This window comes from Nicotiana attenuata, chromosome 3, assembly GCF_001879085.1.
Source record: "Nicotiana attenuata strain UT chromosome 3, NIATTr2, whole genome shotgun sequence".
Taxonomy (NCBI): domain Eukaryota; kingdom Viridiplantae; phylum Streptophyta; class Magnoliopsida; order Solanales; family Solanaceae; genus Nicotiana; species Nicotiana attenuata.
The window spans coordinates 60,799,994-60,872,082 of record NC_031991.1 but is presented as its reverse complement, the minus strand read 5'-3'; the positions used below and the strand labels follow the sequence as shown (position 1 = coordinate 60,872,082).

General features: G+C 38.9%; 4 protein-coding genes across 5 annotated transcripts in view; 2 read left to right on the top strand and 2 right to left on the bottom strand.

The window, feature by feature from the left end:
- The window catches only part of LOC109224418 (protein CUP-SHAPED COTYLEDON 3), a 1,359-nt gene extending 943 nt beyond the window's left edge, over positions 1-416 (top strand). Inside the window, exon 2 of the mRNA XM_019388999.1 lies at positions 1-416. This exon is cut by the window's left edge and continues 4 nt beyond it. Coding sequence (XP_019244544.1) covers positions 1-416 — 416 coding nt within the window.
- On the top strand, positions 27,831-31,933 carry LOC109223889 (cleavage stimulating factor 64-like). Its single transcript, XM_019388362.1, has 7 exons — positions 27,831-28,006; positions 28,236-28,313; positions 28,940-28,978; positions 29,070-29,627; positions 29,705-29,797; positions 31,043-31,219; positions 31,323-31,933. Exons 1-7 carry the CDS (start codon positions 27,929-27,931, stop codon positions 31,443-31,445), a joined length of 1,146 nt encoding a protein of 381 aa, XP_019243907.1. The 5' UTR covers positions 27,831-27,928; the 3' UTR covers positions 31,446-31,933.
- Positions 34,436-42,632, bottom strand: LOC109223888 (CRM-domain containing factor CFM3, chloroplastic/mitochondrial). 2 transcript variants are annotated; one of them, XM_019388360.1, is made up of 10 exons: positions 41,673-42,632; positions 40,450-40,909; positions 40,237-40,367; positions 38,928-39,269; positions 38,217-38,373; positions 37,825-38,117; positions 37,677-37,736; positions 36,075-36,155; positions 35,614-35,785; positions 34,436-35,049 (listed from the first exon to the last, which is right to left on the bottom strand). In XM_019388360.1, exons 1-9 carry the CDS (start codon positions 42,534-42,536, stop codon positions 35,672-35,674), a joined length of 2,502 nt encoding a protein of 833 aa, XP_019243905.1. In that variant the 5' UTR covers positions 42,537-42,632; the 3' UTR covers positions 34,436-35,049; positions 35,614-35,671. The 2 variants fall into 2 exon arrangements, with proteins under 2 accessions (XP_019243905.1, XP_019243906.1); XM_019388361.1 differs by having other exon boundaries at positions 34,436-34,925.
- Positions 45,771-52,882, bottom strand: LOC109223887 (synaptotagmin-5). Its single transcript, XM_019388358.1, has 14 exons — positions 52,354-52,882; positions 51,614-51,688; positions 51,406-51,513; positions 51,139-51,171; positions 50,949-51,038; positions 50,728-50,853; positions 50,277-50,420; positions 49,653-50,069; positions 48,998-49,132; positions 47,763-47,987; positions 47,300-47,575; positions 46,985-47,122; positions 46,406-46,711; positions 45,771-46,304 (listed from the first exon to the last, which is right to left on the bottom strand). The coding sequence occupies exons 1-14, from the start codon at positions 52,543-52,545 to the stop codon at positions 46,077-46,079; spliced, it is 2,493 nt and encodes an 830-aa protein (XP_019243903.1). The 5' UTR covers positions 52,546-52,882; the 3' UTR covers positions 45,771-46,076.

The window sequence follows — 72,089 nt, the reverse complement described above, 5'->3', positions numbered from 1 at the left end:
AATGGGTAGTTTGTAGGGTATTCCAGAAGAGTTCAACAACGAAGAAAGCACAGCCAACATCATCATCCCAACAATCCCTAGAGTCTCCTAATTGTGACACTAATTGCACAATATCAAATGAGATAATTGGGGATTTTGAATTACCAAATATGATTAGCATTGCTAGTCCATCAAATTATGGGATTAACAACACTTATTTACACAATTACAACAATGAGAACTACATGAACATGAATTTTTCTGCAGCAACAAGATCAGAAGGAGCAAGCAACATTAATATTCCATTTCTGCCTAATTCGTCTAATCTTTCATCATCAGTAAATTCTATCTTTGAAAATGATTTTACTTCAAATCATTCAGTCCAACAGCAACAGGCACAGGAGCAGTCATACAAATTGGACTACAATATTTGGTGAGGACTGCTCAGTAATGTCAGAAAATAACTACAATCTTTGTAAAGGAGGATCAGTTGGAACCAACCAAAGGCTCCTTTATTATTTGTTCAAATTTAATGTTTTTAAGGTATTAAATATTACTGTATGTGTAACGACCCAGCCGGTCGTTTTAAGAATTTACGCCCCGATCCCCTATTAACTGCATTTCCCGTGTTTGTTTCTGCTCTTATGAGTTGCCGGGAGAATTTATTTGGAGTTTCAGAGAGTTTTGGGACATTTAGTCCTCAAATGAGAATTTACGTTTTAGAATTTGGACCGTAGTCGGAACAGGGTGAAGACGGCCTCGGAATGGAATTTCGTGGGTTCCGTTAGCTCTGTTGGGTGATTTCGGGTTTAGGAGCGTGTTCGGATTGTGTTTTGGAGGTCCGTAGCTTGTTTAGGCTTGAAATGCCGAAAGTTGAATTTTTTAGATTTTCGGTTCGATAGTAGATTTTGATATCGGGGTCGGAATGGAATTCCGGAAGTTGGTGTAGCTCTGTAGTGTTGAATGTGACGTGCTTGCAAAATTTCAGGTCATTCGGACGAGGTTTGATAGACTTTTTGATCGAAAGCGTAATTTGGAAGTTTTTGGAATTCTTAAGCTTAAATTCGATGATGATTTGGTGTTTCGATGTTGTTTGAGGTATTTTGAAGATTGATATAAGTTTGGGTAGTGGTATATGACTTGTTCGTGCTGTTGGTTGAGGTCCCGGGGGCCTCGGGGTGATTTCGGATGGTTAACGGGAGATTTTGAGTTGGGTTTGACAGCTGAAGTTGTTCTATTGCTGTCATAACCGCACCTGCGGCTAGAGGACCGCAGGTGCGGACTCGCAGAAGCGGACATGGAGCCGCAGATGCGGCCACAAGTGAAGGCAGCAGAAACCGCAGAAGCGGGAGGCATACCGCACCTGCGGGACCGCAGATGCGGAATCTGGGTCGCAGGTGCAGAGAAGGAGGCTTTAGTGAAAACCGCAGAAATGGTTCCCTTGACCGCAGAAGCGGTAGCGCAGAAGCGAAAATAGACCGCAGGTGCGAAAAGCCTGGGTCAGAAAGTATAAAAGATTTCGTTCGCGATTTTTGGTCATTTTTCTCAATATTTCATTCGGGGAAAAGCTTTTGGGAGCAATTTCAAGGGAGATTTTCAGAGGGATTCATTGAGGTAAGGTCCTTGGTTCATAAACTCGTTATTATGGTGATTTTTATCGTTGTTAGCATGAAATTTAAGGGAGAAATCAGTGGTAAATTGGGGGTTAGGGCTTGGTTAATTGGAGAGTTTTGAGTGGTGATTTGATGGACCATTTGAGGTCCTATTTTGGTACTCTTGGTATGGCTGAACTTGTGAGAGTGTGAGGATCCCAATTTGTAAATTTTACCCGAGTCCGAGACGTGGGCCCGAGGGGCGTTTTGGTCATTTTTCCTAATTTCGCGTATTAGCTTAGAATTAATTAGTGGAATCAGTTACTTGAAGTTTTATTTACATTATGCAATTGATTTGAATAGATTTGGACCATTTGGAGTCGAGTACTCGTGGCAAGAGCATGGTTTCGGGTTGATTTTGAGCCGGTTCGAGGTAAGTGGCTTGCCTAACCTTGTGTGAGGGAAACTTCCCTTAGGATTTGGTATTATTGATATTTGAAAGGCCTTGTACGTGAGGTGACGAGTGCGTACTTGTGCTAATTGTTGAAAATCAGTTTTCATTAAGTAACTAAAATTGTGATTCCTTTTCCTGTTTATATTACTTGTAATTTAAGCTTGTTGTTAGCTTAGGGAAGCATGTTTAATTGACTTAATTATTTTACTTGCTCAAACTGCTTTATTTGGATTATATGCAGCATGCTAGGTTAGAAATACCTGTTGAACCTTGGTATGAAATTGGAATTGAATTGAGTATTATTCGTGTTGCTGCTGTGTATTTACTTTGGGACTACGGGACGGTATCCCGGGAGATCCCCCTGCCTATTTACTTTGGGACTACGGATTAGTATTCCGGGAGCTTCCCCTGCACTTTTATATTGGAACTACGGAACTGCACCTGGTAGATTCCCCCAGTACTGGGTATTTACATTTGGGACTACGGATCGGGATTTCCGGTAGATCCCCGCGCACTATGAGTTGAACTACGGGACGGTATCCCTGGAGATCCACTGGATATTTATATTTGGGAATACAGGACGGTATCCTGAGAGATCCCCGGTTGTTATCTCTATGTTGAACCGTATTCTTTCCGTGATTACTTCTGCCTCTGTGATAGTTGTTGTTATTCTTATTGTCCTGTGTTATTTCACGCTATTAGCATTTATTTATATTGTCGTATTCTATACTATTTTATCTCATTTTTCAGCTATAATCAGTAGGGCCCTGACCTTCCTCGTCACTACTCGACCGAGGTTAGGCTTGGCACTTACTGAGTACCGCTATGGTGTACTTGTGAGCACGAGATTTTTGCCACGCTTAATTACTCCTATAAAATTCATTAGAACTAGGATTCTCTTTTATTATTTGAATTTTAGGGAATTAATTGCATGATTTCGTGTTTTCCATTTTTATGTGCATGATTAATTCATATACAAAATACAAAAATCACAAAGAAACTTTGATTTGTTTTAATTTTAGTTTTTAGGTTTATTAGCTTCCTTTGATTTGGTATTAGTAGCTTAATTAGGTAGGGTGAATTAATTTTTAGGTCTAATTTTAATTTGGTTTTAAAGTTGAAAGAAAACAAGAAAAGAAAAGCAAATAAAAGAAAAGAATTGAATGAAATGGAAAATAAAGAAAAGAGAAAATCTGGCCTGTTAAGCCTTACAAGTGTTGGGCCAATGTCGAACCAACCCCGGATACCCATGCCAAATTAGCCCAAATACCCGTCCAGCCCAAATTGCACCCGGTCCAAACCTTATGTCTTTGGAACCCTCGAAACGACGTCGTTTTTGGTTAATTGACCATTCAATCTTGGTCGTTCATCATACCCCATCCAAGGGCCTCAATCCATTCTCCTCTTTAACTAAAAGTGTCTGAAGAGACATTTTAACCTAAGACCGTGTCGTTCCCTTCATCCTCGTCTCTCACCGCCGCTGCCGCCACCGGAAATCGCCATGCGGCGGCGTTTGACTTCCAAACTTGGCCGAAATTGCACCAGACACTCCTCTCAACTCCCCCTTCACGAATATCCACCTTTTACACTTCAAATCCCACCCAAAAGCCCCAAATCAGTGAAACCCTAGGGCGCCGCCACGGACTCCTCCGCCGTGTCTGGCGGCGCCGCGACCCAAAACCCACCAAAATAACACCCGGAGATCACTTTCACTCCCTTATTCCAAATTCTCACTCAGATTGTCTCAGAAGTCTTTGGAACGCGTCTAATATTAGATCAAAGAAAACCCTAAAATGTCCAAAACTCCAAATGAGTCAATGCTTTGAAGATTTGAAGCCAAAGTTAGCTTTATTCATGTGTTTTCGTTTGAAGACACATGTTTAAAGCTTATTTCGGTCAAACTCAAGAGCTTGAGGGGTTTTCTCAGGATTCTTCGTCAATTTTAGGTACCGTTCAGCTTCTTTCTTTTTGTATTCTTTTCTTGTGTTTCAATTCTTTCTTTATTTGGTTCTGCCTCATTTGTTCTTCTATCATGTGTTCATTTTTATTTTTTTTGTTTTCTGTCGCATTAATTAGGTTACTGACGAAGTTAGTTTACATAATTTTAAGAATAAAATCCAGTAATTGATTTCCACTTGGTTTAGTTTTGGGCTCCTTGTTGGGAATTTCGGTCAGTCCTGAAAATGGGGGATTTGGACTTGGTTGGTTTGATTTCTGGAAATCGAAGGGTCCAATAAGAGACCAATTTGGGTTATTTCAGACCCATTAATTTGGGTCATGTGAGACCCAGATTTTGGTCTAAGGTTTGAGGGGTAATTTCAGGGTACTTTGGGGGTAGTTTGGGAACTCTAGGTCAGGGAAACTTTTCATAACTGAAATAGGAATGTTCTAGCAGGGACTTCTAGCCAATTTCAGGCTTTGGTAGTAACTTGGGAAACAGTCAGTCCTTCAAGGCTTTTAAGCTAAAAACTGAAAACTAAGAGGGGCTAGGGTGCAAAGTAAAAGTCTGAAAATTGCCNCTCCTTAGTGACTTTGGTCAGGAAAGGGAATAGGGCAATAAATAGAGCTTCGGCTCAGAATTAGACCTTCTGTAGACGGAACTTCAGACTTCTGGATAGGCCTGAGAAAGCCTAGACCAAAGGTGCCTAATAGCCTAGCCAGACTCATCGGGTAGGGAATCCCATCCTCAGCGAAGCCAGTAAGCAAGCCCAAGTCCATGCAAGAAGGCCCACTGGATCTATCCAAATTCAAAGCCCATCAAAGACTCTCCTACATGAAAGGATCTGAGTCCATCCAAATGATATTAAGCAAAATCCTATTCTGGAAAGAATGGCAAAGTAAGGGATTTAAGTCTGCTCAGAGATTTCATATCTCTCCCACGTGTGATTCATCCTAACAACTATCGATTAGGTTAAAAAAGTGCCCCTACACATGCAAAAAACTAATTAAAAGGGCAAAAGAGACGAAGGCCAAAGCATTGACTGAAGAGGGGGGCAAAGAGATATTCGCCTTTGACTTCTTCTCCGCCTACTGACTGCTACTCGGCTAGATGCTCCTATTTCTTATTCGTAGATCGTAGATTAAGATGTTATTAGGTAAGGAAAGTCAGTCCTTTCATTCCTTCCTGAGAATAGATCCCCAATAGCTCGCAGATGAGGAATTCTTCCGCTACGACCCTTAGGCGAGCTAATCAGTCTTGCTTTGCCAAAAAATCCCTCCTCACTCTTCTATTTATTGACTTTTGGGGTAAGAAGCATCCAATTCCATGTCTTAAGCATGATTAGGGTTAAGGGAAGGATTGCAGCTAGATAGTAGGCGGCGGGGGAAAGCTAGCTGAAGATGCATAGAATGCCCTGTTAGGGAGAAGCCGATTCGCCACTTTAAGAAAGTATTTTCGAACTAATGCCACATCTTCTACTTCGACAAGGCAGGTGCAAAAGGAAAAGGAGTAAGGGCTTAGGAAGGTAGCGCGGTGGAAGCAGCAATCCCTATTTCGCATAGCCCTTTATTGGGTAAAGTGAATCAGAATAGGCGGGTTGACATTCAATTAGAATAACCGCTGTTGTCTCTTTCCTGCTCTCCTCTGCTACAGAATCCGGTCTTAGTTGAATAACCCTTGCTATTGAATCCGATGCTCTAGAGGAAGGCAATGAAATTGTTGATGCATCGAATGCCATGCCATGGTTGGCTCTTGGGGAAGGAAGGAGAGTGATTGGCATGAAGTAGGGCAGAAAGAGGGGATTCAGGTTCTCTTTTAAAAGGATTGGATTTGCTGCTTGCCTTCCGCACCTTGATCTGTCTAGTTCTATTTTGACTAATCCGAATCTGTGTACTGAGTAAAAGCGAAATATCTTCTCTCAATTCTTGGCAGAGGGAAGCCCCATGACCGACCGAACCGAGGCTGGGGTAGATAGAGGAAGAGAAGATTTATTGAATGCTCTCGGGCATTTATTGAGGTAGTAAAATATTATGTTTCAGAAGGATCTTTCTTGGTATTAAAGTCTTCAATCTGTGAGGAAGTAGCCCATTCTTCATCTACGCAAAGATGAATTACTGCTTATTCGACCGGTCCTACCCCGGCTTATTAGGATAGGACCTTCTCTTATCCCGGATGACTTGAGCTTGTCTTGGCTCTCTTCTTTGACAAATAGGACTTTGCTTAGATGGTTTGGCACGCTTAGCTTTCGATCGAGAAAGACGGGAATTTGTGAAAGCGGGCTTATTGCCCATGCTTACCNATAAAAAAAAGGCAGGAACTTATTAGCACAGATGACTTGCTTGCATACCTTCTCCGAGATATGGATTTAGATTATAAGTGAGATGAGCCTCGCCGAACAAAAATGCATAAATTGCGGGGCCCTCATTGAATGCTTAATTAAAATACTTAGAATTCGGGACATGCCATTTAGCGAATTTTCATGGCCTCCCGCAAAGTAAATAACACGCTAGCCACTTTAGGCGCGTTTTTAATAATTTTACCTTCTTAAATACGGGTGTGCATTTCATGCGACCCAAATCCAAATCCCAAAACGTTGAATAAGAGGTGTCGAGGATCCGGGTGCATTTCATGTGACGTGATCCAAAAACACGCTCTTAAACGGCGTTCACTTTCATAAAAAACTAATTAAAAGCAGTTGAACAAATTTATAAAATTGCAATATAGGTTTGAACATGTACAAAAATTAGATTTTAGACATTTATAATAATTTATGAGACCATGCTAGAACCACGGGATCCGGGGGTGCCTAACACCTTCCCTCGGGTCAACAGAATTCCTTATTCAGAATTTCTGGTTCGCAGACTCCAATTGGGAAGTCGAAATTTTCCTCGATTTGGGATTTAAGTTAAATCGGTGACTTGGGACACCAAAAGCCAATCCTTTCCCAAGTGGCGACTCTAAAAATAAATAAATAATCCCATTTCGAATAATGTCACTTTAAATGGAAAAACTCGCTTATACATTATCCTTCGGGGTAGGTGTGTAAAAAAGGAGGTGTGACAGCTCTGGCGACTCTGCTGGGGATACGAACCCAGAATTTCGATTCAGGGTTCAAGTATTCGAGCTTAGTACAATTGTTATATTTGGCTTTATCTGATTTTTCTACATGTTCCATGCTATATGTACTAAATGTTTTACCGCTTTGATATTTGTTGAAACTGTTTAGATAAACTGTCGCGAATCCCTTCCTCTTTCTGAGTCTTCTACATCATGGAGAAGGGTGCACTTCGTGTAGCTTCTCTTCTGTTTAGAGTCTTTTCCCATTTAGAACGAGGTTTGGATAAGTTGCAAAGCCGGCGGAGCTTCTGTATCCCCGGTACGCTGCCTCCCCCTCGGCTCGAGTTGTCCGCTCGGGTAAGCCAGGTCTAGACCAATAAACCTAGGGTTAAACCTAGAAGAACAAAAACTCATGCCGGATCCCTAGTAGGACGCTTGTTTGCATCATGTGTATTTGACTTAGGGGACTCAACACAGGGGTTGGGTCCGTCTAGGACAGGTGACCTGAAATGAATTGACCATCCTGATGCATCTTACGTGCTATTTGCGCATTTATTTGCTCGGCTTTGCATGTTGACCGGCTTGTCTAAATGAGTGAAAATTATGAAAATAAGCAGTGGTAGGACTAAGTGAGGGTGACCATTTGTTGTGAAAAACCAAATGACCAACTAGTACCGAAATGCTGCCGGATTTTTGAAAAATGAAAAAAAAGTGAAAAAGAGAAAAAATATTTGAAAAATAGGAAGAAAATTGTTGTTCAAAATAGTTTTGATTTAGGCAATTTTGACCGAACTACGCGGGTCTGATTCTCACCGGATGTGAGATACGTAGGCAAACCTCATCGGTTCCGACCCCAATTTTCAAAATTCCAAAAATATTTTCTTTTAGTTATTTCTTTAGAAATCTTTCCTTAGAAAATTCAAAAAAAAAGAAGTTTTTAAACTCAAAAATGGTTTCCTTCTTTTTGATGCCTTTCATACGGAAAGAAAAAAAAATCAATAAAAATCAAAATCCAAAAATACGGGTTTCCTTCATTTTGAAAATCCAAAAAAATCAGAAACAAAAATCCAAAAATACTCTTATTTTTTTTTTTAGAAGTTTTTTTTTTTTTGTAATTGTCAATAAAAATTTTGAAATTTTTTTTTTTTGAAATCCAAAAATATTTTTGCTTTTTTTTAGAAGTACTTTTATAAATAAATAAAAGCTCAGAAATTCAAAACATTTTTCTTGAAGAAGTCCCCCTTTCGAAAATTAAGAGGTTACATCCGAAATCCAAAAATATTTTCTTTTGTTTTCCTTAGAAAAAGAGAAAACAAATGAAAATTCAAACAAAAGGAATTTTCAGAAGTTTTTCTTTCAAAAATAAAATCAAAATCAAAAAATCCAAAACAAAATTCCTTTCTTCTTTTAAAGCATTTTTTTTAGAAAATTCCAAAAGAAAAAAAAATCAAAAATATTTTTTCTTTTGCCTTAAAGCTTCATAGTCTATGTTTTATAAAAAGAAAAAAAAAAGGAGTTAGTTTACTCCATTCCCAATCTGCCCGAACTACGCTGGTTTGATTCTCACCGGATGTGAGATACGTAGGCAACCCTCATCGGGTCCAACCACCCTTTTGCAAAAATAGCCAAAAATACCAAAATTTTAATTTTTGTCACAAATAAGTCAGGTGATGCCATTCTTGCTTAAAATAAGCCGAATGTCCTCAAAAGGACGCCGGAAGGCTGTTTTTGCAAGAACAGCCACCTTGGGTCATTTTCAATGGTTTGCGGGCACGGCCTTAAAATCTCCCTCCCGCAAGTGCTGAAAGGTCGTATCTGCAAAACCGAGTCTTTGTTTTCTTAAATAAAAGTTTTGAAAAATAGCCACTTTTTCCTTTTAGGTCAAGATAAATCATTAAAATACTCCTTAGATATCTTTCTTTCATAAATAATAAATATAAAAAAAATACAAATTTTGAAAATTGAGTTTGAAAACATTTTTGCTCAAAAATCCAAAACATTTTCATAAAAGTCCCTCTTCCGAAAATTAAGAGGCAACTTTCAAAATCCAAAAAAAAAAAAATATTTTTCTTTCGTGTTTAGAAAATAAATGAAAATTCAAACAAAAATATTTCTTTTACTTATAAACATTCCGAAAGTTCCAATAAAAAGAAAAGAAATATTTTGAAGACTTTCTTTCAAAAAATTCAAAGAAAAAATCAAAATCAAAAATCAAAAAAAAAGAGTTAGCTTATTTACCTTATCTGCAAGAACTACGCTTGGTCTGATTCATGCGGGGTCATGATACGTAGTGCAATCTCCATAAGATTCGACCATAATCCTAAAAAAAAGAAAAAAAAAGAAGAAAGAAGAAGAAAAATACGAGGGAAGGAAATAAGAGAGAAAGAAACGCAGAAAGAGAAAATAAGGAATCGAGAGAAAAACCATGGCAAAAGAAAAGGGAAAAGCAGAAAATGAAAAACAGAGGGAAAAGAAACATGACAGAAAAACAAAAAGAAAAAGAAAAGCAAGAAAAGAAACGGGAAGAAAAGCCAGGATGACGCATGCAACCGTGGCAAACATGTAGATACTCATTTAACTGTATAGGTGCATCACACCCCAATGTGCGGTTACCTATCTGTTACTTGTTTCAAACTAACCGTTGTTGCTGTCAACTTCCAGCTTAGGCATTTAGAAACGGTGGTTGGTTTGTGGTAAGCTGGTATCACATCGATATTTCACCAGATCAAAAGGAAGTACAGAGATGTCGTCTGAAACGACTCTGCCACCAGTTCTCATTACTGAAGACAGCCCCATCTCAGGGATTCCGGCCTCCAAGTCTGCCATAGCGGAAGAGAACCGGATATTACGCCTCCGAGTGATGGAGATGTGGGACGCATGGACCAATGGCAGGGAACCTCCAAATGCTATCCCGGGCTTTCCTGAACTGTTCCCAAGAACCGGGGGTACTTCTAACATCCCCATCAGTCACCCGAATACCCCGTCTGCTCACTTCATAGGAACACCTTCTGAGGTACGCCCCCAGGTGTTCACATCAGGAGCAACTCCCAATATTTTTACTGCTCCACCATGCTCCGCCACCACACAACCTCTACTTCCAAGGCCCGCTTTTGATCCATCGGCCTTCACTTTCCAAAATCCCATCTTTCAAGCAGATCCTCCTCAATATCCCACATATACTTACCCTCAGCCACCGCCATTTGAGCTTACACCAGGGCAAGATAAAATTCCCAAAGCTCCTGAACAGGATGAGATAGCAAAATAATGAGGAGCCTTGAGCAGAGTCTGAAGAACATGCAAGGTTTAAGCGGGCAGAAGAGTGTTTCTTATACTGATCTGTGCATGTTCCCTCACGTGCACTTGCCCATAGGGTTTAAAACGCCAAAGTTCGAAAAGTATGATGGGCATGGCGATCCCATTGCTCACCTGAAAAAGTATTGCAATCAACTGCGCGATGCCGGCGGAAAAGAAGAGCTGTTGATGGCGTACTTCGGAGAAAGCTTAGTAGGCATTGCCTCAGAGTGGTACATAGACCAGGATGTCTCCTGATGGCACATTTGGGACGATCTTGCCAGAGATTTTGTAAGGCAGTTTCAATACAATATCGACATTGCGCCGGACAGGAACTCCTTGGCAAATTTGAAGAAGAAGCCCTCGGAAAGTTTCAGGGAATATGCTATTAAGTGGCGCGAACAGGCATCGAGGGTGAAACCTCCCGTGGATGAAGTAGAAATGGTCACTGTCTTCCTCCAGGCCCAGGAAGCAGATTACTTCCAGAACATGATGTCGGCCATGGGCAAACCTTTTGCAGAGGAGATTAAAATCGGTGAAATGGTAGAAAATGGTCTGAGAACGGGCAGAATCTTGAGCCAGTCGGCCATCAGAGCAACCTCCCAAGCCATCCAAGGCGGGTCGGGAGGAATGGCCAAAGGTAATAAGAAAGAAGAAACGATTATGGCAGCCTCAGGAGCAAGGAGACATTGCACTCCCAGACCCATGTTTTCGGACAGAACCCCTCAACATTACTACCCTCATCACGATATGGCTTATGCTCCTCCACCTTATGCGGTCATGAACGCTCAACCCTTTGGCCGGCTGCAGCCACATGCCAACAGAAATCAACCTCCAATCCCAAGAAATCAGCCTCCCTACCAGAACCACTATAACCCCCGACCTCCGCAGAATAACTTTCCTCCTCGGGAACCACCCAGGAGACCAAAATTTACCCCAATTGGTGAATCTTACTCTAGCCTATTCCCGAAATTGTCCAAATGGGTCTACTACAGCCGGTCCCTCAAAACAGACAAAACCCGACATCGCCTGCCTACAGAGCCGGTGTCAGGTGTGCATACCATTCATGGGCAGAGGGACATCATACAAATGACTGTTGGACTCTGAAACAAGCGGTGGAGAACTTAATAGAGCAAGGGAAAATTGTGTTGAAGGATTAGGATGTCCCAAATGTGACCAATAATCCGCTGCCCGCTCACAACAATGGGCCAGTAATCGGGTGAGGACAGAGAATTTGATTCAGACTTAAAAGCTATAATTGCTATTGCCGATGCAGAAAGAAAGCCCGAGGTGGCCCCGAAGCAAGAGAAAGAGGAAAAGAAGAGCAAAATCACCAAGACAGAACCAGAAAAGAAAGCTGATTTGAAAAAAGGAACACAAATGTACGTACCTAAGCAAGCCTATGTGGTACGGGGGACAATCAAACCACCTCGGCTGAGTGAGCCAGTGGTTATTGGACGCGTACCACAGAAGCCTATGACCAATCCTGCTGCGGTACCATGGAATTATCATCAGACGATGGTTACGTACAAGAGTAAAGAGATCTTGGGAGAGCTGCCAGAAAATCCCCTATTGAGAAATATTCAAATGTAGAGGAAGTAAACAATGCCACCAGAAGGCGTTTCCCGCCTAAGAAGCCTGTGAGTGCTGAGGAAGCAGAAGTGTTCTTTCAAAAAATGAAAATGGCCGATTATGAGGTGGTACATTTGTATGAAACTTTTGTCAAGCCTAAGTACAGTAAAGAGGAAGATGATAAGGTTTTCACGGCTGAAGAAATTGAGGAAATACGTGGGGCAATGAGGAAAATGCTCTACGAAACCCACATGGTCCAGCCGAGAGAGGGCACTAGCACCGCTGAGGTGTTATACATGGGACCAAGCGCCAAACTGCAGAACTGGAAGGCTACGCCATTCCCGATCAGGTGGGAGTCCCGGTAAACTAGCCCTGCCACTTTTTCTGCATCCCGAGTTATTTCAGGGTGTAACTCGGATGTTTTCTGTAGTTTCTTGTCTTTAAATTCCCGAATGTGAACCCTGTTATCTTCAAAATTCCAAAAAATGAAATCAAAACTTCTTCGTTCATTTTTCTTTCTGATTTTGCTATTTTTCTCCTTCATTTTCTTCTCTTTAGTTCTAATAATGCAGCTTTAAATGACATGACATGCTTGCGGACTTCATGCCTAGATCTCGAAACGGTGTCAGATTTCGAAATAATGAATCAAGAGTCGAAATGCAAAGAAGGTAACCTTGAGGAAATAAAACAAAGAATTGGAACAATTGAAGGAAAATTGGTTCGCGGGTTGGAAAGGTCCATACATTACAACAAAAGAGTGTGCTGTACTCAGGGCACATCCGGACAGTTGTACCAACAAAGAATAGCCCGCGCTTACAACAAGAAGGTGCGTCCCAGGAATTTTGAAGCGGGACAACTCGTGTTAAGATGCGTTCCCCCTTATCACCAGGAAGCAAAAGGAAAATTTGCTCCTAATTGGAAGGGTTCATACATCACCCGGAAAATATTGCCAAGAGGAGCATTTTATCTGGGAGACATCGAAGGCAATGATCCCGAAGCAGCTGTGAATGCAGATACAGTAAAAAGGTACTATGTCTAGACTCTCTGCGGTGACGACTTTGTTCANCAAAGCTCCCGGCAATGGCATGAAAAGTTACCCTTCGCATTACTTGGATATCGCACCACAGTACGTACATCAATTGGAGCAACACCGTACTTGTTAGTTTACGGTACTGAAGCAGTCATACCTGCAGAAGTGGAAATTCCTTCACTCCGGATAATCGTTGAGGCGGAGATTGAGGACAGTGAATGGGTTAAAACCCGACTAGAGCAATTGTCATTAATTGATGAAAAACGGATGGCCGCGGTTTGTCACGGACAGCTGTACCAACAAAGAATGGCCCGTGCCTATAATAAGAAAGTGCGTCCCAGGAATTTTGAAGTGGGACAGCTGGTACTCAGACGCATTCTCCCTCATCATCAGGAAGCAAAAGGGAAGTTTGCCCCTAATTGGAAAGGTCCATACATCATCCGGAAAATATTGCCAAGAGGAGCACTGTATCTGGGAGACATCGAAGGGAATGATCCTGAGACAGCAGTCAACGCAGATGCAGTAAAAAGGTACTACGTCTAATCCTCATTCGGCGATGGCTTTTGTGCGATTGAGATGACGAAGGCTTTCTTTCTCGCTATCCAAACACTATCAACCCTTCGTAAACCCATTTGAGTCGGTTACCCTTCTTTGGCTACCCTCTTTGGAACCCGGAAGTACGAAAAAAAAAAAACGAAACAATATATGAAAAAAAAAGAGAAAATATGATGAAAAGAAAAGAAAAAAGAAAACAAAGAATAGAAACAACCAAAAAACAAATGTTCTTGAACTACATTTGACTTGATCCTGAAAAGGTACGTAGGCAGCCTCTCCCTGAGGTTCAGTCACACCAAAACAAAAATCCCAATTTCCCCAAAAATGAAACTGGGGCAGATGATATAATGGTTCAGCCATGAATCCGCCGAAATGGTTCCAAAGTTGTACCTCCGTCCAGAATTCTTTTTACCCAAAACCTTGTCCAAGTCCTTCCGATCAATTGGCAAAGGCAGGGAAGTGGAAAACGTTATTGTTGGAATATGACACAATGTAAATTGAGAGAAATAAAATGAGAGAGTCTTATCGGTGAAAACCTTCGGGCACCATAAGGCGACGGTGAGAAGAGAAATTAAAAATGAGAGAGTCCGTTGGGTGAAAACTCGTAAAGAGCACTATCGGGCGACGGTGAGAAGAGAAATGAGAGAGGTCGATTGGCGAAAACCCGCAAAGGGCGCTGTCGGCCGAAAAGAAGCCATCTCGTCACTAAAAGAGTCCTGGCAAGGTTCCCTGGTTTTGGAATGCGGATCGATGGTTTCATGGGAAGTTGGAAAGTTTGTGTGGGTCGGGCGTCCAGTCCAAGAAGCATGTCATGTTCATTTGAAGCTAGCATGCACACCCCAGATAAGTCTTTCTTTTCCCCCGAAAGGGACGCTTCTCTTTAAAATCATATGCTTGCCTTTTGCATACTTTTTCTTTGAATCCCTTTCGGTTTAACTCTGATTCTGTAACTGGTACAAAGAAAAGGTGGCAGGACCGGCTTCACAGGGCTCCGCCTGGTCAGAGTCGAAGAAAATACTCAGCCTCAACGGACGCGTCAGTCCAATCCCGATTGACCATGGTGGTTGATGCTTTTGAAGCAAAGACATTGGAAAAGAAAGAAAAGGCAAAGGTCCTAAGAGCAGAATAAAGTAACGAGTCATAATGAAATCTTGAAGGCTGAACCCGGTCATTTTGAAAAGAGATTCACCCTCAAGGCAAACGAGCAGCAAAGTTCTCAGCGGAAATGGGGCCGGGATCAAGCAATTGAGAGGATCAAGGCCACAAAACCAACCACCGTTTCAAACTAACAAATTGTTCTTTGTTGAAAACAGGTCTACCGTGCAAGAAGCAGGTGCAATCCAAAAGGAAATGAAATGCGCAAGCACCGAAACAGCTTTGCAGCAGGAAAACGACCAAAAAGGAAGTTTCCCCCCAAATTCTTTCATGCGTTTTGCTAAAGGAAAACATATAAAGAGGAAAACAAAAGAAAAAGAAAGAAGAAAAGGGAACAAAAATGAAAATCCCAAAAGAAAAACAAATCATGGTAGCATAGGATCCCATTCCTTAAATATCCCAGCCAAAAAAGACCGAGGAGCCTTTTCTTTCCAAATCCCGGCCAAAAAACCGAGGATCTCCCGGCCAAAAAACCGAGGAGCTTTTTCTTTCCAAATCCCGGCCAAAAAAAAACCGAGTATCTCCCGGCCAAAAAATCGAGGAACCTTTTCTTTCCAAATCCCGGCCAAATATCGAGGACCTCCCGGCCAAAAAACTGAGGAGCTTTTCCTTTCCTAATCCCAGCCAAAAAACCGAGGAGCTTTTTTCTTTCCAAATCCCGGCCAAAAAAAAACCGAGGATCTCCCGGCCAAAAAATCGAGGAGCTTTTCCTTTCCAAATTCTGGCCAAAAAACCGAGGATCTCCCGGCCAAAAAACCGAGGAGCTTTTTCTTTCCAAATCCCGGCCAAAAAACCGAGGATCTCCCGGCCAAAAAACCGTGGACCTTTTTCTTTCCAAATCCCGGCCAAAAAACCGAGGATCTCCCGGCCAAAAAACCGTGGAGCTTTTTCTTTCCAAATCCCGGCCAAAAAACCGAGGATCTCCCGGCCAAAAACCGAGGAGCCTTTTCTTTCCAAATCCAGGCCAAAAAATCGAGGATCTCCCGGCCAAAAAACCGAGGAGCTTTTTCTTTCCAAATCCCGGCCAAAAACTGATGATCTCCCGGCCAAAAAACCGAGGAGCCTTTTCTTTCCAAATCCAGGCCAAAAAATCGAGGATCTCCCGGCCAAAAACCGAGGAGCTTTTTCTTTCCTAATCCCGGCCAAAAAACCGAGGAGCTTTTTCTTTCCAAATCCCGGCCAAAAAAACGAGGATCTCCCTACACAATCCTGATTTGATCGCTTAGATATGTGTCACAACTAACTCACGAAATTTTCCTAGTGAAAACTAGGGCAGAAAATTTCGTTCGTTTGTTTGTTTTGGTGTCTTATGCAGGTCTAACACCGAGGCACAGGGGTGCGAGACGACCGATGGAATGAGTCTCAATCCAAAATAAAGAAAAGAAGAAAAGGACAAAAAGAAATGAATTCAAAATGTGGAAGCAAGCAAGGGCGCGGGTTGCTCAAAATCTGATTGAAGCCACAAGCTCCGCCGATCCCGCTTTGACCCAATGCTGCAAAAAGAAACAACACCAACAACTTGCGAGCATCAAGATTCAGATCGGAGTCCACAGCAAAATCAGCTAAGACTCAAGATCAAGCTTCAAGAGAATTATAGATAGGAATCTTGTAACTCATAGTTGTTAGGCATAGCTAGCTTAGCTTTGATTTTCCTTTTTGGGTGTAATAAGGAGGTCAGCAAGCAGTAGCAGCAGCAACAGCAGTGAAATTCACAGCTCTTGGTAGTCCCAGCTACCAAACCTTCCAGAACTACACTGACCTGATTCCTTTATAGCCAAGGATATGTAGGCAACTTCTGAAGCAAGGTTCGGTCAAACTTTTTCAAAAAATGCTTCTCATGGAGTGCCAAGCAGGCAAAAATCCCATAGTTGCTCATTTATCTTTGCCCGAAAACCCTTCGTGTCTCCGAGCAAAGAGGGGCAGCTGTGAGCACGAAATTTTTGCCACGCTTAATTACTCCTATAAAATTCATTAGAACTAGGATTCTCTTTTATTATTTGAATTATAGGGAACTAATTGCATTATTTCGTGTTTTGCATTTTTATGTGCATGTTTAATTCATATACAAAATACAAAAATCACAAAGAAACTTTGATTTGTTTTAATTTTAGTTTTTAGGTTTATTAGCTTCCTTTGATTTGGTATTAGTAGCTTAATTAGGTAGGGTGAATTAATTTTTAGGTCTAATTTTAATTTGGTTTTAAAGTTGAAAGAAAAGAAGAAAAGAAAAGAATTGAATGAAATGGAAAATAAAGAAAAGAGAAAATCTGGCATGTTAAGCCTTACAAGTGTTGGGCCAATGTCCAACCAACCCCGGATACCCATGCAAAATTAGCCCAATTACCCGTCCAACCCAAATTGCACCCGGTCCAAACCTTATGTCTTTGGAACCCTCGAAACGACGTCGTTTTTGGTTAATTGACCATTCAATCCTGGCCGTTCATCATACCCCATCCAAGGGCCTCAATCCATTCTCCTCTTTAACTAAAAGTGTCTGAAGAGACATTTTAACCTAAGACCGTGTCGTTCCCTTCATCCTCGTCTCTCACCGGCGCCGCCGGAAATCGCCATGCGGCGGCGTTTGACTTCCAAACTTGGCCGAAATTGCACCAGACACTCCTCTCAACTCCCCCTTCACGAATATCCACCTTTTACACTTCAAATCCCACCCAAAAGCCCCAAATCAGTGAAACCCTAGGGCGCCGCCACCCAAAACCCACCAAAATAACACCCGGAGATCACTTTCACTCCCTTATTCCAAATTCTCACTCAGATTGTCTCAGAAGTCTTTGGAACGCGTCTAATATTAGATCAAAGAAAACCCTAAAATGTCCAAAACTCTAAATGAGTCAATGCTTTGAAGATTTGAAGCCAAAGTTAGCTTTATTCATGTGTTTTCGTTTGAAAACACATGTTTAAAGCTTATTTCGGTCAAAATCAAGAGCTTGAGGGGTTTTCTCAGGATTCTTCGTCAATTTTAGGTACCGTTCAGCTTCTTTCTTTTTGTATTCTTTTCTTGTGTTTCAATTCTTTCTTTATTTGGTTCTGCCTCATTTGTTCTTCTATCATGTGTTCATTTTTATTTTTTTTGTTTTCTGTCGCATTAATTAGTTTACTGACGAAGTTAGTTTACATAATTTTAAGAATAAAATCCAGTAATTGATTTCCACTTGGTTTAGTTTTGGGCTCCTTGTTGGGAATTTCGGTCAGTCCTGAAAATGGGGGATTTGGACTTGGTTGGTTTGATTTCTGGAAATCGAAGAGCCCAATAAAAGACCAATTTGGGTTATTTCAGACCCATTAATTTGGGTCATGTGAGGCCCAGATTTTGGTCTAAGGTTTGAGGGGTAATTTCAGGGTACTTTGGGGGTAGTTTGGGAACTCTAGGTCAGGGAAACTTTTCATAACTGAAATAGGAATGTTCTAGCAGGGACTTCTAGCCAATTTCAGGCTTTTGGTTAGTTAATTTGGGAAACAAGTCAGTCCTTCAAGGACTTTTAAGCTAAAAAACTAAAAATAAAGAGGGGCTAGGGTGCAAAGTAAAAGTCTGAAAATTGCCCTAATTTTGCCTATAAAAGGCAGTACCCCTGCCTTGCATAACAAGTGGGAGAGGTTTAGAAGTTTTGAGGTCATAAAGTTGGGGGAAGCTAGAAAATTCTGAAATTTGAAATTCAAAAACCATCTTCAGCAGTTTAGAGAGATTCAAGCTCTGAAAATTTCAAAAAAGAAATAACAATTCAAATTCTAGAGATTAGGTAAATCAAAGTTCAAATCCAAGTTTAAAACTACTGCAAAAACAATCACTGAAAATTTCAAAAGAGTTCCAGATTTGTTTTCATTCAATGGCATTGGTTCATCACGCCTAATTTCCAAGCTTTGTTGGTTTATTTGGGTTGATTGAAATGGTGTTGGAATTTACTGCATCCTGTCCTATTTTGCCTGGTTTTTGGACTTGGAATTGCTGTTTGTCTGTTGAAGTTACTGCCGCTGTCCATTGCTGTTTTAGCTGACTTCCTTTTCTCATCATTTGTGCTAATTTCCAGGTAATTTTCAGCCTCAATTGATGTGTGAAGAACTGAATCATCCATGTACCTGAATCATTGAAGAAATAATGTACTACTCATATTATTTTTGTGTGTTAGTTTATTTGTAGACATGCTAGTCTGAATGCTAGGATATGCAGTAGTAGTATTTGAGGTTTAAATGATCTGGACTTCCCATGGCTGTAATAATTGGACTTTTGAACTTCTCTTAGCATTGTATGAATATCCTGCAAATAGTATACATTTAGTATAGTTAGTTTTAGCCTTGCTTACTGCGAGCATTCTTATTAATGTTAGTTTAGTATAGCTAATATAGCTTAGAACAGGTTATCGATCAGAATTGGATCCGAAAGCGGCCTGAACATTCTTGTTAATGGGAATTGGCCTGTCTTATAGGTTGAACATAGCTATGTATTTCAATTTGTTTATTATGTATATGCTGAAACGTGAGATCTAGAATAATTGGATCACATTTTAATGTCAACATCTACCTGGTATTCCATATTAGTTCAAAGATTTATGAATCACTGAATTTACTACTAAACGTCCAGGTTGAGAATGTCCATTATCGATAGGCAAATAAGTGGAAATTGTATAAGTTGTTTACATTCTAAAATCAGCACAATTCGCCTTCGGATCGGAATAAATTTGAGTCACTCCTTTGTTTTATCAGATTAATAGATCCAATTATTTTAAAATCAGAACTTTTGAGAGCCCAATAAAATCAGTACTGGATTGGGGATCATTCATTTGAGCCCAGCATGGCAGCCTTGTGTTGAATAAGAATTGGGCCCGGTCATATAATAACAAGCCCAAAGTGCTTAGCCCTTGAATTAAGGCGTTTGGCAGCATTTGGGCTGATCCTTAGGCCTAGTATTAGACAACCCTTCATAAGGCTGAGCGGATTTGCTTTGTTCTGTTTTGTTTTGGGCCAATTTCGCAGCCCAATAGGCTAGGGGCCTTAAGTAAGGCTATTGATTCAAATTGTAATACAAGCTTTGGGCCTTCAATTTAGGTGGCAGATTTGAACTAAGGGATTTTCAATAATAGAAATTTCCCTTATTTAAATTTGGACTTGATCTTGAGGCCCGGACTTTTACTGCTTTAAATAATGATTAATTCGTAGAGTTAATTAATTAGGCCGTTAGAGATAATCACTAATAGAGAATAATAGTTCATTTTAGGATGGCCTTTAGATTATAAGTGAGATGAGCCTCGCCGAACAAAAATGCATAAATTGCGGGGCCCTCATTGAATGCTTAATTAAAATACTTAGAATTCGGGACATGCCATTTAGCGAATTTTCATGACCTCCCGCAAAGTAAATAACACGCTAGCCACTTTAGGCGCGTTTTTAATAATTTTACCTTCTTAAATACGGGTGTGCATTTCATGCGACCCAAATCCAAATCCCAAAACGTTGAATAAGAGGTGTCGAGGATCCGGGTGCACTTCATGTGACGTGATCCAAAAACACGCTCTTAAACGGCGTTCACTTTCATAAAAAACTAATTAAAAGCGGTTGAACAAATTTATAAAATTGCACTATAGGTTTGAACATGTATAAAAATTAGATTTTAGCCATTTATAATAATTTAAGCGACCGTGCTAGAACCACGGGATCCGGGGGTGCCTAACACCTTCCCTCGGGTCAACAGAATTCCTTATTCAGAATTTCTGGTTCGCAGACTCCAATTAGGAAGTCGAAATTTTTCTCGATTTGGGATTTAAGTTAAATCGGTGACTTGGGACACCAAAAGTCAATCCTTTCCCAAGTGGCGACTCTAAAAATAAATAAATAATTCCATTTCGAATAATGTCACTTTAAATGGAAAAACTCCCTTATACATTATCCTTTGGGGTAGGTGTGTAAAAAAGGAGGTGTGACAGTACTCATGCCCCTTCTGCACATGTTTTTCATGTGCAGATCCAGGTACTTCGACTCAGTCCTACTACCCTTGAGGCGAGGTGATTCTCCAGAGACTTCGAGGTATATCTGCCAGTCCGCAGACCGAGGAGTCCCTTTCTATTCTCTATCATAGTATTAGCCCTTCTGTATTTACTTTTGTTTAGACACTCTGGAGTTAGAACACTGTAATTATTCCACAGCTTGTGATTTCATGAGATTCCGGGTTTTGGAAAATGTAGTTTCAGTTTGAGAGTTGTATTGTATATGGCGAGCGGCATGTTTAAACCTTCACTATGTTTATTCCGCAAGTTTTTATTTGTTTTATTCTGTTATTTTTTTCCCGCAATTTGTTAGGCTTACCTAGTCGTAGAGACTATGTGCCGTCACGATAGTTCACGGAGGGCGAACTGGGGTCGTGACAGTATGTTTTGATGACCATTGGGTAAATAAATCAAGAAATAGTAGATTTTTGTTAGGTTATTATTGTAGTCTACTGTAGTTGACGCACTTGTGAAAATCCTGTTGGGTTTTAAGCTTGGTTTTGGTTTAGCTTAAAAGAGGGTGAATGGGAAATGGAGGGAAAAAATAAAGTTTTTATTTTCTCTCCTTGATAAAGGGACATTATCCCATATTGGAGGAGGAAAAGACTTTTGATGGGTATATATACAATTGCTCTTCTTCTAGCTCTTAAAGAGTTAAGAAGAAGGCAAGTCTCATGTTGTTGTTGTCGTCGCTCGGCTTTGGTCAAATGATTGATTGATTAGTTTTTTGGACTAAATTTATTTGTTAATATTAAGATTAACGTAATATTGTCAATTACGCAATGACCGTTTTACGTGAACATTCATAACAGATATTTTGAAGAGTTGCACCTCTTTGTTTAAACTCAACATATTGGCTATAAATAGCAGACCATTCCCTCAGATTTTCCTTACGAAAATTCTGAAATCTCCTTCTTTCTTCTGCATTGTTTTAAGAGGAATTTTCAGAAATTACTATTGTTTAGTGGTTATTATCTTCCTATAGCTACCATACACATAATTACTTTACGTAGCTACCTTTCAGTTGTTATGGTAATGTCTTAGATGTATTCGAGCTATTGTATTCATGAATACAGTAGCAAAAATTGGCTAAAAAACATGACAGTCCATCTGTCAGCCGTTGTATTCGCGTGTATTCATGAATACAACGTAATAATAGGTCTTTCCAGTTGTTTAATAACATAAAGCTGCTAATTTAACGGGATAAACTTCTAATATAACTCACCTAAATCAATTATAACACACAACATTATCAATCCAATTAATGAGAAGATTTATCAAACGCTAAACACCAAAAAATAGAGCATTCTTTAGAGTTTCAGTCCCTCTTTTTTTCTGATACAATTAGAGTTTTTTTTTCCAGACATTGTTCGAGGTTCTACTCGGAATTGATAAAAGTATCTACAGAAATACTTTGAAATTCGATTTTCTATATATGAATACATCATGTATTTATGTCGGATACAACGTGTAATAGTAACCTACTGCTTGCATATTTCATAATAAACCTAGTGCTTGTATTCTGTTGTATCTAACAGTTGTGTTCAATGTATTCAAGTTTATTTTTGTATTCACAATATTTTATTTATTCCTAATAGATGGTATTATTGCTTTATTGAGTATATTTCATTGATTTTCTCTTTGTATTGAGAGTATTTTACTGTATTTTATTATATTGTTATTTTAAATACAGATAGATATAGTTAGGTTGAAAATACAGATGCAAAGTTAGATTGAATGCATAACTAATTGATGAACAACATCAAAATGATAGAACTAACAATGTATTTAAAAATGTTGATGTATGAACTCAAATACATATAAATACAACAGTCAAAAATTACTGTACAAAATAAAAATCAGTGTATACCTTATCGAATACATATAAATACATCTAAATACGAGAAGAAAATACCACTATACAAACTAAAAATCAATGTATGCGGACCCGAATACATATAAATACACCTACAATTAGGGTAATTGCGTATTTTTGTTCTCCTTTTGACTTCAATGGTTGCTGATGAACCTGCAAATACATTTCCATTGTTATATGGGAATGGTTTAACCCATTTCCCCAAACCTAATCCTAATCTCATTAGTCGCTGCTACCCTCTCCTCTGTCCTTTCCTCTTCCATGTCAACATCCAAAATCGATTCAGCTATGAACAGACCATGTCCGCTCCACTTTGGGAAAAGATACAACTCATATCGGAAACTTCGATCAAGAAATTTTGAAACTCATGTTAGCAGAGATGAAATCCAGCAAATCTACGCTAGGGTTTGAAAACAATCTAGAGAGAGAATGCGCTGTGAGAGAGAGATCGTGTAGAGAGAAATAAGATACTATGCGGTGATTTTGGGAGAGAATAAACTCAAAAGAATAAGAGAGAAAAATATTAGACAACGTATTTAATGACTTAATTGTAGGAAATGACCATAAATACATATTTTTCTATAAACCTAAAAGGTAGCTATAGAAAATAATATTTTAAAAGGGTTTTTATTTATAGTAAATAGGGTGTAAAACTTTGCTATAGGAGGTAAAATTTTCTTGTTTTAACTACAAAGAAAGCAACAGTAAGTGTGATTTGCTACCGATCATTGTGTTCGCTGAAATACTGCGTTTGAAGTACCACTACACCAGTGCGTAATCTATTCTATCCTGGGAGGAAATAATCCATAATCTCGGGTACTAGGAGAGGATTAAGTTCCTTAACAAAATATTATGAATTCAGTGATCTCGGATTATTTTCTATTTCTTCTACATTTATGTCTATACGTTATTTTTCTTCACCGAAATTATTTTATAAATACAGTATACCAGCAATTCCCTAGTCTGTTTTTTTATTACTTAGTCCTATTCACATTCAAGTGTCCACCTTTGCATTTGTAAACACAAATTATAACTTGCTAGTCAAGTTGTCATAAAGGCTAGCAAATAGTGAAAGTAGCTCGTTGTGTTGCGGGGCGTCCTATTTGGTCGCCCCCATTTAACCTATACCATCTTTTTAAAAAAGTTTTAACTTGTACGCACTTTTAAATAACTTCAGCTCCCTTTCTCCTCCTCCTTCTCCTCCTTCGTTTTCTTCTTCTTTCTTCTGCTGTTGTTGGTGCTGCTACGAAACATCAGTTCATGGGATGATTGCTATAAGTATGTTTATCAGATTATTTAAAAATAAATTATAAATAATTACATAAGTTAGTAGACAATAATTTGTGAATATTTCCACGTACGGGAAGTTTATGGTCACACTTAGTGATTCTTTTCATGATAATTATGTTCTTTTTACGTTTATTTGTTTCCAAAATTTTATAATTTAGATACTATTGGCAATCTGATTATTTTATAGTAGTCTGATTATAACAAAACTAATGAATCCAGGACTAAAAAACTTCAGCTTATTTAGTGCTGAAGTTTTTACAAATGAACTAAATAACTTCAGCATCTTTTGCTAAAGTTTTTGAACAAGCTTTATGACAAAACTAATGAATCCAGGACAAAAAAACACCAGCTTATTTAGTGCTGAAGTTTTTACAAATGAACTAAATAACTTCAGCATCTTCTGCTGAAGTTTTTTAAAAAGCTTATTCAGGACATAAAATACTTCAGCTTATTTATTGCTGAAGTTTTTATAAATGAACTAAATAACTTCAGCATCTTCTACTGAAGTTTTTGAAAAAGCTTAATGACAAAACTAATGAAACCAGGACAAAAAAACTTCAGCTTATTTAGTGCAATTACAAACAAAAACTTCAGCAAATAGAGAACAAAACTTCAGCTACCATGCTTAAGTTCAGCAATTACAAACAAAAACTTCAGCAAATAGAGAACAAAACTTCAACTACTATGCTTAAGTTCAGCAATTACAAACAAAAACTTCAGCAAATAGAGAACAAAACTTCAGCTATTATGCTTAAGTTCAGCAATTACAAATAGAGAACAAAACTTCAGCTATTATGCTTAAGTTCAGCAATTACAAAGAAAAACTTCAGCAAATAGAGAACAAAACTTCAGCTACCATGCGTAAGTTCAGCAATTACAAACAAAAACTTCAGCAAATAGAGAACAAAACTTCAGTTACTATGCTTAAGTCAGCAATTACAAATAAAAATTTCAGCACACTTGCTACTTCATGCCCGTCTACTAGAATGCTGAAGTTTTGCGTGATTGCCTTTGCTACTTCAGCCCCGTATGCTGAAGTTACGCGAAAATGTGGGTACGCTTGCAATTTTTTTGCAAAGCGGGCACAAGTTAAAACGTGACCCAAAAAGCGGGTATAGATGCAAATTCCCCAATAAATATTAGATGATTAATCATCGGGGCCGTACGTAGATATTTTTGTAAACGGTGTTAATATTTAAAAATTTAAGCAAATGAATAAATTATAGTAACAACGACATATTGAAAAGACCATACAACTTAGATACTTCACTAAAAATCTCCCCGACAACTTTTCATCGTTAAAATTACAGAATGAGTAGCTTTGTTACTGTTGAAATTAGAAAAACTATTCCAGTATGATATAAATGTTATTTGTCACTATAATAGACGAAATAGACCACCAACCTAAGCATTGGTTTTTGTTTGCTCTTGCCAATTGAAAGAGGTCAGCGATTCAACCCTTGCTGACATCAAAGTTCAATTATATTATCCGTTTGCATTTCAAATTGACTGGATATCAATATTTAATAAAAAAAATCTGCGAAGCGGTATCGGATGATACCGCTTAAGCCAAGGTACGTCCACCCCTGATAATCATTAAGTATTTAGTTTGCATGATTGTGATTACAATAATAGCTTTCTATTTGAGAGGAGATAAACGTACGGGTAAATATGAAGAACTAACTGTAAACTATAGATAATTAAACACCACCACTTCGAGAAAAAAAGAAAAAGAAAAAAAAAGTCTATGGGATAATCCTTCTTGGCTCTTGAAGTTTTAGTGTTGTAACTTGAACGAAACTTTTCACAATTAACAAATTAAGCCAATACTCAAATTTAAGAATGGTAATCATCATACGATGTCCTGAAATTGTGAGATCATGACTTTGGGTATGTGATTTGATTTGAATCAAACCTGCACACGTAGTAATAATAATTGGAATCTTATATATTCTAGCAAATTTTACAAAAACACCAATAAAACACTTCTCATAATCAGTGTATCTCCAAAAAAAAATGAAATGTTATAAATTCATTAAAAGAAATAAAAAGAAGTTCAATTTCCCTATATATGGGAAAATTATAAATCAAGTGGCAAAAGAAAGCAAAAAATATACTCCCTCCGGTTCAAAATAAGTGATTTTTTGGCCTTTTTCTTGTGGTCCAAAATAAGTGATTTTTTCAGATTTCAAGAATGAATTAATTATTTTTTTCCTACATTGTCCTTGGAGTAAATAGTGTTGGAATATGTGTTAGGAGTGTTTATGTGAGATAGTAAAGGTTAATATGGTCAATTCCATTACTAATTAATGCTAAAAGGTGGATTTCTTAATCTGTGTGAAAACATCCAAAAAATCACTTATTTTAGACCGGAGGGAGTATGTGACATCAGTAATAAATCACAAACGATCGCCTTTTCTGAGCAATTATAAGTATAACCCAAATGTCATTCATTTATTTACATCATTAATTAGAAGGCGAAATACATAAACAGCCCCTTCAAGTTGTCCACAACGGTCAGTTGAACACCTCAATTGAGACTATTTCCAGTTAAATACTTTAAGTACTTACAAAGTATATCAAGTAAATACTTTGCGCTGACATGGCAAATCAATTGTCTCTCACTACAAATTGAGCGCGTGAGGACATGAATTGTGTTCTTTTCTTTTTCTTTTTAGCTTAAAAAAATAACCTTTATTTTTGTGGACCCACATACCTTCATCTATACTTCCCCTTCTTCAAAAAAAATTTCACCATAGATGAAAAACAAGAAAACCCAAAGCAAACCAATGTCATACCCCACCAAAGCTTCTGATTTCATATTATATAAGTAGACCCTTTTTCGCTTTTCAATTTTATATCTGAGTATTATATATTTTCAAGATTACTTACATAAGCAAAGAGAAAAAGAAAGAGAGAAACTTTGCCCAAAAAAGAAAATGGCAACAGTAGTTGATGCTTGTGTTTGTGAGATTACAAAGCTAAGTGAAAAGGTGAGAACCAGAAGCCTTTTCTTGTTGAAATCCCAGAAGAAGAAAAAATCAGGGGACAAAATGGAAGAAAGCCAGAATTCTTCTTCTTCTTCTTCAATGGCACAGAGCAAGAATGAAAACACAATGTGTGAAGCAACTGTGTTCTTGTTCATGGACCGTTTTGCACCATAGTTATTAGAACCTTCAAGGTTCAATCTAAATTTTTCTTTGCCCAATTTTTTGCAGATGAAATGGTGGTCATGGGTTCAACGAGTAAGTGGAAGGGTTTGAGAAAGCTTGGAAGAAGAGTTAGGGGAAGGAGGAACGCTGGTTTAGGAGAAGAAGTTTTTTTCTTTTTTAAATGTATTTTTTTGTTAATTACATGTGTCAAATTCTTATGGCGAAATTACACATGTCATTTTTTGATTGGTTCATTTGTCATATCATCGGCAAGTGCAACTCACGCATATGGCCTGCTGTACTCAGGTATTTACTTGACCTACTTAATAGCCACTTGAAGTGTTTAGCTGGAAATAGTCTCAATTGAGGTGTTCAACTGAACGTTGTGAACAACTTGGAGACTGTTTATGTGTTTCGCGTAATTAGAATGTCATATTTCATTGGAAACTATGGGAAAATTACAGTAGTACTTTTTTTGCAGGTTCTATTTGTCAATATTAATTCTAATAGTGGGCTATATTGATGGGCCACCGTATAGGGCCCGCCCAATAAAGTGGCAACCATCTCAAGGAAAATAAGGGGAGTCAAAAATAGTCATATTTACAAATGGTCGTTCAAAAATAGTCACAATGTCAAAAATAATCGAAAAAAATAATCCACTATAATATACTGAAATTCCACTATATACTAGAGTTTCGGTATAATATAACGGTCTAACATAATATAGTGCTCCAATCTCGGATATAACTTTTCGCGTGTTGGAGTTCCAGCATAATATGCCGAAAATTTATATAGAGGTGCACCCATATCCAATATATTATGCTACAATTTTTTGTATAATAGCAAAAAATAACTATTTTTCAATGACTTTGCAAATATACTGCAAAAACTGGCGTGCTATTTCAACGAAAAACAATGGTATAAGAATGTCCCTTGTTCCTGCTATTTCCTTGCTCCGACTGAAAGTGCCGGTGTGAGAGATTTGGGGAAGCAATGGCCGGAGATGGATTATCGGCGAAAATGGCCGGAATGTCCAAAAACCAGCTCCACGACATTATGTCTCAGATGAAGGTACTCCTATATATATATATATATATATATATATATATATATATATGTATGTATGTATGTATGTATGTGTGTGTATGTGTCATATAATCCATACACAAATTCATTGTTGAAGGTTTAATCAAGTTCAATTTTCATTTCATTTCGTTTGTTACTCGTATTATTTTCCTAGAGCTACTTGATAAAAATTGTAAATTATTAGCACTGATTTTCTAATGGGGCTGCTGTGTAGACGCTAGTGGAACAGAACCAGCAGCAAGCAAGGCAAATTCTCATTCAAAACCCTAGCTTGACTAGGGCACTCTTTCAGGTTTTTTTTACCTTCACTCTCTCTTCTAATTTTACTCATTTGCTTGACTTTGATCAAGTATCTAATTTTGAGCATTATTATTCTAGATTCTTATCTCTTTTTGCTTCCTAGTGGTTGTTACGATGCTAAAATTAGTGTTCTAAGTTATCTAGTTATTGCAGGGAGTGTAGTTACACCGGCTTATGGTTTCAACATTCTTGTCCTTATAAGTGTAAACTGAAATGGCGTGATTTAGTTTAAAATTTGAAGTCAGATATTTTAATATGTGATCAAAAAGCTTAATATATGAAAACTGTTTGCCTTAATATTTTTAAAGTTTAAACTCTTATATAATTTGACATTTAGAGAAGCCTGATGTAGTAAGTGAAATATATCAATTTTCATGGCTAAAACACAGCTTCTCCTTTGTCCCTTGTGTGAACTCTTAGGATAGAGTATACGTTGGTTTATTGTGATATGGACGGTGTTTTAAGGATTATTTTCTATCTTGTATTGTGAGGCATCACAAGATACTGTGGAAGGTTGGAACCATAAGCTTTCTTAATTGGAATCCGGCATATATGAATTTGGAGTTTCTTTGTTGATTTATGATTTTCTGAGCTGGATTTTGATGATGCGTTTAATAGGCACAAATAATGCTCGGGATGGTGCAGCCCCCACAAGCAGTAAGTTAGTGTTTCTATCATCCTTTTGTGAAATATCTATTTCATGTGTACAATGCGATGCAGATGCAGATATTTACTTTTTTTATTGTAGATTCCAGCCATCCAGCCGACAGGAGCACTGAATCCTCAGCCATCAGTATCTCAGCTTCCGCGGTCAAATGTCCAGACCACTCCATCGTTGTCAGGGCGAATTGGCACTCAGGAACAAACAAGAAAGCAGCAGCATAATCAACCTGCTCCAACAGTGCCATCCGCTTCTCGTCCACCCTCAAACCTTCAATCCCCATCCTTGCCGTCTTATCCATTGCAGTCGCTGCAGCAGCCAAAAGGACATAGTGGTGCTCAAGCCACACCAATCTCTTTACCACAAACTTCTCAAGTTCCTAACATGCCATCGCTTCCTCATCATTCTGCTTCACCGCTGCCATCTCATCTTCAATCACAGATGCCTCCAGCATCCTCCCAGTTGGAACAACCAATGCAAACTAGTGGCAACCAACACCTCATTATGCAACCGCAGCTACCACCACAAGCGATACCACCAATGCAACCCTTCCCTCATCAACTTCACCCTCACATGGGGCCCAATAGTGGTTTTCCGCAATCTGGAGCACCTCAGCACCACCATCATTCTCAGCCTACTTATCATGTAAGCATTATGCCTTTAGAGAATTTAAGTTTTTCCTATTCCATGCATAAGATGTGAATTTTCCTTTTATCATTCAGCCTGCGCCGAGGCCTCCAGCAAGCATGGGACCTTCTTTTCTACCGGGACAACCACCAGTTCCAAGTCAGCTGCCACCCCAGTCGCTATATCAGGTGTCCTAGTTTTTTAAATCTACGTGACTGAAACTTTATGCCATTGCTAGTGCTGGTTGGTCTTTCTGGCCATGTAAGCCTGATCATTCTATTTCTTGCTCTGCTAAACTTGGTCAATTCTAATAAGGGCGGACCATTGTTAAGTTTTAAGTGCCACTTAATAGTTACCTCTTTACCAATGCATGAGTTCTGTGCCAATTTTACTGTGTTTAAGATTTTATACTTATCCGTGTTAAATACGTCTATGTCATGATCATTAGGTGTGTGGGATTGTGAAGTAGGATATGTATAGAGGGTTTTTTAGTCTTGGATAAAAATGGCTAATAGGGATATAGTCATATAGGTATGCTATGCTCCTCCATTGTTAGCATTCTTTTAAAAAAATCTGGGTTACCGACTTTCTTTTACATCCCAAATCATTCCAATTCCCTTGGTCCCTCTAGCCCAAACTAACAATTCTATTTTTCCTATTGTCAGTAGGGATGTTCATTTGGATCGGATATCCGAAATCCGAACCGATCCGTTCAATTTCGGATTTCGGATTGGTATAATTTTAATACGATCTGATCCGATCCGGAATCCGAAATTATTAGGGCATGTATAAATACTAAACTTTAATTTTAGATAATTAGTAGTACTTCCTTTAAATTTTCCTCCAAGTTATTACCTTTACAATTGATGGATTTAGCTATATTGGCACCACAGTACTCTCATAATGGCAGAAACATGAATTTTTCTTACTGTATTGCCTCTTTTACAAAGAAAATATACATATGAGTTTGCAACTTTGAGGCATAATAATCCGATCCGAAATCCGAAAATCCGACCCGATCCGATATTAATTCGGACCGGATTCGGATTGCATTTTCTAAAATCCGAAATGTGCTAAATCCGATCTGATCCATGCACAGCCCTAATTGTCAGTATTATTATTAGCCATCAAAATATTTTCAATATATTTGGCCTTTTGAAACTACAGATTGCAGACTTTATATACTTAAGTATTATCTTCGATAAAGTTCAAACGTTGACAAAGTATAACTTGTTATCCATTCCCAAATCATCTTTTTGTAACATGGTGTTTCTAAGAGCAATGTTACATGTTAGTTCTGGCAAAAGTCCAGAAAGCACGATCATTTTGGTTTCTATTGTTTGAAAGAGAATTCTTAACTCTAACTCACTTTAGAATCTATGTGGGCTATTATCATAGGATTTAACGTGCTGTCTTTATGTGCATATATCTAGAGGGGAGGTTCACATTTGAGACCAGAGTTCAATCAAGTTGGAAGTTCTATGCAAGCAGATCGAGTATCTCCTTGGATTCCCAGCTTACCAGAGAATACATCAGGAACACAGCTCCCAGGACCACCACCATTCACTGGCCAGATGGGCCCGAGCAGTCAGCCTTCTAGACCGGCAGCAGTAATATCTGCAGTCCTATTGTTCACTTGTTTAGTTTTAGAGATGACTGTTGGTTATACTTTCTGTTTCAGGCCAAAAATAAGTTAATCTTGTTGATGTGCAGCTGAGTCCAGAGATGGAGAATGCACTTCTTCAGCAAGTAAGGAGTCTGACCCCCGAACAGATTAACATGCTACCTCCAGAGCAAAGGAACCAAGTGCTTCAGTTGCAACAAATGCTCCGTTAATTAGAAGCAAGTGCTGCAAAAGACAATTTTGCGAAGAAATTGGAATATCACTGTCTGGCTAACTGACTTTGCTATTTATCCATTCCCGTAGATGGACAGTGCGTCCCTAGTTCAATGGTGTGGTTCCCCCTTCGTTAAGGTTATTTTTCCTAGCTCAATTAGGGTTTCCTGTCATGTAGTCAGCAAATCATAAATGTTGCTTATAGGGGTGTTGGTGGAGCTCCTTTGGTGTAATATATATTTCATCTTTCGGACCCTTTCCTCTTTCTTTTGTATCTATTGTCACTTGCATGTAGCATGGTACTGTATTAGCATAGTTTAATGCAACTCAAATATGAGATTGCGAAATAGTATAGTCACGTAAGAGCTGTACCTAGTTCCCGAGAGATCCAAATTGAAGGGGAAATTCAGACATTCATGTCTATGGATGCTGATCTAATTGTAAACCTATGTAGTAATTTTTCATGATATGTGGAGGTTGGTACATAGCAATGTAACTGGTTGGTCCATGCTTCTCCCCCCCCCCCCCCCCCCCTCCCCTCTCAGTCAGATATCCAATCATTCTTGTTTTTCTTAGTAACCTTACGATCGGTGTTAGATTTGAGTAAAGGCTCGATTCATGCAATAGTGAGATGCTTCCACTTTGATTTCATTAGCCCCGCTGTAAAATCATTAGGTATACAGCATTTAGCGGCATTATTGAGAAAGCAGCATGATGTGTTATATGCACTTGAAAACATCCATTTTATGAAATATTAAGGCATGTAGAAGACTCACTCACATATGTTTTGTGTTCTGTAAATTAATTTTATGGTGCCTTTATAATAAAACCTAACTTTAAGCTCTTATATGACACTTGCCATAACGTCTGCACCTCAGACCATGCATATAGCTTGTTTGACCAAGCTGCAAATATCAACTTATTTTGAAAAGTGTTTTTTGTCAAAAGTTTTTTTCAAAAGTACTTTTGGTGAGAAGCAGGGTGAGGTACTGAGTCATACCATGAAAGTTTGGGAGAGGGTGGTTGAAGCGAGGGTGAGGAGGACGGTGTCTATAGCCGACAACCAGTTTGGGTTCATGCCGGGCCGTTCTACTACGGACTATACACCTTATTAGGAGACTGGTGGAACAGTACAAGGAGAGGAAGAAGGATCTGCACATGGTGTTTATTGATCTGTAGAGAGCGTATGACAAGGTTCCTAGAGAAGTTCTCTGGAGATGCTTGGAGGCTAAATGTGTGCCGATTGCCTACATTAGGGCGATTAAGGACATGTATGATGGGGCTAAGACTCGGGTTAGGACAGTAGGAGGCGACTTTGAGCATTTTCCGGTTGTTATGGGGTTGCACCAAGGTTCTGCTCTCAGCCCGTTCTTATTTGCCCTGGTGATGGACGCGTTAACACACCATATTCAAGGGGAGGTGTCATGTGTATGTTATTTGGCGATGACATAGTTCTGATTGATGAGTCGCGAGCCGGTGTTAACGAGAGGCTGGAGGTTTGGAGACAGGCTCTTGAGTCTAAGGGTTTCAAGCTGAGCAAAACGAAGACGGAATACCTGGAGTGTAAGTTCAGCGCTGAGTCGAGGGAAGTGGACGTGGATGTGAGGCTTGAATCACAGGTCATCCCAAGTAGAGGCAGTTTTAAGTACCTTGGATCGGTTATCCAAGGGGGAGCGGAGATCGACGAGGATGTCACATAACGTATTGGAGTGGGGTAGATGAAGTGGAGGTTAGCATCTGGAGTCCTTTGTGACAAGAGAGTGCCACGGATACTCAAAGGTAAGTTTTTTAAAGCGGTGGTTAGACCGGCCATGATGTATGGGGTTGAGTGTTGGCCTATTAAGAACTCACATATCCAGAAGATGAAAGTAGCAGCGATGAGGATGTTGAGGTGGATGTGCGGGCTCACTAGGATGGATAAGATTAGGAATGATGATATTCGGGAGAAGGTGGGCGTGGCTCCCATTGATAACAAGACACGGGAAGCAAGGCTCAAATGGTTCGAGCACGTTCAGAGAAGAAGCCCAGATGCTTCGGTAAGGAGGTGTGAGCCGGCTTTGGAGGGCACGAGAAGAGGTGGAGGGCGGCCTAAGAAGTATTGGGGAGAGGTGATCAGGCAGGACATGGCTAGGCTTCAAATTTCCGAGGACATGGCCCTTGATAGGAAGCTGTGGCGGTTGAGGATTAGGGTTGTAGGTTAGGAGGTAGTTGAATCTTTCCTTAGTTCATACCTTTGTGAGGCTAGCTTGATAGGGTTTTTGTCTAAGACAGCTAGTGGCAATGTCGTGTCTTACTACTCTTTTTTTTTCATAGGGCCGAGTCTATTTACTGGCTAGTGCTTTTGCTTTGCACCTATTTTCTGGTTTTCATGATGTTGTTATTTTTTCTTATGGTATCTGTTGGTGGTACTAATATTGTCTCTTTTCATCTTCTTGAACTGAGGGTCTTTCGGAAACAACTTCTCTACTCCTCGGGATAGGGTATGGTCTGCGTACACACTATCCTCCCCAGACCCCACTAGTGGGATTTTACTGGGTTGTTGTTGTTGTTGTTTTGGTGAGAAACAGTTTGTATTTGACTAATAAAAGCACTTCTGAGCAGCAATTAGTGTTTGGCCAAGCTTTTAAGAACTACTTCTAAATGTATTTTTCTCAAAAGTGCTTTTCAAAAAAGTATTTTTAGGGAGAAGCTACTTTTTTCTGCTTCTACAAAAGCACTTTTTTTCCCTCTAAAAACTTGGTCAAACACTTCAACTTCAAAAAAAAAAAGTGCTTTTGGCTTGGAGAAGCTTGACCAAACAGGCTAATAATGTTTGACGTGGTTAAATTTCACTGTATCCTTAGAGGAAACATGTGGACTTGAGGGGAGGAGGTGAGTAGAGTAGCATAAAAATATATTTTCCTAAAAAAATATATTTCTACTTTTTAACCAAACACTAAAAAATATTTTCCGAAATTTTTTTTTCACTCACTAATCAAACAAGGGAAAATAAATATAAAACCACTCATTTTCCATGAAAATATTTACAAGGAAAATATTTCCATGGAAAACATTTTCCTTCATACCAAACACACCCTTATTCTTGTTATTTTTTCAGTTTTCCTCTTCTTTTTTTTCCTTGATATGTGATGCATCCTTCTCATCGTTTTCTCTATGATTCAGCAAAGAAATTACAAAAACTGGAAGAACCAAAAAGAATGATTGACAAAGCAATTACATCTACACTCATTACAATGTTCACCAAAGGTCCAAAGCTATGAGTTGATAGTAAAGTCTGGCACCAGCAGACAAGACCTCCAGCTAATCCGCCAATGTACAATTCGGGCCAGTTGAGCTTGGATGAATTGCAAGTGAGACGCCCTTCCAAATTTTGAATCGACCAGTGATCCAAAGGCTCCATCAATGGCCATAAGCAAATACTTGGGAGATTTATTAACCTCAGATTATGATCCAAAACCTCAGAAAGATGATTGTTGTGGCTGAAAGATACAGTATCATACTTGGTCAATAAGAACATACAGTTGTTGTAGTTGGGAGTTGTAGCACCCAGCAGTAGTTCTTATCACTTTTAGTTAATGTGTTTCTTTGTCATTTGCAGTGTATCTGCAAATACAAAAGTAGGTACTGGAAGTTAATGCTACTGTTAGCATACCATTGGTTAAAAAGTGTAGTGAACTTTAAGTGCGTATCGCAAAAACTTAAACTAAGTAGTTTGCACATACTAGGCTTCTTTGGAAAAAATTTGACCAGTATATTCATTTCGAATAGTAAAACCATGTAGTTTATTCAATGCTTGAACCAATTCTAGTTTATTCAACGCTTGAACCAATTCTAAAGAGCAATAAGAATGTTATGACGGGCATTATGAAGTTTTAAATACAAACAAGTAGTTGAGACATTTCGTGTTGCTAGCGGCATCTAGAATTGATTGCGAAAAATAGTTTCCTTGTTCTTTCAAGTTTGTTGAACCATTACACTTTTCCCGGTGAGAAGTGCCCTAGCAAACTAGTTCCAATCACTTCGCTTCCTACCATTTCTTTTTCCTTTTACATTCGGTAGAATAATATACAGGTTTTATAAAGTCATATTGAATAAGTATTTATTGTTCTAAGAATAAGAGCTTTTAAGCATAGTTTTAATAATGAAGGCATAAGACGGTACGATTACCTCAATAGGACTATGGCCATGATAACGCAGTTCCTCATAAAGAATTAGCCATGAAATGTTATCCTGTCTCATTGTCCTCGAGACTGGAGTATTCTGAATCGTCATCATTTTCCCATTCAGGATCTTCATCCTCGTCACCATCAGACTCCAGCGATGAAGTTTCATCTTCACTCTGCACACATAATAAAAAGCAAGTTAATATGAATATTTTCACAATCATTATAATTTGATCTTTTCTTCTGGCAAGTATTTCGTTATTTTGATCCTAAATCCTGAAATAAAAAAGTTCACCATTCCTCCCCTGAGGGAGGACCCCGTCACTCCCTTCACTTCAAGGAACTATTAACAGTTAGGACAAGACGAAGCCCCGCAAAGTGGTCAGTTAAAGACAGTTCTTGACTATCATATAAGAAACTTCCAAGATTTTTCCTAGACAGCCAGAGAAATCGTTGTAAACTCACTTGGGAAAATTCTGAGGCATGATTGAACTGATCAAGTGCCTCCAAGTTGCTATTATTGATGTCTGCATTACCAACATCACCCTGTGGACATACAAGAAGAAGATCAGTTATCTAAAATGTATAGATAGTTGAAAACTTGAAATACACACTTTGAACTTCAAAAATACGGGTGAACACAGTGTAGCTGCAAATATGTTACACAAAAAGCAAATTTAATTCACAAAGCAACCTCAGTTTTTCCAGAGACTATTTTTCGCACCTTCAAGAGCCTCTCTTGACGAACATTAACTAGTCCCGCTGGTACTTAACAGATATGAAATATTTCAGTGATCTTTTTCTTAATAAGGTAATCAATATCCCACTGATGACAAAGTAAAACTGGGAGAAGATGAATTCAGACTTGCCTACAGTTTGAATTCCAGAGATATGTAACCAATGCTATGAAAAGATCCAGTTAGTATATAAAATTGGGTGTTATGATGTTATCAAGACGATGATGAATGAAAATCCCTCAGATGTGATCTTCTTTAGGAATTGTGGTTTACAAAGATCAGACTTAGACTTCTTTGTTGCATCTCTAAAAGATTCTGAACTGAAATTTTTAACTCCATCTAAGTTTAGTCAACTTCCGCACATTAGGATTTGGTCTTCTAAGAGATGGCAATCTTAATTTGGGAACATTTGTTTTATCTTATAATATTTAGAACTATATTTCTCTGCAAAAACTACTACATGGTAATTTATACGAATTATTAATGTTGGAATATAGAATATGGTTTTAAGAATATCTTCCTGCTATGCATGATCATTGGCCTTTGAAATATGACTAATGTAAAACACTCTGATCCCACTTTAAGTTTAGTTTGGCAATGTTTGTATGGTGGATAGTAGAAACACACAAGGAGGATTATGCACCTATAACTATAAGAATGGATCCGTTAATCTTTTTGAAAAGCTAATAGAGTTGTAGTCAGAAGCCTCCTGAAATGTTTACGGAATGGGGGATTTTTTTATATGAAGAAAACCATTTAATTATAAATCAGGTACTCCCTCTGTTTCATATTAAATGAGGTACTTTCCTTTTTAGTCTGTTCCAAAACAAATGATACATTTCTCAATTTGGAAATAATTCAACTTTAAACTCTTTCATTTTACCCATTTACCCTTAATGAGAAGCTTTTATAGCCACACAAATGTCATGGCCCCACAAACCTTTTACCCCTTAAGCTTTTAAGACCACAAGTTTCAAAAGTCTTCTTCTTTTTTCTTAAACTCCGTGCCGAGTCAAACTACCTCATCTAATATGAAATGGAGGGAGTATTTATTTCAAACAAACTGTTAGAATTTGCAGCTCAATGTGGAAATCAAAAAATAAACACCAAGAAATGAAGCATGAAGAATTGGACCATCTGTTGGAGTTGGGACTATAAGTAATCAAAGATACGTGAATTTATAAGTTCATATCTGACACATAGGCACAATAACTAAAGAGCCCAAATCAAGAGGAAGCAGAGTGAATGGTAACATGACAAATGGTAACAAAGGGTATATTAGCAAACTGTACTACATGAACGCATAACCCAAGCTCAGATTTTGTCTTACAATTTGCCTTTTCGTTTGCTCTATCGATGTCTCCAGCTCGGTCATATGCTGACTGAGAGCCTACAAGACAGAAACAAGCAGATTATCAGTAAAAGGTGAGATAACATCATTGTTTAATGGGACAGCTGACATGTATAAGATGAAAAACCTCGTAACGCTGTAGTGCCACTCTACGTTTTAGTGCTTTTGCTTTTGTCAGAAGGTTCCTTGGCCTGAGGCTGATTGGCCGCCTATAGTTCTTCCCGCGGTAGAAAATAAGAGCATAACCTTTTGGCACTCTATCTATTGCCACTAGAATCCCACCACTTTCATATTCCAAAAGTCTAGCTGTTTCTTCAACAAAAGCAAGTTCCTTTTCCTTAGATATTAACTTTACAAGTTCTCTGTGTTTCCAATGCAGATGCATGTTCTCAATAACACCATCAAAGACGCCACGAATACCTGGTAGGTAAGCATATACATGAGTTCTCAGTTAAAAACAGGATGTAATCAACAGATTGACCACAGTTTTTGTTACGTCCAAGAACAACGAAAACTCACCAAGAGGCAGGTATGACTTCATTCTTAATCCAACTCTACGGTACATGACCCTTTCCTCCTCTGTTATTGTTTCCAGGTCATCAGAAGGACCAGCAGGAATCCAGGAGTCCACAATCTTAGCTAAAATTTTCTCTGCTTTAAGCTTCTTCGCCTGGGACTGTTCACACATCACATAAAAACGACTACTTAATAGACAAAGGAATGGCAAAATGAAAATTGAGACAAGGCTAGGTAAAAATAACGTGGAAACAAGATTAAGGAAATAACTAAAAGAAATTAAATTTGGCAAGACATTTTCAGAAGAGCAAAACATTTAGGGGAAAAGAAGAATGAAGAAAAATATGAATCTCAAGAGAGTCCAAAAATATTAAAAAGCAAAGAACTTTTTGGAAAAACAAAAGCCTATAAAATATGAGGGCATAGTGAAGAATGACAGACAGCAAATCTAAAGAATTCTATAGCTCACCAGTTGAAACTTTCCGATAGCTAGATAGTACCACACTCCTAGATTGCACCAAATTTTTTTTCTTCAATAATAAAAAGGAAATCTGACGGATTTAAAAAAACACAACCATTTTCAAACAGAATGATAAGATAAACTGCAATAAAGGCAATGGGTTATCATGAAAAAAAACTAATGTGAGGAAACTTTTAGAAGCGCTATCATTCAAGAGATATGCTTTCAGATTAGCGGTGAGAAGATATACTTACAAGCTCAAGTTTATGTTCAAGCCGCTTGACTACTCTAGCAATCTTAGCTCTAGCTGCTTCTTTTAACATTTTCTCACGTTCTTCGTCAGATATTTCTCTTCCCCACCGAGCCTGAGCCTCATAAAATTCTGCTAAAGTACCAGCAACAGCCTGTGCATCTGTGGCCAACGGTGCTGCTTCAGCAGGCCCGCTCCGCGTTTTCTCTTCAACATCTTGGATCTGTTTTGTTATCTCTTGCCTTTCTGCTAAAGCAGCCGCAACAGTAGGTGGGAGGAAATCCTTTCCTCGATAAAAGATAATGTAATATTTGTTTCTCAGAAGTAGGACTCCCCCTGTTAATTTCTGAGTTACAGCTGAAATGTTAGCACTAATACTAAACAGATCTCCAATTTCAAAGGCATACAAGTATTATGTGCTGCTCAGTGAGGTGTACTTTTTACACCCCTATTCTACAATACATATACCCCCCCCCCCCCCCTTTCTTTTACAAAGTTTCTCTAATTTACGAACAAACCAGTCTTTCCATCCATACAATACAAGAATTCTCGTAAAAGCTCTACGTCTGCGGCAAAAAAAGGGACAAATGAAGCTTTATATCTGATATGAACTTCAACTATAGAGAAGCAATAATTTTAAGAAGTATCAATATTCCTATTATCACATCACTGTGTAATTGATATCAGTTGATATGTGATTCCAAAATAGGGCACACCCATAACTCATTGGTGATTACTGAAACACTTTGTAGTGTGAAGCTTAAGATGTGTCACAAGATCACATAAGACAGGATAAGGAGCGTGAGCTTTGTGGGCGAAAAAATCTGTACAGTCAAGTCAAGTATCAAGCCATGATGGGCTAAATACGGAACTTCAGAAGTGGCAGGTCCGCAGGAGTTATACCTAAGATGTCTCAGTTCTGTAACGTCTCTTCCAGACGACTTTTCTGGTTCACATAAACAGGATCAGCTTTTTCTTATTTTTTTCTAGAACTAAATTAGTGGTGTCTGCAGAATGGAAAAGGAAATGGAGAACACAAAGTGGAAGCCGATTCTCCTTTTTTTAATCAGATGGGAGCCAGTACTTTCTCTAGAAGTATTAACTTGTAAACATGAAACTTGGGGTGATATGACTAACAGCCTTAGGACCTAATTTCATGAAATTGGAATCCTCTCTGACGAAGATAAATAGTACTTCCAAATTCATGCACAAAGAATCAAAGAAGTCACAAACAGAAGCAACTAACATATCAAGACATTCTTTTCTATTTCTTTTTATTTGGGACAAAATCATATCAAAACATTCTAACACACCTTTAACTCCTCAGCCATCAGCTTGTTGTTTGTATTCTGAATTCCACGTTTGACTGCAATTTTAACAACTAAACTTTTCTCCCAAAGCTTGATTATAGCAGCAGCCAGCCCTTGATGATTTCTATTTCTCCCTAAAATGGACAACAGGAAGATAACCTATATTGTCACACTAAAAACAAAAACAGTAACGGTAGTTAGAGGGTTGAAATTTACCGAGAGCAAAATGACAAGGAAGTGATTTAGCAATTTTCCGTAAATTAGTCATTTCTGCATTTGTTAGGCGTGATCTCATTCCAGTAGGAAGAAGCCGGAAAGGTGTTTTATAGCCAGGAATTGTCTGGGGGAGCAAATCGGCATCAACAGGAAGTACCCCCGTACCCCACCAATCCTCATAACGTGGGCCTAAACCATCTAATAGCCTATTGAATTCTGCTTCCTCCTCAGTCATGCTTTGGACACGATGAGGATGAACTTGATTACGATTTTCAATAACTGGATTAGAGCTTTTGATGTCTTTTGCAATAGATTTGTCAGAGGAAACATCAGGAACAAAGAGAGCATTGCCGTTCTCATTCACGGATCGAGATCTCGAAGAAGGCCCCTCATAGTTACTTCCTCGATACACCACCATAACGCTCCCAGCCCTCCATATCACAAGCCCTCCTGTTCGACGCTGACAACCGGGAAAAAAAGAAGTTAGCCCACTGCACCTTTTCAATACAATATTTAGGTAAATTACAAATGACGATAATTGCTTGCAATATTTACTGGATAATTGCTCGAAAATTGTACTATTTATCTTTAACAAGATAATGATTGTATTTTTTTAATTGTTAGCAAGATAATAATTGTATTTTCAAACAAACTCAAGTAACTCTACATCTATGAATCTTTATGGAGAATGGCAGTCATTACTTTGAAAAGTAATGGACATATGAATAAAGCTCTTTCTTCATCGTAATGATGATTCCTATTATTGCTTCAGAAGTGTTATCTAATCTGGTTGGCGCTTTAGTTTAATAAGTGATCCATAGAATGTAATCTTGGCCAGCACTAGGACAATATATGAAGAACAAAATATGCAAGCAATCTTTTGGACACAAGTTCTGGAAATATTTAAAGAGTCAAATGAACTCATGCCAAAAGAAAGAAAGACAAATAGTAACAAATACTCCCCTGTCCCATTTTATCAGGCGGCGTTTGACTAGTTGCAGAGTTTAAGAAAGAATGTCGGACTTTTAAACTTGTGGTTAAACATGCCACAGACATTTGAGTGGTTATAAATCATCTCATTAAAGTTAAAATGGAAAGTTTAAAGTTAAATTGTTTCTAAATATAAAAAGGTGTGATTCTTGTCTGAACAACCTAAAAAAGGAAAGTACTTTGCATAAAATGGGTCAACATAATGCTATGAGGGTAAAGCCAAGTGCACCAACCTCAACAATCTCGTGGCCAGTCCTCATATCATGAGCCAAAACCTCATGAAACTTGAGCCTAACCAGCTCATTCTTCCTCCACGCATCGTGTATCTTCTCCAACACTGCTCCTGTAATCCCAGCCTTAGGTACACTAACCCTTTCTCTCAAAGTCATACCATTTCTCCTCAGCCTCCTCAATTCCTCATCCTCAATTGTTAGCTCAGCCAATGTTGGTGCCTTCACTGTCCTCCTCTTCCCTCCCCTCTGCTCCTCCACCACCACCTCTCCATCCTCCACACTCCGTTCCCACGGCAACAATGTATCATCTCCTTCATCATCATCACTCTCTCCCAATATCATATCCGGTCGAACCCAATCTCTCTTCAATAAATCCCCTAATTTCTCTTCTTCGCCGTTACTCGGCACTGCCGAACTAGAATTCAAATTCGAATTTTCCTCTTCTTCATTTTCATCTTCATCGTCAGAGCCTAATCCTAAGTTTCTCAAACGGAGTACAATCCTCTCTATGGCGGTGGTCCCTACTCTACTAGTGTTCTCGTCGAAATATTTAGTTTCTGTGTTGGAATCGAAGGTTCTAGAATTGGACGAATGTTCTACTGGAGGAGATGTGTTGGGCCATTTATTTAGCCAAGTAGAAGAGTGAGATTTGTTTGGCTTGGAATTCACAGGGGTAGAACTGGAATTTGAATCTCTGTAGGGTTTCCGATGCTCCCTGTAGTTGGTTCTGGTGTTGCCGCCGGTGCGGCGAAGAGATGAGAAGGGTTTAAGGAAAAGAGAGAATGCAGGTCGAGTAGAAGGACGAGAAAACGAGGAGAACAAATGTGGTGGCAATTCTGTGAATTTCGCCGTCGACAAGGCCATTTTCAATGAATTCAGTTTCTTCTTCTTCCGATTAGCTTCATAGTAGTGGGAAAAAATGGCTTCAGTTGGCAGAGCTTGACGATAAGATATCTATTCGGATATTTTAGCGGAGTCATATGTACACGTCAGTCTCCGAATCATAATGACCCGACCCAAGTGATTCTCTCCTCTTTGATCCAAGTCCTGCCATATCGGCCCGCAAAGTATAAAGGAATTTTTATATTCCTATACCATATAGGAAACCTTATTAACCTCAATATTTAAGGTTTGATATAATTACATTTAGTATATCAAATTATCAATTCTATACCATAGTGTATTTTAAGGATACAATTAATGCACCGTATATCCCTCCTTAATTCAAGGTACCGTATATCCTACCCCTCCCACGTTTCTCTCTCCCAAACCCTCACTCTCACTCACGTTTATGTACTGTTATTAAACATAAAGTATTGAGCAACGGCAAAAAGTATGATTATGATGATAAGTATCCGGATTTGACACATTCGTTGTTCGATGAAGAGGATGAATATTTAGGTGATCCAAATGCATCAGCTATAGATATGGTGAGGAATTTCAAAGAGGAAGAAGGACAGAATTTCGTACTAGAAGACGAGATCGATAATGTGCATTTATGAATGTGAAATCTGGTTTGCTCGAAGAACTCTGCGCCAGGAGGCTAGATTAATACCAACAATTGGGGCTAAACGTTGTGTGTTAACTTGCCTCTGTTTTTACCAATTTATTTTAATTTTGGGGCTAACACGGAAATGATGTTGCTTATTAAATTAAGATAAACTTCATCCACTGCCAGAGTAATGCTGGGCATTAAGATAAATCAGTTCAGAAATTGATTCCTCGACTTCCAGAATGAGCATTGTTTTACGTTTCAGTTGTGTAGAATATCCAGAAGGCAATTCTTTCGGGTTGGAGTTGAAGGATGTTTTAGTTAAATTCATTCAGATATGCAAAATCTGTTGTTCTCAGGCTTCCACTAGCTGGACACTCTTCTTTTGCATTGAAGATTGTACAAGTTGTCACAAACTTTAACTTAACTCCATGTGTTATTTCAATATTTGTTCTTCTTAAATCATAAAGATTCGTCCAATCTTATAAATGGAATTTTCGACATAATTGCGTTTTTTGCAGAAGATATGTAGAAGTTTTAGTCGTTTTTGATTTGTGAAAACAGAAAACAAAGCATCTACAATCAGAATACAAATAATCTACAATTTATCTACAAAATATCTACAAACTGGGTACATTGAATTTTTATATCCCAATTCCCATTCAGTTGTAGCATAATTGAGATTTTTGACATAATTGCGTTTTTTCAGAAGATTTGTAGAAGTTTTAGCCGTTTTTTATTTGTGAAAACAGAAAATAAAGTATCTACAATCAGAATACAAATAACCTACAATTTCTGCAATATGTCTTCTTCTTCTTCTTCTTCTTCTTCTTCTTCTTCTTCTTCTTCTTCTTCTTCTTCTTCTTCTTCGAGTTTCAATCTGAAATTCAGTCAAAACCAAGTCTAATTTCACCAAAACCCCTCAAAATTGAGATATAAACTCCAAACCATATTCCCGATTATTTTCAACAACACCCAATCCAAACAAATAATGATTTTTGAAAACCCAAATTTGAATTCAAAGCTTTCAAACTTTTTAATGGCTGTCAATGGTGGAATTGCTGCTCTCTTTTCATTTGCTTTGTATTACTGAAATTTGCGATTGAGAAATAGAAAGAGATGTAGAGAGAAGTCGGATATATATATGATATTTGGATAATTTTCTGTATTAATGATCTGGCAAATTACTAATGATTTCGTAGATAAATGAAACCCGTCACTAGTATTAGCCAACAGTTTGTTTCAAATTTTACATGACGAAGTGGATCTGCAAATATTAGGAGAAGTGATAATAGAAGATGAAGTTTCAACCACTAAAGATCAGAAATTTATTGCAAACGGGTAAAAAAGCTAATTCCGCCGGTAGTATTAGCCAACTGATTTAGCTAAAAGGAATGTCCTAGTTAATATTTGGTATTGTAATTAGTATTTAATGAATGGTATAATAATTGTAGAAAAACTGTGAACATGGCGGGTAAATATAAAACTATCCACATTTTTGATAATAAGGTTTTATATATGGTATAGGAAGGAAAAAGTCTCTAGTATAAACCCAATTACTGGGCCCAGAAAACTCAATGTGGACTGTTTAAGATGGGATAAAATTCACAAATAACCACTTTTCAGCCATGTAATTGAAAAAATAGCTATTGTTATGGAGTTTCAAAAATTTGAAGAATTAACCAAATAGTCCTCCATATAACTTCTTAAACTAAAAATAGCTGGAAGATGTATAATATATGTATAATATGCGCATAACTGTGTATAATCAATATATAATCTATGTATACCGGCTAGAAAAAGTAAATAGTGAATCTGACTGGTTATTTTTGTAACAATGATTGTCATAGAGTTCTACTGGTAAAATAAGGGATGTTCAAAATCGAACCGAAACTATTAACCAAATCGAGCCGATGGCTTATTGGCTTCGGATTATCGGAGTAATGGATGGTGAATGGGTTGAGATTTTATAATTAACGGCTTAACGGTTTGGGGGCGGATTACTCAATTTTCTTATCGAGTAAAACGTTAACCGTTAAGAATCTTTATATTTATACTTTTACCCCTATGTATATAAAGTACTATTAAAACCTAAATGGCTAAATCTCTAATTTCTAATTCTCAATAGAACTGTCGTCTAACTGTAGCCTCTAATCAGGAAAAGCTACTACAACTAACAGAGACAGCTTGAACTATACATTTGGCCGTTTGGTATTGATTGTTCAAAAATTTTCTATTTGGTTTAGCCGATAAACCGCCCGATAACCGTCTGATAATTGTCAATCCGATTCCAATCCGCCCGTTTTCTTACTGGATGGCTAGCGGATTACTACATTTGTAATCTGATAACCGATAAGCCGAACCATTAAGCTTAATTATCCGCCCGATAAGCACCCCTAGGTAAAATTTAAAACTCCATGATAGTGGCTATATTTCAATTAGATGGCTGAAAAGTGGCTAGTCTGCTCGATTCTGAAAGAAGCTTATTTATGAATATTTTTTCGAAGAACTTGGGCTAATTCTGGAATATAGAATAAAAAGCAAGCTGAGCATCCACTGAATTGAAATATATGGTGGAAGAAAAATGTAATTCTGACTCCTTATGGTGGAAGAAAAATGCAATTCTGACTCCTTATATATACAAACGTAACGTTTTTATCAACCAGAACAGAGAACTGACATTTATGCTTCTGCATTACAATTACAAAAAGTTAGCCTGCTGTTCTATGTCTGAAGCCACTGGTTTCATTTTGAAGGCGTGTGAAGGTATTTCCCTTCCAGTTAATATACACGATAATCAATTTTACAGCTTGAAAAATTCAACAAGATTGATATGGACCCTATGACCTATCTAGTGGAAAAATCATATATTGTATATTAACAAAAAGGAAAACAATGGGATTGCAGTTTTTTCAAGGGAAAGTAGGTCTTCTACCCAAAGCATAGGAAGGTGATGAATTAATGATTTCCTGGCCAAGTTCATTTATCTTGTTGAGCAAAAGTGTTTGTTCAGTCTCAAGCTGGACCATAAACTCCTCTTGGGAGTCGTGTAGGCTTTCCATTTCGTGCAACGATGCTGAAAGTCCTTCGAGATCATCGTCTTCTATAAACGACTGGAACTTGATCATCATTTGCTTCATCTGATAGAATCCATCATCAACAGTAAATATGTCAGCAAAGTGTTGAAGAATTTGGTGTCAAGTAATCGACTGAATGTAATGACGTAGGGACCTGCTCTTACCTGGTTAGAAATTTGGCGGCGTGCTTTGGTCACTGAGGACTCAGAATCTACGCTTGTTTTCTTTTCTAGATCAGGAACTTTGCGTGTGACTTGAATATGGATCTCTCCCTTCTTCACATTTTGAAGTGGTATCCACTTGTCAAACATTTGATTTGGAGGCAACCTTTGGTACTCAACAACACAATCACCTATGCTTGCTGTTGGCAGTAAATGGTTGTGGTCCTTAACATGCAACTCTAGGGGACTCCCATCATCGGGAAATTCTAATGTCTGGTGCCATTGAGGATGCAAAGTTTTGTACATAACCTGCAAAGAATCCAGGATGGATAGAAAAATCCTGTTAAACATTCATATTTTTCAATATAGACCAGAGATAGCCATTTCCACTCTCCTATTCTCTTTGCAGCTCTAGTATTTTGCAGTAATGGTTTCCGAATAAGTTTCAACAATTCCAAAAAGGTCTATATTTGATGATACAGTTTGTTTGCAACACTAGCTTCAGCATGAAACAAAAAACCTTCAGCAAATAATAGAAGTGTGAAAAGAAAACGACAAAAAGCATTCTCTCTAAATTCTAACCTTAGTTCTTCTCTTCAAATTGCCATATTGTACCCTCACATAAGGATCACTGGTTCCTCGGAGATCAGCAGCAACAAGGTCTTTTGCCTCAATGAGAGCAACTTCAACCCAACCATTGGAAGAACTACCATTTGAACCCTAAAAACACCAGTCAGAAGGAAAGTGGCATCATAATCAAGAACATGAGCATGTAAGTGTATCGTTTTCCTTTTACTCTCGGGGTTTTTTTTTCTCATATTAATCTGAAATGCCTTCTTTCTCATCATTTCCTCATTAAATTACTAAATGACCAATAACAGCTATGATCGAGAATACCTTGGATCCTTCATAGTCATCAACTCTGATTGCTTCTATCTGGAGCCGCAATTCTCCAGAATTCACTTTCTCGAGAGGAATCCACACGTCCCTCGGGGACCCCTCTATAAGTCCTTCTAAGCTTACTCGTGCACTACCAATGTTCTCATCTCCAAACATCTCCTCAATGAAGCACTTTATCTTCAGATATTCACCACCACTTATTTCATCAAATTCAAACTTCTGATTCCAGGTAGGATCTGAAGTATGTGAAACAGTTCTCGTTTTCTTCAGAGCCTGAGAAAAAGTTTAAGGATCACTACATATTCCCTCAAGCTCCCTTGTATTGTATTATTAAAAGAGCTTTAGTACTCCATATCTAAAACAATTCATGAAAGGCATCAATCAAGCACATACACAGGAATTTAGTTTTGGAGAAATGATATTTCAAGTGACGAGTTCTGTGAGGAAAAAAGAGACATACCTTCCCGTACTGGAATTTTACGTAACAGCCAGAACCAGGCTTTCCAAATTTATCTTTTGATGGAAGGTCCTTTCCTTCAACTATTGTCACAGAGATTTTTCTTCCTGTTCTAGGTAGAAAACTTGATGTACCATTGAGTGAATGCTGAGAGCTGATAGGTAAACCGTTCGAGCTATCTGAACCATCAGCGAATTGCCATTCCTTCAAGATGAGTTTCACTGTCAACTGAAACAATCATTTAAAACAAAGAAATTAGTACTACATAACTCCGTATCTACACCAAATAAAAACACAAAGAATGAACATCACTTTCTTTGTCATTTCAATCCTTCTACTTCCAGTGGAGCATATCCTAATAAGCCAGTCTCACATGTGAAGAGAAGTTGTTCGCTAGAAGCAGGACAAAGAACTAGTTATGTGGTACATATAACCTAAGTATTATTATTGGTTGAAGAGAAACAGACAGAATGAACGGGAAACTCGACTTGTTAAGGTCCTTCTGGAAAGAGAAATAAAGGGGAAGGACTTTTCTTGACTAGATTTGAACAACGCATGCAAGACGGCTCCGTGTAGGAGTAGAGGGTACATGGAAAAAGGAAAATTTAGACTAAATAAAATACGGAAATTCTATGCTAAGTTCCTAATCCTACTGTGTCAATTACAAATTTTGAGAATTGATTCTCTTCCAAGATCATCAAGTTCTAATACCATATAAAAAGAGGGGAAAAACACTTACCGAGTTGAAGTTGAACAATACAAGAGGACGTACATTACATGAAATTGGGAAATCATAGACTACATTAAATACGAAAATTTTATGCCAAGGAAAGTTTCCCATTTCTCGGTATTCTTTAAATATGACACAGCACTAATAATATTCTCTTTGACTTTCAATAGTCCTGTCTCATTTAGGAAGTTTAATCGTTCTAACTAGACATTGACTTGAACTTTCAGAGCTGTAAGCAGGATAAGACAATCCATATTTTACTACAAGTGTCCTGCCTCTGACGGTCCAAAAGAATCTATGATACCACGAAAGGATACAAATTGAAATGCACCATGTTTATGATGATAAGATTGTGAATAATACCGTTCTGTGTTATGTTTTTTGCATTATCATTATCAACTACACAATTTGCAGATGTGGAAGCTCAAACGAAGCCAAAGTATAGTGTAAGGAGAATTATGGGGGCTGCAATTTTATAAAATACCATAGTTTAAAACTAGATTCCTACCTCTCCTGAATTAATCCCCTCAAATGGAACCGTCATTTCAATTTCTTTACCACAAAACTCAGCACGCCTGGCTATAGCAGCGGAGACAGCTCCCGCCGCCCAAAATATTGTTGAATCATCTGCAACATATCTCATCTGTTTCATAAAGCCATATCACGTGTCAAATGCCACTACAGAGTGATAGAGAACCAATAAATGTTTCAGCCCGTAAAATGAGCGAACTGAAAAATTAATGCAGTAAGGCTCACTCCTTGCTGCTAATTCATAGTTTATGTTGGAAGATAGAAACAAGAAAAAGATGTCACTGATCTTTAATTGGAATTGACTAACAACAACTACGTCCCTAAATTGGATGCACTATCATCCCAACTTTTACCCGTCATGCTATGACATTCAAGTCAACCTTGAAATTATTTTGATACTATGTCACACGGACCTTCATTTGCCCAAATATACCCGTGTACGACGAGTGTGATAAGGGTGTGGGTAAGTCATGTAGATCCTCCAGAGTACACTAAAAATTAGCAAAACACTGGACACACTTGTATAGGATACTTAAACAAACTTGCATGAGATACATACCCATAAACAAGTCATGGAACAGACTTTAATATATAAAGCATGGGTTGTAGCATATTAATTTACATAGATTCACCTTTATTTCACAGCTTGTCAGATAGTCATACTTCACACTGCCAGGAGTACATTCAAATAAATTGAACCTAATTGTTCCTGCATCCTCATGTAGAGTCATATTGAACTTTGAGTCCCATCTAGGGCAGGATCCTGGTCTGACATCTGTTTTCCTGGTTAATTCTTCAAGTTCAACCTCGACAAATGTCCGCAAATCCTTGTAATCATGGAGATTTTCCACATAACCATCTGTCGATGAGCTTTGTTTCCTGGAAGGGCTACTCCTCAGGTTACTTCTTGACAATTTGCTGGCAGACATCACAGTCACTGAGAGTACACCAGCGACAGCCCTTTTGAATAAATTTACCGCAGGCAAAGAAAAACAATTACGGCGAGGTTCAACCATCCTCTTAGATAAGGAGTCATTAACAAGTTTAACCTGTGAAATAAAATAAGCAAAATAATTAACTTACTAGTAACGAATCAGAATACTTCTGTAAACTGAGGATAGAGGGAAAGGTCAATAACGTAGAAGCGATAAGCTTTAGTGATTGTAATGGGATATGTGTGGTTAAGATTAGAAACTTTACTGCCCAGTTGGGGTTCGGGAAGCAAGATGTCATATTGTAATAAATCAGTCGCATACCAGCCATGCAGAAACACCTGGCAGCTCAGTTGCTGGAAGAGATTGGCTTCCACCACTTCCAAATGCAACGCCTATCCTAACCTCCGGAGGTGCCACAAATGAGTATAAAAATGCTCTTCCATCTAGAACTGGCACTAAGCGGAGCTGTAACAGTTGAAGTAAAGAACTGTTAATTCACAGCAGTAATTCTAGTAGCAAAGGAAACAGCAGAACTTTAAGAATGAAATATGACCCTTAAGTAAATTCTTTTGAAGCAGAGCTGTTTGAGCAAAGCTACTCCACTTCTGCCCTAAATCGAGGTGTAGAAGGTAAATATTTATGGTATAGTTGTAGGCTTATGGAACGATAAATACCCACAAAAAATTAACTAAATGAAGTACTTGCATAATTATCATTCTTTTAGCTGAACTTATATATTTCCAAGAGGCTGAAAAGGTAAAAATGTACGTACATCACCCTTGATGTGGATACTGTTAATAACTATGCGAGCAGTCCCCATTAATGGCTTTCCCAACTTGGCAAGCAACATGATACTGATATCGGTAGTGTCCCAGTCAAAACCAAGATGCACAATTCGCTGCCCATAAAGGTAATAGTCAGAATACAGATCTTATCCATTTTTTGTAAACAAAGGGAAAAGAAAAAGGAAAGAAAAGAAAGTTAGAACCAAACCTGATCACCGGAAGTTGACCACCGTATCCCACGAAGCCCTAAGAGCGGAGGTTTAGAACCAAGTGAAAATTCTAGTAATTCAATCTTTTCCTACAATCATGATCAAATGAGCTATCAGTTCTTGTAATTTAGGCAACATTTAGTACTTCTAGTACCAATCGTCATATGAAGGGAAGACAAGAAAACTCACAATCAACTTTGGTTTTCGTTGTTTCATGCGTCTCTGCGTCATAACAATTAAAAGAAGAAAAGGCAAATATTTAGATAACAGAACAGAAACTTAAGTCTGTGCAAAAAGAAAAGCAGTGTCATCATGGAGCATCACATATGCATTATATTTATCCTATCCACTTTTTCCATCAACACTCAACTACGCATCAGTTAAGATTCCACTGCTTGTTGAGCAAAATGCAAGCACCTGCACATACAGAGATAGGTACAAAACAAAGTAATTTACCTCAACAATAGAAGAGAACCTCAAAGAAAGCCTTGGGCTCATATAAGTAGGCCAAATTTCAATTAATAGCTTATTCAGCCACTCACACTGCTCCAAAGGGGTTGTTGGCTGTAGAAGGCAAAAAGAAAAGAGAATGAGCAAAATAAGCGTAACGCATTAACCTAACTCATTCAGGAAAGTGTGGCAAAGAAAATGGCAATGAAATTACTGATGTCTCCAGCAACACTTGCATCCATTTCTTATTCAAGTCTTCTGCAAGAATTTTGCGCTGGTAACTTCCATACTGCAAATAGAAAAGTTGGTGCTTGATTAGAGCCTTATATACCTTTGTCTCTATTCAAACTATAATAGGACACACATTCTTGGAGAGGAAGGAGAGTCTTGGCGTAACTAGTAAAGTTGCTGCCATGTGACCAGGAGATCATGGGTTCGAGCCGTGGAAACAACCTCTTGCAGAATGCAGGGTAAGGTTGCGTACAATAGACCCTTGTGGTCCGGCCTTTCCCCGGACCCGCGCATACGGAGAGCTTAGAGCACCGCGCTGACCTTTTTACATTCTTGGAAAAAAGACACTAAGCAGAATATTGCCAAGCTGATAACATTAACTAATAAAAAGCCATCACATTACCAACACTGAAGAGGATTTTAATAGCAGATATTTTGATAAAATCTTACTGCAACATGGAAATAACGATCTTCTACACATTGATTTAGAAATAACTCAAAAAAAAATAAAAGTTTGCTTGTCGGTGGAGATATGAAAGTACAAAAACACAGATGACATCTGAAGAAAAATAAACAAAAAAAGATCAAGCAATATGTCACCAGGAAAATATAATACTTCATTCCGTATAGATCCAAGAATTTGTTAAAGATCAATATAGCTGAAGAAATTCACATCCCAAATTAAACCAATCAAGTGAAGGCAAATAAGAGAGAAGTGTTAACCTGAAAAACTGCCCAGACAGCTACGGCAAGAGGAACCCAATTAGTGAGAGAGAAAATCCACTTCTCTATCCCCCAAACAACTAAAAATATTGGAATTACAAATGGAAGAATTGGTTTATCAGCTAACAACTGATTCAAGAAATCCATAGCTTGTCTCACATCCAAACAACTTGCTCTCTTTTTCTTCACCATCTAAATACTATGCAACTACAGTACCCAAATTCTCAATAGCAATACTGCACTTGATCAACTTTAGCTTTTTTACCGCATTCCAAGAAAATTCAACTTGTCTTTTTCACTTGTTTCACAAAACAGAGAAATGAGAATTTTTTTTTATTGACTTGGGAATAAGAAAGGAAAATAACTGAAGAACATATACCCCTATTGAATCCGTTAAGAAAGCAGAGGGAATTCAGAGAGACGGCTCAAAGACTTAGTTTTTGCGCCTTTTCTCTGTCCAAAATGGAGACTAAGCTACAAGATGGAAACCAAGAAGAAAAGTCCAAGTCAACTGAGTCGCCTTGGACATGCTACTTCAAGAACTTTACACGTTGGTAAATAATTAATTACTAATACCTCCCTTTCAAATTAAATGAGAAAAAAAAAACTGACTTTTGAAATTTGTGGTCTTAAAAGCTTAAGGGGTAAAGTTTTGTGGGGCCATGACTTTTGTGTGGTTATAATTAAGGATAAAATGGCTAAAATGAGGAGTTTAAAGTTGAATTATTTCCAAATTTAGAAATGTGTCATTTATTTTGGAACAGACAAAAAAGGAAAGTAGTTCATTTAATATGAAACGGAGGGAATATGAAAAAGTGGTGTGGAGTCCGAATTTTTATTAAAAAGATATAAAGAAATAAACTCGTAGAAAAATCAAGGGATATACAATATATGCATAAAAGAAAATATTTATCTTGATGCACAATACTTATAATTTTCAAGGGAATGAGTTTTGATAAGTATTCATTCATTCTTAACTAACAGTTTCGGGTACAAGTTACGGGAGGATGGAGTCATCTTTCTTATGAAAAGATTTTTATCCTCAATATGGGACTTTACAATTCAAATTTAATCAGTCTCAAAATAAATTTTCTGATAAATAATTAGTGGAGTGCTAAGTATTCATTCTTGAATTTTATCCTTAATGTGGGATTTTTCTATCTGAATTTAGTGGGACCTTAAACGGTACTCCCTCCGGTCCAAAATAAGTGATTTTTTGGATATTTTCACACAGATTAAGAAATCCACCTTTTAGCATTAATTAGCAATAGAATTGACCATATTAATCTTTACTATCTCACATAAACACTCGTAACACATATTCCAACACTATTTACTCCAAGGACAATGTAGGAAAAAATAATTGATTCATTCTTGAAATTTAGAAAAATCACTTATTTTGGACCACAAGAAAAAGGCCAAAAAATCACTTATTTTGGACCGGAGGGAGTATGGGATAAACCGTTTTTAGTTTATTTTGTCCGGTAAATATGAGTAAGAGCACTGTGAGTAATCCCTTTTTCCCTATATTTTTGCCGTGAGAATCGCAAGAGTACTGTGTGGCCCTTTTTCCTATATTTTTGCTTATTTTCTGACAGTACTAAAATTTCCAAGGTTTTGGATCAAGGTTTCTTTCCCTTTTTAGTTTTAAAATATTATTTTGAAGTTATTTATTTCAAGAAATACCCCTTAAAGTATCATTTCAATAAAAATAATCGCCTTAAAGTCTAGATAGCGAAACATGATTTACTCAAGAAGATAAATATAGTAGCAATTTTTTCCTCATTGGATAACGATTGCTACTTAAAAAAAATACAATTATAATATAGTTTAACTTTAATTTTGGTATTGTAGGTGGGATGCAATTCTTATTAGAAGTGCTTGCATTGATAAAGTTAGCTAAAAGTTGTTTACATTCATTTTATAAACGATGCTATCTTTTCTGCCAGCGTGAACAAACAATCTTGGAGTGTGATAATAAAGACAAAATTTGTAAAATTTAACTCCACACCTTTGTAGTTAGATGCGCATATAATGCAAGTTCCTTCATTTAGCCAAGTTGTATTACTCCTCATTATGTCCGACAGAGACACTCTTGTCTTTTAGCATGTGGGGCACATTAGTTTTTAACATTATAACTGTCGACATTAAGTATCTATTGTTAAGTTAAGCTGCTGTGAACAACAATTTAAACATCAATTTACTGTATATGCGTGGCATTATCTCTTAAAAGTTCTTTTAATTTCTGAACCTTCAATCTTGCATTGAGTAAAAATCCTTCCAAGTCATTCACTGCTTTAACACATAAACAAACACCCTACCATTATACCAATGCTGCACGATAGCAACAGACGAATCGTCATAACAATTAATGCCAAATCTCAAAACCTTAGGAAATACTGACACTGAGCTGAAACGAGAAAACGGCCTTCCGCAAGGCGACGACAATAGCCCAATCAAATACGCAGGGAGGAACATCCCGCACCACATCTGTAGTACCATTATAATTTCTCAATTCTCGATTGATAGCAAGCGCTTCACGTCGCATAAGATTGAGTAGGAAAGAAACAAAGGCATAAGCCTCAAAGGAATCAAACCGCACGATGAGGAATCAAGAAGGGCTCCTATGTTGCGGCCAAACGCACACGCAAGTATACGCGGTCGTCAAGTAATAAAGTGACTAAAAGTCGGATGTCGAACTCACGAGGACTTATGATCAACTATTAACTAAATTAGACTATCCTACAAAAAAACGCTACAAAGATAGAAAAATAAAATAAACAAAAATAAATAAAAATAAAAGAAAGCTGTAAAGCTGGGTTGCCTCCCAACAAGCGCTTGATTTAACGTCGCGACACGACGTCATCACTTTCACCACTTTTCCTTCCACTTTGAGGATATAAATTGCGCCCCCAATTTTGCATCAATTTTTCTGTCACGTTCATGAGGCGGTGGTGTGAAAATAAAGGAACCAAGCAATAGATATCGCATCTTGCACTTCTTGGCCCTTAAGTGAGGAATGTCGTTTTGTCTCCTTGGCATCGCAAATTTCAGAATATAAACACTTTGTTCCTCATCCATTGACTCCTCTATATGCTCGAATGTATCAATTCCCATGTCACCAACCAAACACAATGTTGAAAAATATTTAGAATGAGGTCCAATACGCTCTAACTCCAAAATTGTATTATTTTTGACATCCTCAATTTTGCACTCTTCATCAACCTTGGCATCATTAATAATATTTTGGTCTAATAATTGGTATTCTCGTTTTAGCTCCTCAATTTGGTCTAGAAGATCTTTTTCAGCTTCACACAACTTATCACTAAATTGTTGGGCATGCATCAACCTTTGCACTCATATCTACATCCAAGTCGTGAATAGCAGTGCCAAATTTTTCGATCTCATGTCCCAGTTTAGCTCTTCCTTCTATTAGGTCTTGTATCCCATCTGTAATATTCTCACGTTGAGCCTCATATATTTCCAATCTTTCAGCTTGTTCCACCAGCCAAGTTTGACTCAAAATCTCCTCTTTTTTAAAATTTTCCTCTTGTTGGTGCTCGCTCTCTTCATTTAATTCTTCCCAACTGGCCTTCATTCTTGTGATTGCTGCCCTCATTCTTTTCATATCTTTTCTAAGTTCATCATGTTGCTCTGCTACTTGCCTCAGAATATCCCTAAAATATGCATCACGTTCCATATCCTGTACTTCATTGCCCCTATCAAACTCACAAATATTATAAGAAAGATCATAATAAGAGCTCTGAGAAGGATAATAAAAATTAGGACAACCATCCCAATGGTCATCTTGACCACCACATATATGACAAATATTCCACTCAAAGGATTGAGATTGTGCGCATAACTCGCTCCCGGAAACATTCTGACAATTTTTCCACCAGTGAGGTCCTCCACAATATGGACAAAGATCATCATAATAAGAATAACCAATATTCGACCAATTCTCATTCCAAGAAGCCATGTCAACGAAGATAATAAAATATTAAACTAAGATAAAAATAAAAAGAAACTTGAATAGACAAAAAGTAAAAATCTAACCTAGTAGACTAGTTAATTTCTAAGTCACCGGCAACAGCGCCAAAAACTTGTTGCGGCCAAACGCACACGCAAGTATACGCGGTCGTCAAGTAATAAAGTGACTAAAAGTCGGATGTCGATCCCACGAGGACTTGTGATTAACTATAAATTAAATTAGACTATCCTAATTATCTATACAAGAATTAAACCAAGAAGTATTTGATTCTAAACTAATTGAAATAAATAAAAACAAATAATGAACTTTGGACAGAGAAAGAGCAGATTTTTATGATATCAATGTAATAAAAACGATCTAGGGGTATGGGCTATCTAACATTCCTATTGTATTCTTCAATTGAATTAACTAACTAATTTATCTAGTTTATTGGTTGACAGGGTTAATATTGCTCATAAGAATCTGTCGAGTTCTTACTCGCCTATTCAAGCTAACCTAACTCCTATATGTCTATGGAATTAGAATCAACAAGAACGCATTTATAATTCCTGTAAATCAACCAAGCAAGGCAATTAGGTATATGTCTATCCTAACCGCGAATCCGTTCCCCGAGGCCCAGGTTCAAGAACTTGCTCTACTCAATCCTATATGCAATCTAGAATTTCCACTTTCGAGTTCAACTCTAGATTCGTAGATTGTATTTAATTGGTGATCAAGCAATCAAATAATTAAGTGCAGGATTGAATAAATAAACCAATATGATAAACTAAGAAATCAAAATCAATATCCGAATAACAATAGTCATGAAAGAACCACAACCCTAGAACGTGAAGATTAGCTCCACATAGACATGGTAGCAAAACAACAAATCATACAAAGAAATATAAAAATTACTAAGTTTGGTGGAAGAAAAGATGAAACCCGGCCTCCACGGCGGCTCTGTGCTTGTGTTTTCCTCTCAAAAACGTCCTCCTCCTTCAAAATACCGTTTTTCCATGTATATATACCAAGTAGGGTTAGGCCCAAACAATTATACCTTCTCCAATGTGAAAAAGGACATTTTTCCCGGATGACTAGCGCGAGCTCGCGCATCCTTCGCGCATGACTTCGCGCATATTCCTTGACATTCTGCCTCCAGCTCCTTAACTAGCGCGACTTCGCGCTAGCTTCGCGCATTTTTCACCCTATTACGTTCTAAATTTAGAAAAACGTAAAACATGAAAGTTGTATCCCTTTGAGTTAGCTTTCCAACCATATATTGTGGAGCTAAAATGGAGTTCTGAGAAAAAAGTTATATCTATTTTACTAGACAGTGTGCAATATGCCTACTGGAGTCTTCGTTCGCTCTAACTATCATCCGTTGACCCCCAAACACGATCCCGGCTTAAGTCCTTGAACTTTTACTCAAACTTTAAAGCTCCAAATCACTTGAATTCATTCCATAACATCTATATAGCTCGGAATCACTCCTACAAGGCATAGAACGCACAGTTAGTGCAAGACACTAACGATTAAAGCTCAAACTCAATTAGGCATAAATATAATACAATTTAGCATTAAAACATCAAAATGTAAAGTAAGTAATGCACTAAAAATATGGAATTATAGCCAAACATCATCCTAACAGCCTTGTAGCCTCTCGAAGATAAGTAGAGACGTCTCCGTACCGATCCGCAAGACTCTATTAGACTTGCTCATGACTCGTGAGACCTAAGTAAACCTAGTGCTCTGATACCATGTGGTCACGATAAAAAATCCATTAAAGATCGTGATGGCGTCGGACACCGTTGTCAGGCTAGCCAACACTAAATAGTTAATTAAATTCTCTTTTTCTATTTTTGAAATCATAAAGTTTCCTTCAATTTCACTAGTAACAAATAAACTTTGCAAAATAAATAAAAATATTTACCATTTCATTAGTGAATATCCTATCATCACCCCAGAACCCGGTGTCACAAGTACATGAGCAATTACTAAGAAATAAAATAAAAAACAATAACTGCCGGGAATACAAATTGGACAGAAAAGAAAATACAAATACTCTGAAGGAGACTCTGTTGGCTGCGGATCGTCTCATAAGATGCAGCTCACCTAAGTCTCCGTATCAATCATGCCGTCGCGCCCACGAGGCCACTAGACATACATGTGCATGTACAACAAAATGTAACGAAGTGTAGTATGAGTACGAAAATAAGTACAAAGTAAGTATCCAGTCTAACCTCGAAAAAGTAGTGACGAGGGGTCGACTTCGACACTTACTAGTGGTCCAATAATATCAGGTGCAGTAAGGAAGTGAATAAATATGAAACAGAGTAATTATATAAAACAAACAAGTATAAAATACGTGGTACAATTCCTCTCTTTACAATTTACTCAAGCTCTTAACTAGCAAGTTCCCTCCGTAATCGGAGCATATATATAGATACAGTGGATTTCATCAAAAATGTTGTCATAATTCAAATCAGGGAAAAACCCTCAAATACATTGGCTTCTTGCCAAATTTTTACGCATGATTCCATGAGGATAATATATATAGAGGAAATGCCGAGGCTTACGGCTCGGTCCAACATAAAAGTAAATTGTGCACTACCGAGGGTCGAACGGCGCGAACAATAGATGCATCTATTAACCTGCAGAGGCGATCGGCCCGCTCCCATTAGAGTAGTAGAAGGAGTTACCCCGCTCGCGAATCATACTTGCGACGCGGTCAACTAAAATTTAAAGGATTTCCCCGCTCGCGAATCATACTTACGATACGGTCAAATATAAGTTTAAGGAATTACCCCGCTCACGGATCATACGTGCGACGCGGTTACAAATAGATTTCTTAAGTTATTAAAGTATTCCTCAATTCTTTTTAAATTATGAATTTCAAATGAAAACATTTAAGTTCCCAACTTTTCCTCAATTTCGACTCCTTTCAAAAATATTTAATAAGCTAACTCAATCTCGCTTCTTCTCAAGGCAAACAATAAACATAAATCAACAACAATATCAACAAGGCATGATGTAAGCCTAAAACTACCGGACATAGGCATAGCTAGTAACTACATATGGACTCTCGTCACCTCATGCGTACGTAGCCCCCACAAATAGAAGCACATAATAATTTATTTCACCTATGAGGTTAATTCCCTCTTAAAAGGTTAGAAAGGAGACTTACCTCACTCCGAAGTTCCATAACCGGCTCCCAAGCCCTTCCGACGACTCAAACCTATGCCCAACGCTCCAAAACTTGACATAGATGATGAAGATGGAGCTCCAAAATCGCTCCTAGGTCATCTCCCATGGAGGAAATGAGATGAAATGAGCCAAACCCATTTTTGCAAGCTTATACACTGCCAAGAAACCCTTCTTCGCATTCGCAGGCCTCCCATCGCGATCGCGATGAACAAAATTCTCGAAAGCCGTTCCCAAACTCTTCTCAGACAACCTCTAGTATAATGGTCATAACTTTTTGTAGAAACTCCAAATTACAAATGGTTTCACTTTATGAAAACTAGAAACCAAAATCTACAACTTTCATGTTTTGGTCATCTCCCAATTCCGTATAGATTTCGAGATATAAGCCGCCAAAAACAACCCTGTGCAACACAAATTTCTTCATCATCTTCCTGGACAGCATGTAGTGTACCAGCAATAACTTTTGGTACACAAATCCAAATGCTAAATGGTTTACTTTAGTGAAAACTAGACACAAAGGGCTACAACTTTCGTTTTTGGATCATCTCCAAATTCCTTATAGATTGCGAGATATGAGCCTCCGAATTCAGATCTGTGCAACAGAGATTTTCTTCTTCACGAACGCGAAGAACAAAATCCCAAAAGCCAAATCCTTCTTCGCGAACGCGATGAACAACACCAAATATCAATAAATCAGCATCCAAAGTAGCCCAAAATGATCCGAAACACACCCGAGGCCCCCGGGACCCCGTCCAATCACACCAACCTGCCAAAACATGACACGAACTTTCTTGAGGCCTCAAATCATATCAAACAACATCGAAATCATGAATCGCACCCCAATTCAAGCTTAATGAACTTTAGAACTTCAAACTTCTACATTCGATATTGAAACTTATCAAATCACGCCTGATTGACCTTAAATTTCGCACACAAGTCACATTCGACATTACGGACCTACTCCAACTTCCGGAATTGGAATCCGACCCCGATATCAAAAAGTCCACTTCCGGTCAAACTTCTCAAAAACCTTCAAATTTCTAACTTTCACCAAATGACCCCAAAATGACCTACGGACCTCCGAATCCACTTCCGGATGCGCTCCCAATAACATAATCACCATACAGAGCTATTCCCAGACTCAAAATCCCAAACGGATATCAATAACATAGAAATGCACTGCAACCCAAATTTATGAAATTCTTCCAAAATGCCAACTTCTACAATAGGCGCTGAAACGCTCCCGGGTAATCCAAAACCCAATCCGGACATATGCCCAAGTCCAAAATCATCATACGAACCTGTTGGAACCTTCAAATCCCGATTCCGGGGTCGTTTACTCAAAAATCAAACCTTAGTCAATTTTTTCAACTTAAAACTTCCGAAATGAGAATTTTCTTTCCAAATCAACTCCGAACTTCCCGAATTCAATTCCGCCCATGCGTGCAAGTCATAATGTCTGAAGTGAAGCTACTCATGGCCTAAAACTACCGAGCAACGCGCTAGAGCTCAAAATGACCGGTCGGGTTGTTACATTCTCTCCCACTTAAACATACGTTTGTCCTCGAACGTGCTAAGAATTGCGCCGGCCTCTTCTAAAATCACTGTTTAACACCTCGTGCACCTACCCGTGCTACCACAACTCAGTTGAGCACATTTGCTCGAGCAAATCTGAAGATTCCCCTTTTGTTTAGTCAAATTAGCCTTAGAGTCAAATTCCAACATCCGAAATTTTCCACCAGGCCTGCTTTCAACATACAAACACCGTATCAATCTCTATGCGATGTTCCCACTCCTGCAATATCGCCACGACGGAAGAGATGCCCAACACTCCAAAATATGACATAGATGATGAAGATCGAGCTCCAAAATCGCTTCTAGGTCGTCTCCCATGGAGGAAATGAGATGAAATGAGCCAAACCCATTTTGCAAGCTTATACACTTCCAGGAAACCCTTCTTCGTGTTCGTGGGCCTGCGATCGCATTCGCCATGAACAAAATTCTCGAAAGTCATTCCCAAACTCTTCTCAGATAACCTCTAGTATAATGGTCATAACGTTTTTTAAAAAACTCCAAATGACAAATGGTTTAATTTATGAAAACTAGAAACCAAAATCTACAACTTTCATGTTCTGGTCATCTCTCAATTACTTATAGATTTCGAGATATAAGCCGCCAAAGTTAGCCCTGTGCAACACAAATTTCTTCTTCATCTTCCCGGACAGCCTATAGTATACCAGCCATAACTTTTTGTACACAAATCCAAATGCTAAATGGTTTACTTTACTGAAAACTAGACACAAAGGGATACAACTTTCATTTATGGATCATCTCCAAATTCCTTATAGATTGCGAGATATGAGCCTCTGAAGTTAGACCCGTGCAACAGAGATTTCCTTCTTCGCGAATGCGAAGAACAAAATCCCAGAAGCCAATCCTTCTTCGCGAATGCGAGGGGATCCTCGCGAACGCGAGGGGATCCTTGCGAATGCGATGAACAACACCAGATATCAGTAAATCAGCATCCAAAGTAGCCCAAAACCGCTTCTACAACAACATCATTTGCGTTGCACATAAGCTCAAAGGGTAAGCTCCAATTGGGTGCGGTAATAATGGGAGTGGTTGTGAGTTTGTACTTGAGAAATTCAAAATCTTTCATGCATTCTTCATTAAACACAAAACTTGCATCCTTTTCCAACAATTTTCACAAGGGATTCACTATCTTTGAAAAGTTTTTGATGAATCTTCGGTAGAAACCCGCATGCCTAAGAAAGCTCCTAACCCCCTTGACAGAAGTAGGAGGAGGAAGCTTTGCAATCACTTCAATCTTCGCCTTGACCACCTCAATACTGTTCTTTGAGATCTTATGGCCGAGGACAATGCCCTCCTTGACCATAAAGTGGCATTTTTCCCAATTAAGCACTAGATTTGTCTCTTCACATCGGGCCAACACCTTGTCAAGATTCTTCAAGCATGCTTCAAAGGAGTCACCCACAACACTAAAATCATCCATGAACACTTCCAAGAAGTCCTCCACCATGTCCGTAAAGATTGCCATCATACACCGCTGGAAGGTAGCCGGTGCATTACACAAACCAAATGGCATTCGTGAAAATGCAAAGGTCCCGTACGGACATGTGAAGGTGGTTTTCTCTTGGTCCTCTGGTGCAATTAAAATCTGGTTGTAACCTGAGTACCCATCCAAAAAGCAGTAGTAGGCACGCCCGGCAAGTCTATCCAACATTTGGTCCAGAAAGGGCAATGGAAAATGATCCTTGCGGGTCACTTTATTCAGCTTCCAGTAGTCCATGCATACCCTCCATCCGGTGACAGTCCTACTGGGGATCAATTCATTTTGCTCATTTGTGACCACAGTCATACCATCCTTCTTCGGCACACATTATATCGGTGAAGTCCAAGAACTATCTGAGATGGGGTACACAACCCCTATATCTAGCCATTTGATCACCTCCTTCTTGATGACCTCTTGCATAGCCTCGTTCAATCTCCGTTGATGTTCCACGGAGGGTTTGGCATCATCTTTAAGTATAATCTTCTGCATGCAAAAGGCGGGACTTATCCCCCGAATATCATCTCGAGTCCATCCAATTGCCTTCTTCCTTCTTTGAAGCACCTCCAAGGTGGCATCTACCTGCATGTTAGTTAAGTAAGAAGAAAGAATAATAGTTAAAGTTGAACTAGGGCCCAAGAATTCATACCTGAGGTGTGAAGGCAAAGGCTTCAACTCCAATACGGGAGGTTCCTCGATTGAGGGTTTTGTTGGTGGAGTCTTTCCGTTCTCAAGATCCAAGGAGAGTTTACGGGGCTCATAGGAGTAAGAACCCATTCCGTGCAAAGCATTGACATACTCTACCAAGCCCTCATCCCCAGTCACATTATTGTTCAATAATACATCTTCCAAAGGATCCTCCACATTGATCATGGCACTCGTGTCATCAACTATCACCTCCGTTACCAGATCCACAAAAGAGCAGACTTCAGTACTATTCGGTTGCCTCATCGATTTGCAAACATGGAAGACAACTTTTTCATCACCCACCCGGAAGGTGAGCTCCCCTGCTTCCACATCAACCAATGCCTTCCCTGTTGCTAAGAAAGGCCTTCCCAATATTATAGGCACCTCATAGTCGACTTTGCAGTCGAGAATCACAAAATCTGCAGGCAAAATAAACTTGTCAACCCGGACAAGAACATCATCAATAATACCAAGCGGCCTCTTCATTGTTCGATACACCATTTGCAATCTCATTGAAGTAGCTCTCGATTGAACAATACACAAATTTTTGAATACAGAGTAAGGCATCAAATTTATACTTGCTCCCAAATCACATAATGTCTTTGCAAAATCTGCACTCCAATGGTACATGGAATGGTGAATGCTCCGGGGTCTTCAAGCTTTGGAGCCATCGAGTGCACAATTGCACTCACTTGATGAGTCATTTTAATGGTCTCACAATCTATAAATCTCTTTTTAGTCACCAACTCTTTCATAAACTTGGCGTATCCCGGCATTTTCTCAAGAGCTTCCACCAAAGGAACATTGATCGACAAGCTTTTCATCATCTCAATAAACTTCTTGAATTGGTTTTCATTCTTTTGCTTCGCAAGTCTTTGAGGGTAAGGTGGAGGAGGCCTTGGCAAAGGGTCCTTAGCCTTGGGCACTACGGTTTTCGATATGTCTATACGTGTTCCCTAGATGGGTTCACATTATTTTGAGTCTCCGCCTCATTATCATGAATATCAATTCTCACTTCAACATTCAAATTCTCTTCACTACTTGCTCATCAACTATTGAAACGTCAGCATTTTGAAATTCAACCTCATCACTCACAACTTCCTTTTTCTTGGAGGCATTTACTTCACCACCTCTACCGCTCCTTGTGATCACCGCCATTGCATGCCCGGTATTGTTCCTACCCTTCGGGTTTACTACCGTGTCACTAGGTAGCGCCCCCTTAGGGCGAGTGTTCAAAGATTGCGAAATCTGGCCAAGTTGAACCTCCAAGTTTCGGATAGAAGTATTATGGGATGCCAACTGGGCATCAGAGTCGGCGTTCTTCTTCATCATTTGCTCAAACGTCATCTCAATCCTTCCCATCTCATTGTTTGACGAGCTAGGACCTTGAGACGGAAATGGAGGTGGGTTGTTTGGTTGTTGATACATCGGAGACCTTTGAAAGCCCGGCCCCTGATTCCCTTGATTACCGTTATTCTTACCCCTTTGGTTGTTGTTTCCTCCCCAGTTGCCCCAATTCTGATTGTTGTTCCCCCAGTCATTTTGGTTGTTGTTGTTACCGCTGTTCCAATTTCCTTGTTGGTTTTGATTCCCCCAATTTCCTTGGGATCTCCACTGTTGTTTTTGACTCGGAGCATTGCCCCGTTGTCTTTGGTAGTTGTTCACATACTGAACTTCTTCACTTTAATCATCATACCCATCGTCTTGGTTGAAACCACTACTACCCTTCTCATATTGATCCGGATTTCCTTGACTTTGTTGACCTCTTTGTCGCCTCTTATTGACCAACATATTTACCCCTTCCATGGCGTTCACTTGTCTTGGTGCTTGAACTTGCTGCAATTGAGACTTGGCCAACTGGTTCATTGTTGTAGTCAATCCTGCTATTACTTGGCCGTGGTCATGGAGCTCTTTGTGCAGGTGAATGACAGTGGAATCACCTTGTGGCACATTAGCTCGACTCTGCCATACCGAGGAAGTATCTGCCATCTCATCCAATATCTCACATGCCTCAGCATAAGGTGTATTCATAAAGTTTCCCCCTGCTAGCTGGTTCACTACACACTGATTGGTGGTGTTGATGCCACGGTAGAATGTTTGCTGGATCATTGCTTCGGTCATATCATTGTTCGGACATTCTTTCACCATCGTCCGATACCTTTCCCAGATCTCATGAAGTGGTTCATTAGGTTCCTGTTTGAAGGCAAGGATCTCATCTCTCAATGTCGCCATATGCCTCGACGAGAAAAACTTAGCTATAAACTTGTCGGACAACTCATCCCACGTAGTGATGGAATGGTTGGGAAGTCTTTCGAGCCAGTCCAAAGCTTTCCCTCGAAGTTAAAAAGGGAACAATCTCAATCTCAATGCATCCTCCGACACATTTGTCTGTTTGCTTCCCCAGCAGGTATCCACAAAGCCCTTTAGATGTTTATATGCATTCTGATGGGGAGCGCATATGAAGTACCCTCGTTGCTCTAATAAAGTCAACATAACATTTGTAATCTGGAAATTGCCCGCTCAGATCCGAGGTGGGACAATTGCACTTGCATAGCCTTCATTTGGAAGCACCCGAGGAGCTACTTGCGGAGGAACTGGGGGAGGGTCTGGAATGTTGTCATTGGCCTGGCGGCCTCTTCTTTGAGCTTGAGGTACTAGAGGCACCTTATCTTCAGCATTATCATCTACCTCCTCCCCCGGAACATTTCCAATAGGATCATTGTTTGCCATGTTGTACCTGAATCAATTAACTCACACATGTTAGTAAAATAGAAGGAAAGAAAAACAAGACACATAACTAGTCAGATAGATAACCAAAACCATTTAGCTCCCCGGCAACGGCGCCAAAAAGTGATCGGCTCCAACCCTATACCACTATAAAATGGAAAAGAGTGGTCGATGCAGCTTTTACCCGAAAGGTCGGGATCAATATCTACAAGGAGCTAATATTGGTTTGGAATTGGGTTTCTATCCAGTCTAGCTATGTGTGTTGCTCTTAATTGCACTTCTAAACATGTTTGGATTTGTTTCTATTCTACTATTAATGCTACTAATTTCTGAAAATAATCTAAGTACAATATTTTTAAAGGGTTTTTCTTAATTGATAAAAAGCACTAGGGAAGTGACTTACACCTAGGCGAGTATCTAATGGGGTTTAGAAGTTAGGACAAGATTGTTTTATTTGGGATCATGATATAACCTTTGCACATAATTACTCACTCTATACCTCTCGGTAGTTTGAGTGACTTTGCTCTATTGGCTTTCTCAAGCCTAATTGGGTGTTCAAACAATGCAAGCAAAATTGGCTCAAGTCGGGTATTACTATCTCTAGGTTTAACCCTTTAATTGTTTCCTAGACTTAGTCTCTCTTTCTCAAGAAGAGTCTAAGTCATGAAGGCACGAATCAGTGTTTGCAATAACTAATTCAACAATTAAAGCATGAATCAAGCTAAATATCAATAATCCATAAACAATTAAGCCCTAAAATTGAAGACCCATTAAATACCCATACTAGGGTTGGGTCACAACCCTAGCTAATGGTTTAGCTACTCATAATCAAGGTGGAAATCAAAGATGGAGATGAAATATAAGCCATAAAAATTGATTACAGGAATAAAATCTAAGTTTTAAAGCTAAAGCTGCTCTAAAATTACTCTAAGTAGTAAAATACGGCCGTTCACGAGCTCCTCAAAACAAAAGTGTTAGATCTAATTTTAATGATGCAAATAATATATCTGTGCAAGAAATCAATTAGAGGAGATCAAGGAATCAAGGAGCTACTACGAGATTGCTGAAGTCAATCTGGATGCTTAAGGAAAGAAATCAATCAGCAAAGATTACGAAATCATGGACAACTGCAATGGAAAGAATCAAGAAAGCCTAAACTTAAGGCATCAATCAAGGCCAGCACATTCAATTCGGAAGATTGAAGCAGTCAAAAAGCATCAAAGATTCTGTAAGAAGATTAGCTGAGCTGCTAATTTCGGAAGGACCAACAATCAAGGAGTAAACCCTCATCATCGACAACTATAGAAGGAAAGCTGTCAATTTCCTCTCATCAAGGAAGAGCAACGGCAAGCAATCTTATTCTTGGAAAGAATCAATCTCTTTCCAAGGATCAAATCTCTTCGGTTGTCAAGTCTCGAACGGCCTTCACCAAAGTATTTATACTCAGCATCAAGCCTTAGACAAAATATACTTTGATCGAACCAAAAATCCTCTCTTTGTTCTACTGTAAACAAACATTGTAGTTCTTTAAGACCTGCTGTGTAACAAGTCAGAGAAAAAAAGAGAGAACAACACTGGTGAGGCATGGTATCAAAAGAGACGAGTGTTATAGGAACTGAGCTATCACGTCATTTCCATTGTACTCGAAGAAACGCATTTACTAACGAGAACTCCCTTGCAACCCAAGGGGACTGGACTAGGATTCACATTGAATCCGAACCAGTATAAAATTCCGGTGTCTTTAATTCCTGCACTTACTTTCTGTGTTTTATATTCTGCTATTATAACTGTTAGGTTATTGTATCTAGTCGACTAATTGAAAAATCAGTCAACCAATAGAGATTAAGATTAAAAATATACAATTCACCCCCCCTTGTACTTTCAAAAAGATGACCTAAAATTGTGAAAAAGAACTATTTATACACAACTGAAATTTTTGGACAAAATACCCCTACGAAGGTTCCGCTGTCAGTAAAATAATAAGCGGCTCAGCGTAAGGACTTCCGCGGCCGCGAAAAACAAGCGCGGACCGCGGTTCTTCATTTTTGTGCTTGGTTTTGAACTTGATTTCGCGGACAGCTAAAAGATACCGCCTCAGTGTTGGCCTCAACCGCGGCCGCGCAATTTGGATGCGGACCGTGCTTCTCAGATAGGTTCACTTTGCAGGGTCTCTGATCCTTGATTCGCCGCTCTCAGCGGAATTTCCATCGCGGCCGTGTCAGGTATTCCGCGACCGCACTTTTTCTTCGCGCCCAGCTGTCTCTGTTGTACCCAAAATACCTTCTCTGAACCTCAATTCCGTGGACCGTATAATAGTGGCCGCCTCAGCGCTGGATCTTCCGCGGTCGCTCTTTTCCTTCGCGGTCAGCGCTTTTATCTCAGCTTTGGACTTGTGTAATTTTAACTCCTTCATGAGTTGATTTTGGCTTTCTTGCCTTATTTTTACCAAACCATGCACACAAGTACAATAAGTCAGCTTTAGGGAATACTTTTACACATTTTTGATCTAAAACCCAAGCAAAAGAGAGCATAAAATAGGCTAAAATCCATAGTTATCAACTCCCCCAACTTAGGCTTTTGCTTGTCCTCAAGCAAACAAAGTAATTCCCACCTCCTCAAGATAAAAGAAAGGAAGATTTCAGCTGTCCTAAGGTGACTTCATCAAGCATCAATTGGGACTAACAATTACCCTAAACTTAAATGCATTATTAACAAACACACAACCTTTTTAGTACGATAGCCCTAGTGCGACACAAAATCAACAAGAGTTGACTTAACTCATCAAAGAAACTCTTTCTACTACATAAGGTTTGATTAATCACTTCTTTTCACTTAGGGTTTGATTAATCTGTAATATAAGCATTGTTGTTAAAAAGTCATGTGGGTAATTATTATGCATGCCTAGTAGAGTTTAGTGGTGTTCATGATTACTGTTCAAGACTAAAAAAATTGAAAACCCTAATTCCGTGTCCGCGGCTGAAATTACGCGGTCAGCGTTCATGCAATGTTCTTGAGTAACAAATGGTTCATTTTCCGCGGACGGCGGTGAAAATTCCGCGGTCAGCGGCCTGCTTTCGCGATCGCGCCCAAAATTCCGCTCATCGGTTTTCCAACTTTAGAGACTGGGTAGTCTGAATCCCAATTCTCCGCGGCCGCACTCAAAATTTTGCTCTCAGTGGTAGCTAGTCCGCGACCGCACCCTTTTTTCCGCTGTCAGCGGACTACTGCTTTTGGAACATTGTCAACTTTTCATCATCCTTGCTTTAATGATTTTTTTTACAACAACACTAATGAGATTTCAATGACTGTGTATGCAGAAAATGGTGAAATCTAAAGGCGGGAGTGATAAACAAAAAGTGAAAGCAGAGTCCTCCCGAGGAAGGGGACGAGGAAGGGTCAAGTTACCCCTAGCAGTACAACAATCCATTGGGAAGTTGCGAAAGACCATCAAAGCTGCGGACAGAGCCGCATCCCATTTTGAAGGGAGTGAATATGTCCCTTCCCGGGAAGTTTTGGAAGGTGACTTAGTGCCAACCCACGTCCCTACAGACTTTCCGGAGAAATTTCAGTTGAGAGATGAACCTACGCCCCCTGCTTCTTCTAAGTTGTCTGATGGCTCAGAAGAGAGTAGTGAGTCTTTAGCATCAGCCTCTCCACCCGCCACACCTTTGGCCCCACCAATGAACCCTATTGATGTAGATGCTGAGATCCCTGATGATGGGAGAGGTGGTGACACCCAGGCAGGAGGGTTATAGAGATCAAGGAACCCAGTGGTGTGGCAACAATGATTTGTTAGTGGGAAAGCATATCACAAATTTCGGGAATGGTGGCCGCAGAGGTATCTCACCTTCGAGAGACAATTCATAGAAGAGGGCCTTCTACCTTACAATCCCAACGTGAAGAGACAATTTGATGAAAGAGTGGGGTGGAATTTCTTCACAAGCAAGCTGCCGGAGGCCAATGAATATCTAGTCAAAGAGTTCTATGCCAACGTAGCCCACATAAAAAAGGCACCTATGTGACCAAGGCGCGAAACCTGAAGATTAGATTAGATGGCAAGACACTGAATGACTATGCTGGGTTCAATGATGAGGATGAGTCCCTGTATTTGGAGAAGGTGGCTATGGATGAGTTAGACCATCCTTGGCTTGCATCGATGATTGCTATTCCCAGGACTACTCCAGCTTGACTGACTCCTGAGGCCCCGATCTACAGGAACACTTTAAGCTTCGAAGAAAAGGGATGGGCTACTTTTGTGTGCAGCCGGTTAGACCCTACTACAAATGAGAGTGATATGCCCCTTTCTCGGGCTCTTATTGTGGGTGCTATCATGGCGGGGTACCCGATCAATGTCGGGAATATTATGGCCAAGGTGATTACCAGAGTGGTTGGCAAGAATGAAAGCTCATATCCTTTCCCAAACTTCATCACTATGTATCTGGAGGATCAGGAAGTAGAAGGAAGGGATTTTGACACCAAAGTGAAACCAAAGAGGCCATTTTCATGGTATAGTCTTCAGGGTCCGGACAACCCCAAGTCCAAGGGCAAAGCCACCGCTTCCACTGGCCAGTCTGAAGAGCCAGCGGTGGTGGCCATTGGTTCTGAGCCTTCCACTACCATGCCACATCCTTCCTCCAGACCATCTTCCTCTATTCCGACTTTAGTGCCTTCTTCATCAGCATACCCTCTCACTGCATTGAGGGTTAACCAGACTCTCTCCAGCATCAACAACTGGATGCAGGCAGCTACAACAAAGCTGTCTGTTCTATCCAGCACAGTGGCAGCTCAGTTAGTTCCAGCACAGCCCAGGTGCCTGCTTCAGTGGAGGAATCGCTAAAGGAGCTTCTGGACAACTAGAAGAAGCTCCTGGATAACCAGAAGATAATCATGGATGCTTTGGAGGCTCAAGGAAAAGCAATTAAGAACCTGGGCAAGCAAACGAAGAAGCTGAAGAAGACTCTTGCCTCAAAGGAGTCAGTGAAGCTGCTGAGCAGGGAGGTTGAGAAGATTAGATCAGCTGGAGACATCCCATTGGACTTACCGTTGGAGGAGCAAGTCCCAGCAGCTCAGGCAGCACAGGCACCAGAGCAGGAGGGTGATAGAGAGCCCGTGAGGATAGGGGTAATCCCCAGACTGAGAATCTGGAGATTGAGCTAGAGGACCCCGAGGGAGGTGACTCAGGCCAGCCACAGGACCCAGCTAGTGACCCCATGCAGACAGAGGCTCCATAGGGAGTTTTCTTTACTCTCTACTCTTCCCCTATTTTAATTTTGCTGATAGCATTGAGGACAATGCTACTTTTTATTTGGGGGGGGGGGTCTATTTTGGATGATGATTTGGATATTGGTTTGAAATAACCTTGATACTATTTCCTTATTCTCGTACTTTTACTTTGGTATNATGAATATACACATGGAAAGTTAACTTTATATATATACCAAAGTAAAAAAGTACGAAATAAAGTACGATAAGTAGAAAATAACGGGGAAAAAATAGTATCAAGGTTATTACAGACCAATTATCCAAATCATCATCAAAATAAGGCCACCCCCCAAATAAAAATTAGCATTGTCCTCAATGCTAACAGCAAAAATAGAAAAGGGGAAGGGTAGAGAGTAAAGAAAACTCCCTATGATGCCTCTGTCTGCATGGGGTCACTAGCTGGGTCCTATGGCTGGCCTGAGTTATCTCTCTCGGGGTCCTCCAGCTCAATCTCCAAACCATCAGTCTGGGGGATCACCACTCTTCTCACCGGTTCTCTGTCAGCCTCCAGTTCTAGTCTTTTTGCTGGCTGAACTGTCTGTGCTGCAAGGGAAGTCTCTCCTATAAGGAGATCCAGAGGAATGTCGCCGGCTGAAGCAAGCTTCTCTACTTCCTTCTTCAGATCTTCTTGACCCTTCTTCACTTTCCTCACCTATTTACCCAACTCCTTGATTGCTTTCTCATGAGCATCCAGAGACTCCAGAATCTTTGTTTGGTTGGCGAGAATAATCTTCAATGATCCCTCCACTGATGGAGGCATCTGGGGCTGTGCCGGAGCTACCTGAGCTTCTATTACACTGGATAAGGCAGATA

Coding starts and splice junctions, on each gene's coding strand:
- LOC109223889 (XM_019388362.1), top strand. CDS start 27,929: ATGGCCGGAGATGGATTATCGGCGAAAATGGCCGGAATGTCCAAAAAC. Junction 29,628..29,704: donor ATTCTCAGCCTACTTATCAT/GTAAGCATTATG, acceptor TTTATCATTCAG/CCTGCGCCGAGGCCTCCAGC. Junction 29,798..31,042: donor CACCCCAGTCGCTATATCAG/GTGTCCTAGTTT, acceptor GCATATATCTAG/AGGGGAGGTTCACATTTGAG.
- LOC109223888 (XM_019388360.1), bottom strand. CDS start 42,536: ATGGCCTTGTCGACGGCGAAATTCACAGAATTGCCACCACATTTGTTC. Junction 38,118..38,216: donor GAAGTCATACCTGCCTCTTG/GTGAGTTTTCGT, acceptor CTTACCTACCAG/GTATTCGTGGCGTCTTTGAT. Junction 37,737..37,824: donor TGGCACTACAGCGTTACGAG/GTTTTTCATCTT, acceptor TCTGTCTTGTAG/GCTCTCAGTCAGCATATGAC.
- LOC109223887 (XM_019388358.1), bottom strand. CDS start 52,545: ATGGTGAAGAAAAAGAGAGCAAGTTGTTTGGATGTGAGACAAGCTATG. Junction 51,689..52,353: donor CTGTCTGGGCAGTTTTTCAG/GTTAACACTTCT, acceptor TTCTATTTGCAG/TATGGAAGTTACCAGCGCAA. Junction 51,039..51,138: donor AACGAAAACCAAAGTTGATT/GTGAGTTTTCTT, acceptor TCATGATTGTAG/GAAAAGATTGAATTACTAGA.